Source organism: Crocodylus siamensis, chromosome 1, assembly GCF_052110815.1.
Source record: "Crocodylus siamensis isolate JL-2025a chromosome 1, ASM5211081v1, whole genome shotgun sequence".
Classification (NCBI taxonomy): Eukaryota; Metazoa; Chordata; order Crocodylia; family Crocodylidae; genus Crocodylus; species Crocodylus siamensis.
Window position 1 is genome coordinate 16,200,237 of NC_143395.1, and position 72,089 is coordinate 16,272,325.

The 72,089-nt window shown below is 46.8% G+C and overlaps 1 protein-coding gene across 6 annotated transcripts; it reads left to right on the top strand.

Moving 5' to 3' along the window:
• The first annotated feature begins 31,946 nt into the window (after positions 1-31,946).
• Positions 31,947-56,603, top strand: OSR1 (odd-skipped related transcription factor 1). Of its 6 annotated transcripts, none has more exons than XR_016440022.1 (4): positions 31,947-32,456; positions 35,933-36,520; positions 36,992-52,468; positions 55,272-56,603. XR_016440022.1 is itself a non-coding variant. In XM_090031765.1 (3 exons), the coding sequence occupies exons 2-3, from the start codon at positions 35,943-35,945 to the stop codon at positions 37,125-37,127; spliced, it is 714 nt and encodes a 237-aa protein (XP_089887891.1). In that variant the 5' UTR covers positions 31,947-32,456; positions 35,933-35,942; the 3' UTR covers positions 37,128-56,603. The 6 variants fall into 6 exon arrangements, 2 of the variants coding, with proteins under 2 accessions (XP_089887891.1, XP_089887905.1); XR_016440029.1 differs by having other exon boundaries at positions 36,992-52,081; positions 52,307-56,603; XR_016440030.1 differs by having other exon boundaries at positions 36,992-40,224; positions 52,307-56,603.
• Positions 56,604-72,089: the final 15,486 nt, after the last annotated feature.

Below are 72,089 nucleotides of genomic sequence, written 5' to 3' on the forward strand. Positions count from 1 at the left end.
GGTTTAATATTTTAAGGTTTTTAGACATTTGTAACTTAACCTGTGGGCATAATCTAGTAGTAATAGTGCTTGAGAGAAGTTATGAGCAGTGCACACTGAGATTATACTGGATCAAATAACACAGGGGTTCCAAAGGAAACTAAATCTTTTTAAAACCCTCAAACATCAGTTTAAACTGTTAACTTTAATTTTATTTTAAATTCATGTTAGAGTAATTGCATCAAGCTGGGATTATATGCATTCTCTGACTCTGTCGTACAGGACTTCTGCCTCTTTAACCCTTGCAGGGCTTTGTGGTGAACATTTGCTCTCTGTACAGGAATGCCTCTCCCTCACACAGTTTGCTCCGGTTAAGGAGTATTCACTATTGGAGGCTTTGATATAGGATAACTGACTGCAAAAATGATTTCTGCATCTTGGATTTGGAGGGAACACAAGGATCAGTTACTTTGTGGGAGAGTCTCTAATAAAATAGCAAAGTCTTGATGTTAGATCATATAATAAATAAGAAGCTCATTCCCTATCAATGTTTTAAACAATGCTTTTTTTTTTTAAAGCTGTTTTTCTAGGAAGAATGACAAGAGCACAGACTCAAGTGTTTTATGGTGATGGCTGCCTCCATTAATGGGTGCTCAGTGAGGGATCCCATAAAGGGGCCCACAATTCAGAAAGACTCTCAGAAACTCACAGGGAGTTGGAGTTAACTGATAGGTCAAGTAAGGGCCTCAAAACAACCTTTCAGGAAGATAGGTTTATTACCTTTGCTTTACAAATGAGGAAGCTCAGGCACAGAAGTGTCCTAATGCAGAGCAATGGGGACTTGGTGTGTGAGCAACCTGAGTGTCATTCAGGTGCCAAAGAGAGAAAAGAGACTGCAGCAGGCAAAGCAACTAACAGGCTGCATAAAAGAGAATTGATAGCACTAGGCTGTAACCTTGGACCTGCAGCCTTAGCCTGCTTAGCACAGCCAGTCTGCCACCACCTCAGCTGAGCCATTATAGTGTCGTAGTTTCATAGTCGTTGGGGTCAGAAGGGACTTCAATAGATCATCGAGTCTGACCCCCTGCCCTGGGCAGGAAAGACCACTGGGGTGATATGACCCCATCCAGGTGCTTGTCCAGTCTCCTCTTAAAGACCCCCAAGGTAGGGGAGAGCACCACCTCCCTTGGAAGCCCATTCCAGGTTCTGGCACCCCTTACCATAAAGAAGTTCTTCCTGATGTCCAGCCTAAATCTGCTCTCTGTTAGTTTATGGCTGTTGTTCCAGGGTGCCCTGGTAAACAGAGCACCTGCAATTTCTTGCTGCCCTCCCCCCATCCCCCCAATGAATTTGTAAATGGCCACAAGATCCCCTCTCAGCCTTCTCTTGCGGAGGCTGAAGAGATCCAGGACCCCCAGTCTCTCCTTGTTGGGCCTTTCCTGCAGGTCCCTAACCATGCGAGTGGCCCTCATCTGGACCCTCTCCAGGATATTCACATCCCTCTTGAAGTGCAGTGCCAAGAACTGGACGCAGTAGTCCAGCTGCGGCCTGACCAATACAGCATGGAGGGGTCGCATCACCACCCTGGACCTGGTCGTGATGCATCTGCTAATGCATGATAGAGTGCGGTTAGCTTTACTGATTACTTTGTCACATTGCCAAAGGGTGGACATAGGTAGCCAGAACCTGATACATGGCCCTAGCTACCTGCCCATTCCCTGCAACTAGAATGGCCAGATATCCAGGGTCAGGCAACCCTTTATCCTTTCCCAATAAAAGCCCTGACCTGGAAGATCAAGTGTCTGGGCAATAAGATTAACTTTGTATTCAAGTTGCTTTACCCTTGGCTGGTGTCTCTACTGGTTCTCTGATGGATTCTCTGGCTCCCTTGCCAGCTTGCCCATGGACCCCCAGCTTGGTCTGATCCTTTGGCTCCTTAATCCAACTCTGGTTTGATCTCCTGGGTGGCCTCCTGACCCTGTGCTCTGCCTGACCCTCTGGATCTCTGACTCAGTTCCCCAGACAGATCTTCTGGCCTCCTAGCTCCCCAACACTCAGACTTTGCATACCAGCCTTGGATCTTAGTTGCTTCTTCTGACCCTGGGGAACCCCTAGACCTGGCCACCCATGACATGGCATGACATACAGGGCTGCCCCGCCACACACACACACATACACACACCCAGTTGAATGAATGCTTCCTAAGCAGAACCCCATTTAATTAGGATCTGAATCCAGAGAGATGGAAAAACATCGACTTTACAAATGATGATAGGAATACTTTGATTTGTGTTCAGAGACAAAAAGAAAAAATGAAGATAGAGCTATACAGGGGAATTGAAGCTCCAGGAGAGAGCACAAATGAGCTAGAGCTAATACCCAATATATTCTTGCTGGTCCCCTGAAACTGCTGAGCACTATGATACTGAGAACACTTCTGACCTACTCCTATTCCTGCTAGATACCAAGCAGCACTTGCAATGTGCTGAATTCCTTCAACTCCAGCCAATGCCAAAGGGAGATGAGGATGCTGAGGCACCACGTAGTTCAGCATCCTCACTTCCCTTGGCCATTCTTCATTGTTAGGACCAGAATTTGGCCCAAATCTTTTACCAAAAGAGGAATTTGTGCATGAAATACACTTTTCAGAAGCATCATAAGGTACTATTAAAAGATCAGAAAAAGTCTTAGGTAAATAGCTGGTTTTCAAAATTAGAGAGAGACTGGTATAAATGCATATTTAACTGATCTGATAGCTGACTTCTGTACTTATTCTGGAAAGCCATTTACATTTTTTAACATCATAATGTGCCTATGAAAGGCTGAGAGTAAATCATATTTTCCTGCTATGTAGGAATTATATTCTCCACAAAGCAGCTGAAGCTATTGATACCGGAGAACGCTTGGCATGAAGACTGCAGCTTAAATGATATGCAAAATATATTTTGCATTTTAAAAACCCAGGAATAAATGATGCCTCGATTCTTCATGTGACTGGCAAGCTGAACGGTCTCCCATTTGGTCTTCATCACAGAGCATTCCTTTCACTTCCATATTCTTATTTTGCAGCTTCTCTTAATTATATATTGTTACATATATTGCCCTTGTATGTATTCATGTTTATTATCATGGAGTCTACAAGGCCTGGTGTGCTAGACAGTGGGAAAACACACATAAAGAGACAGTATCTGTCTCCAAGAGCTTCCAGTCTAAATAGGACAGACAGAAAAAGGATGGGAAGGAAAATGTCTTGCCCCAAACCACACAGCAGATTGATAGACAGAGATGGGCGGGGGAAGAAATGAAGTCATTGGACATTTGCCACTGGATGAGCCAGGTTTCACCCCAGATCATGGCTTGACTCCCTAGCCTGTGGATTATGCTGTTTCTACATTGTGTTTTCTGCAGGTTATCTATAGTAAGTTTGTTCTGAAATGTAATGACTTTCAGTGGGGCTTCACATATCCATAGAGATCTACCCGCATGGATCCACTTGGTCTTAGATTCCTCAAGAAGACATTTAGGTGCCCTCAGGGTCAGACAACAGGTGAGTGAAGTTTTGAGAATCTACGTTAGCCTATGGGACCTGAAGTGGCAGGGAAGCCCCAAAGTCCCTTTCCAGATCCAGCCCTCTCTCTTTTTGTCCCTTTTCCCTGACAGTTTTTAAGATACAAGAAAATAACACATTTCCTAATGGAAAAGTCAAAGCATGTCATTAAAAAAAGCCTGTCAGTAGCAGCTAAAGGTGTGTAAGCAATACTTACCCTGTGCTGTTTCAGATTTTAGTAATGCTTAATAATGCCATTAATCCAAGCAAAAAAACCCCCAGAGAACCCAAGCCTTGCCAAATAAAAACGATGTATTTTTTCCTACTAATTCACTGTGTTTGCCTACATTGTGGCTTTATAAACCTCAGTCATTTTACAGTGTGTGCAGAGGTGCTATACAGCAGCAGCTGCTCCCACAGTGCTCTGCCTATGGAGAAGACAGGCAGGCTGAATTTCTCTAAGAAACCCTCCTCCTGAGGGTACAGTGCTTTCCACCACCAGCCATTGCTGGAAGGAGCTATGTCTCTGCTCTCTCCCAATCAGCTCTAGGTGCCTTGCAACCTTGGCTGCCTAGCAATTCCTTTGGTGTGTAGACTTAGAAAGCAGATACCTAGCACTAGGATTCTTCCTATACCAGTTGCTTGGTGAAATTTTCCTCGCAATTTTGTCACTGTTTCCACCCCAAATTGCTTCCAATGGGAGCCAGAATTTGGCCTTCCAGTTGTACACTATAGAGAGACATAGACCTTGTGTACCTCTTGAGCTGATATAAAGTAGCTCCATGAAGCCCATGAATTCCCTTAGACCTCACTCAGCACAGAAACAAGTTCCCCACTTATGCCTCACTTTAGTACTTCAAGACACCCTAAAATGGAAAAACTATAGAAGAGGTGGAATGAGTTAGGGAACATCTAGGGCAGAAGTGTACCTCAGAAAGCCTTCATCCTTGCAAGGGCAATATCAGGAAATACACAAGAATAAAAAAAAAGCATCCCTTAGGGTCAAACCAGCCCTTTAAGTGGTGCAAAATTTGGCAGGGACAAGCTTCTGACCTTCCCTGAGTTGGACAAAATCTGCATTTGCCTGACAATGCTGTACATGGAGGATGTTATGCATCCCTGAATCCCTCTTAACTGAGCCAGTAGGGAACCACATGAACAGAGGTCAGGAAAACAGATCTTACGATGACAGGCTGAGAGCCATGGGACTCTTTAGCCTGGAAAAGCTCAGGGGTGATCTGATGGCCACCTATAAATTTATCAAGGGTGACCATCAGGATCTGGGGGAACGTTTGTTCACCAGAGCGCCCCAAGGGATGACGAGGTCGAACAGTCACAAACTCCTGCAAGACGTTTCAGGCTGGACATAAGGAAGAATTTCTTTACTGTCCGAGCCCCCAAGGTCTGGAACAGTCTGCCAGCGGAGGTGGTTCAAGCACCTACATTGAACACCTTCAAGAGTAAATTGGATGCTTATCTTGCTGGGATCCTATGACCCCAGCTGACTTCCTGCCCTTTGGGCAGGGAGCTGGACTTGATCTCCCGAGGTCCCTTCCAGCCCTAATGTCTATGAAATCTATGAAATCTATGAAACAGAGCACGCAAACAGATGCATTCTGTAAGAGTGCGCCGGTGTTTGCATTAGTGGGCGAGCAGGAAGGGCCAGGAGGGAGACTCCTGCTAGGGCCTGGTGAAGGCACCACACTAAGCCAGAAACAAGCAGCAACTTCTACGATGGTGTTGACACGGAGTGCTGCCAGGGCCCCTGCCCAGGGGGCGCAGCCTTCCCTGGGCATGTCTGAGGCCTCCACCTAGACAGAGCCCATGGTGGGGCTGGTGTCCCCCCACTCCCTGGCCTGTGGGAGTTGCCCAGCAAGGCCTGGGGGGGGCAGGGATTGGGGACCCCCACACCTGTCCTGCAGGCGCCCGCCTTAGGACCCTGGAGGCACATGTGAAGGAGCTCCAGAAGAAGGTTAGCAGGCTGAGAGGAATCAGGGAAGCAGAGGAAGAAACTGACAGCTATTTTCTTTCCCTGCAGGGTTACGCACCCAAGGAAGAAGCACCTCGGGAGGTGCCCTCCACTGCAGAGTGGCAGATGGTCACCTCCTGAACCAGGGCTGCTCGTAACACAGCAGTACCAGTTCCTCCAGTCCAGCTGGAGAACAGGTACGAAACCCTGGCAACTCTGGAGGAGAAGGAAGGAGAGGAGGAAACCAGAGAGGAGGCAACTCCACGCTCTCCACGTTCTGAGCAGCCTGAAAGAGATAAGCAGGCCAGGAGGAAAAAGCGTTGAGTGATCGTCATAGGTGACTCCATCCTGAGAGGTACAGAGGGCCCCATCTGTCGCCAAGACCCCTTGACATGTGAGGTCTACTCCCTACCTGGAGCAAAGATTCAGGATGTGAAGGGGATGATCCAAGCCGTGATCCAGCCCACCAATTACTACCCCATTGTCCTAACCCATGTGGGTACTAATGATGCGGCCAGGAGAAGCCCTGATCACCTGATGGTGGACTACCATGCTCTGGGGTGCATGCTAAAGGAGATAGGTGCACAGGTGGTTTTCTCTTCTATCCTACCAGTGAGCGGACGTAGAAGACGGCATGCAACGTGCATTGTGGAGACCAACTGGTGGCTTCAGGAATGGTGTCTTGAGGCGGGCTTTGGCTTCCTCGACAATTACTGGCACATCACAACGAGAGACATGCTCGGATGGGATGGGCTCCACCTTTCCCCTAAAGGTAAGCATGTGTTTTCTTCTAGGTTGGTGGATCTCCTCCAGCAGACTTTAAACTAGGCTTGTTGGGGGAAGGGCAAGATGAGGGTGGAGGAAACATCGGACTGCCAGACCGAGCAACACCAACAAGGACAGCCCAGCCTAGACCAATGAGCGGAATATATACACAGGTAAGCTACAGGGGCCAAGGTAATGCTGAAAGTAGGGGGCCAGTGCACAGATCCACAGGAGGCCTCAAAAGCCTCTACATAAATGCTCGTAGTTTGGGAAACAAGCAGGAGGAACTTACCCTCCTGCTAGCTGACACCAACCCGGACATAGTAGGACTCACTGAAACATGGTGGGACCCAATGCATGACTTGGTGGTGAAAGTCAAGGGCTATAGGCTGTACAGGAGGGACAGGATAGGAAGGAAAGGTGGGGGCATGGCACTCTATGTTAAGGAGGAATACACATCCTCGTCAATTAGCAAAGAATCAGAGGAGGGGCACTCTGAAGTTAGAATACAAGGCAGTTGAGGGGAAAGAGACTTAATGGTAGGGGTCTACTACAGACCTCCCAACCAAGGCGAAGAGCTAGACCAGGAATTCTTAAGTCAGCTCACGGAGGTGGTGAAGTCAAAGGATATGGTCGTCATGGGGGACCTGAACTTTCTGGACATCTGTTGGGAAGAGCAGTCAGCCAGGTCTGACCGCTCACGCAAGTTCTTAGCCAGAATGCAGGACCTCCATCTAGCCCAGGAGGTGCACAGCCCCACCAGGGGAGACGCCTTGTTGGATCTGGTGCTGGCCACGGGTGATGACCTGGTGGGGGGTCTGTGGGTGCTCGACCACCTGGGCAACAGCGATCATTGCCTGCTGGAATTCACCATCCAGTGCAAGGTGGCAAAGGCCTACAGCAAGGCAGCAGCCCTAGATCTCAGGAGGGTGGACTTCAATGAGCTAAGGAGGATAGTCGGGGAAGCGCTGAGGTCCCGGAGGGGAGCCAGGTGTCCAAGGAGAGTGGTCACTCCTTAAGGAGACGATCCTCCAAGCCCAAAGGGAGGTAATCCCAACATGGATCAAAGGGAGCAGGAGGGCACATAATCCCCCCTGGCTCAACAAAAGCATCTGGGAATCTCTCCTAGCTAAAAGGGAGGCATAAACCCAATGGAAGAGAGGGGCCATCACCAGGAAGGACTATACTGCACTTGCTCAGGGATGCAGGGGGGCAGTCAGGAAGGCGGAGATGGAATTGGGACTAGCTTCCCAGATCCAGGACAACAAGAAGCCCTTTTTTAAATACATAGGGGACAAAAAGAAGGTTCTGGGTAATGTGGGGCCCCTGCAGGACACGCTAGGAAATTTGCTTGTCACACCAGACGACAAAGCCAACATATTTAACAATTTCTTTGCCTCCATTTTCCTGAGCAGGGACCGGAACAGTCACCTCCCCTTAGATCCCAGGGGAGGTGCACCAAGGCCAAGGGTTAGTGAGAAACTAGTTAGGGAACTTCTGGAAGGACTGGATGTATTCATATCAGCTGGTCCGGACGATCTCCTCCCTAGAGTACTGAGGGAATTGGCTGAGGTCATTGTGGGACCCCTGGCACGGCTTTACGAGCACTCATGGTGCTCTGGTGTGGTGCCAGAGGACTGGAAGAGGGCCAACGTGGTTCCCATCTTCAAAAAGGGGAGGAAGGAGGACCCGGGAAACTATAGGCCAGTTAGTCTTACCTCGATCCTGGGCAAGCTTTTTGAGAAAATTATTCTGGCGCATATCCACGAGGGGCCAGCAGGGGAGATTATGCTTAGAGGCAATCAACATGCGTTCATTAGTGGCAGGTCCTGTCAAACCAACCTGGTGGCCTTCTATGACCAGATCACCAAATCCTTAGATGCAGGAGTAGCAGTGGACATAGTCTTCCTGGACTTTTGGAAGGCCTTCGACACTGTCTCTCACCCCACTCTCATTGAGAAACTGGGGGACTGGTGTTGACACCTACACAGTCAAATGGGTCGCCAACTGGCTGGAGGGCCGCACCCAGAGAGTAGTGGTGGATGGGTCATTTCTGACCCGGAGGGATGTGGGTAGTGGGGTCCCACAGGGTTTAGTCCTCGGGCCTGCACTGTTCAACATTTTCATCAGCGACTTGGACGAGGGGGTAAAAAGCACCCTGTTCAAATTTGCTGATGACACTAAGATGTGGGGGGATGTGGGCACACTAGAAGGAAGGAATAGGCTACAATTGGACCTAACAGGTTACAGGGTGGGCGGACGAGGATAGGATGGGATTCAACACTGACAAGTGCAAGGTGATGCACCTCGGGAGGAAGAACCAGCAGCATACCTACGGGTTGGGGAACTCCCTTCTCATCAGTGCAGAGGCAGAAAAGGATCTTGGAGTCATCATTGATGCCAAGACTAACATGGGCTGGCAGTGTGGGGATGCAAACAGGAAGGCCAACCGCACCTTGTCATGCATCCACAGATGCATCTCAAGCAGGTCCTGGGAGGTGATCTTCCCCCTCTATGCGGCACTGGTCAGGCTGCAGCTGGAGTACTGCATCCAGTTCTGGGCGCCGCACTTCAAGAGGGATGTGGACAACATGGAGAGGGTCCAGAGGAGGGCCACCCTCATGATCAAGGGGCAGTAGGGCAGGCCCTATGAGAAGAGCCTACAGGACCAGAACCTGTTCAGCCTCCACAAGAGAAGGCTGAGGGGGATCTGGTGGCTGTCTATAAACTTATGAGGGGGGACCAGCAGGCACTGGGGGAGTCCCTGTTCCCCCCAAAACCACCAGGAGTGACTAGAAATAATGATCACAAGCTGGCAGAGGGCAGATTCAGATTAGACATCAGAAGGCGCTACTTCACAGTCAGGGCAGCTAGGATCTGGAACCAACTTCCAAGCGAAGTAGTGCTGGCTCCTACCCTGGGGGTCTTTAAGACAAGGCTTGAACAATGCAATACTGTTAAGGACCACTAACCTCGAACAACTTTTTCCTGACAATGCAATACTAAAGCATTTTTCCAACCTGGACTTGAGATGACAGATAACTAAGTAATGGATGTTCTTATGGGACAGGGGAGCTTTGATGGCATGATGGGGCCTTAGAAGCTGACCAGGGGAGTCACATGACAGAAAGGACTAGAAGTAATAAAAAGACAAAATCTTCTCTTAGTAGCTCTTTCTCTTTGACCAGACAAAGAAGGCTGGACTGGGCAACAAGAAAAGAAGTGGGCCTTGGAACCTGCAAGCAGCTCCTTGAGTGCAGAGGACATTGGAAGGAAAGTGTTTTGTGTAAAAATAATGTTCAGTTATATTTATGTATATCTATATAATTCTATGCAAATATATGTCTCTTTTTCTATGAGTGAAGTGTGCATGTGCATGTTTGGAAACTCCCCTACAGAGTCTTTGCTTACTATTACATGATTCCTGATGAGGGAACTAGTGAAGCAGCAGGACAACCACTTGAATAGAGCCCTGAGAGTGTATGGCAGCTGCTTGAGAAGGGCTGGGAGAGCCAACGCTAGCTTCAGAGCAAAGGAAATCAGACTGAACTCCCAATGCCAAGTGGGTGTTGAGGCAAACTCAAGATGCGAGTCACCCATTTTGTGACCAACTCAAGATGCAAAACATCTGCTGTACAACCATCCCGTGGCACACAAGTGTCTGAAATCATGCAGGAGCTTCTTCACCAGCACCAAACCTCTCAATGGCACATCCAATGGGACATGACTACAGAAGTGGAACGAAAGGCTAAAGAAAAAAAACCCGACAGCAAAGAAATGGACTTTCCAGTGGTTGACTCCTTACCACCAGAGGCTGGAAAATCATGGCAAAAATGGTTATGTCTCAACTGCCTGTGTGCTGGAGTTGGACACTCCAAGGAACAACTGAAGAAGTAGGGCTGTACCATTGGTTCAACCACCTGTGACTGTGGCACAGCGCCTTAGATTACACAACACCTACTGCAATGCCCACTGCTTGAAGGCACATGTATAATGAAAGAACTTGCAAGGCACAATAAACAAGCATAAGCATGTAACAAAATGGTCAAATGTGATGTAGAGATGTGAGAAGAAGAAAAAGGACATAGGGTCTGTGCCAGGAGTGTTCATAGAGGCTCTGAGTCAGAGACACAGTACTTAAACTCTTCCAGCCCTAGCCAGCCAAGAGTGCATGAGACGTGGGTCCAGTATAGCTATCTGGTCCAGCAGGAGGGATTAATCAGGGTTGCAACAGGTGGCAAAGGGATGAAGTTATTTTTCTCTCATTGAGCACCATGAAAAAGTCCCATCATTTAATGTCCTTTCCTTTGCCATGGAAGATAGCAAAGCCACAGCCATGTGCATTTTCCCTTTTAAACAATGAATCCTGCACATGCTGCACTCACTGATTAGCTTTGTTTTCATGCTAAATTAATGGCGGTAGTAATTCCTGCCAAGAACAAAACCCCTTCAAGTGATTCATCTTTAATGAAACTTGAAAGGCCCCTTCAAGTTCGCATAGTGTTAGGAAAAAGCACAGTCAACAGAAATCACTGAGTCATAACATCAAACTTATATACTCAATAAATACATAGATTTGATGGTCTCAGGCCAGTTCTGACCACACACGGCTATGCTTTGCAAAGACTACACCCTTGGTTATTGATACTCATTGGCAAGTCGGTTGGCAGCCTGAACAGACAAGCCAAGGACTGAATGGACAAGGGAACACACTATTTTATTTGCATCCTTCAGTTCAGGATGGAAGACATAAGCAATATGGGGAAGCCATTCATTGGAAAAATAGCACAAGATGAGTGTTGTGGTCATGAGATGTGGGAACAAAGGATAGTTACTTTGATTCTTCGTTAGTAAGCCAAGCAAAGTCAGCCATGAGTTAGCAATGAGAATTTAAAGAACAAAAAGTAAAATAATAAAAATCTGTTTTGGCTCATTTCTGTGCTTTATTTGTTTTCTTTGGACCAGATTAACCCTTCCATGCATATCCCAGACTCTTAGAATACTCTTCAGCTATATGGAAGTCAAGTCCAACATGAATTAAGAAGGATTGTCTCATTGAACCACTGAGATTTGTGGAAAACTGTCTCAAAAGACTGGCTGGCTGCAAACCAACAGTGATATTTAAGTTGCTTTGATCTTACTTGTGACCTCTTGTTACTCACTTTCTAGAGCATTATGGGAGCAGATTTTTGTTTGCAAGAAAATCTGTGGAAGGGAAAAATGTATATATGCATAAATATATATTCCTGTTATTATTCGCATCAGAAAGGATAACATAATCATTCCGAACTCTCCAAATAGAGTTTATGCAGTTTGGGCATAGAGCAATACCATACTATTTAGAGGTCCAATAACAGTGTAAATAGCAAATTATGAGCAAATGCTCAAAGCAATCTTCACTGCTAATAGTTTTCAAGCATCCACTGGCTTAAATACATTTGCATAAACCATTCATCAAATAATTTAAAATAGAACCAAGCAGAAATGAGCTTAGTGCAAGGTTAATCCACTGAAATGGTTTGACCTGTGCTATGCAGGAGATCTAATGGTCATATCTGCCCTGTGAAGCTAAAATACTTGAGTCCAAATAATTAAAAAAAAAACAACCATGTAATTCTGTAGCTAATTCATCAGCCAGTAAAAAGCTATATTTGTCAGATAAATTGTTCTCTATAAATTCACCTAAGTCTGCTCACAACTGACCTGGACACTTTTTTCAAAGAGTACAAAGGAAGTGAGGAAGAAAGATTCAAAGTTGCATAATCAAATCTTTATTTATATAGCTTTCCTGTGGGAAAAATAGAATTAAAAAGACTATGCCAAAACTAGTGAAGGGGGGAAGGCATGCACTGTTCTATCAGACAATGGTCAAAAGAAGACAAAATGTTACTCCCTTCAAGAAGCTAATGAAAAACATACAAAACTAAGCCACAGCTAAATACACCCGTACCTCAGGCATCCTAGTTGTCTGGGAGGCTCCAGGAATGGCTGGCCTTGTGGTTAGAACAAGCCCTGTGCTGCTCAATGTGGACATTCAAGAAGATCCATGCATTACTGAAAGATGCTACAGGATCCCAAATGGAAATGCAACCAGTCTAGAAACATAAGTCTGGAGAGTACTGAGGTCTCTATCTTGATTTCAAAAAAAGAGACAGCCTCAATCTGCCAGCACCAAGAAGGATGCACCATTTTGATAGGTAACAGTTGTGATGATTCTCCTGCATAGTGTAAACTCAGTGCACATGGTCACACAAGCCAAAGAAGACGAGCAGAGGGAGCTGAAAGAGACTGAAGGCCTAATTCAAGAGGGAATAAATCCAGCTACTCTGTAAACAGCAAATGGCATGTGCTGTGGTGTGCAAGGACAGGATCAATCTATTTTGGGACTCTTTGGCCTCAACAAAATTGTTTAAGGAAATTAAACTGGAAAAACAGGCTGAGCACTTGGGTGCTTAACCACCCAGGCCTTCTCTGGGTGTCGCTGTCCTTCACTATGTCTATTTGGTAGTCAGGCCTGCTTATATAAATGAGGGAGGCAAGGAACTGTAACTGCAAACATTGTGGTCCTTCCTCCAACTTGCGAACAAAATTGTTTTGTACTTCTACAATTGTACAAGGTATGACCTCATCTGGAATATTATGTACTGTTCTGGTATCAGGGGAATGGCTGGGATGTAGGCAGTCAGGCTTGGCCTCAGGGGTCAGGAACAGGCAAGGTTGGGGAGCCAAGGGTCCAGACTGGATTAGGGGATCAGGAGTGGGCAGGTCACAAGGGACTGGTCTATACAAGATTGTGGCATCGGCAGTCACCCTGGGTTGAACCACAGTCCGGTCAACAGAAACAGGGAGCAGGGATCCAAACCAGCATTACTAGCCAGGAGGTCTGGAGCAGGCAGCTGTAGCTGTACAGGAGCTGGAAGGTTAGCAATCTAAGCTCCAAGTCAGGAGTTGGCTATCAGAAGTCAGGGGTCTGGAGTACAAGGGGTCCAAGAGCTGGCAAGGCAGTCTGGAACCAAGAATAGACACCAGGATGAAGGCAGGAAGCAGAGCTAAGGGTAAAGGAAACCATGAACAAACAAACAAACAGGGCCGAGGAAACCAGAAACAGAATAGGAAGCCCAGAGCTAGATAGGGAGGTCTGGTTTGTTGAGTAGCTTGCTGGCACTGAAAGTACTGCATCTTAAAAGCAGGCGGGCATGGCCAGTAAGCAGCTGTGGCCAGGTGGGAGTACCGACGACAGTGGCAACTGGGTAAACTCAGGTGACTAAGGCAGTTTGTGGCAATACAATTAACCTGATAACCTGGCCCTTGATATGTGGTCACTCACATTAAAAAAGATTATTTCAAACCAGAGAAGGAGCGAAGGAGGACTGGAGATTAAAAGAATTGGAGCTGGGTTAGCCTAGCAAAATGATGGCTGAGAAGGGGTGTAACTACTCCTTATAAATACATTGGTGGGAATGAGAAGAGCTATTTAAGCTACAGAATAATGTTAGCATAAAAACAAAAAGGATAAACTAGTTATTTAGGCTAATTTTTCTAAGCATCAGAATGATAAGGATTTGGAACAGCCTTCCTACAGTAGTACTGTAGGGGTGTCACCACTGCCCGCAAAGGGAGGCATAGTTCTAGTTCATCCTTGCTCCTCTTCACCCCACGGCATCTAAGACAGTAAATGCTGAGCAGCTGACTAGCAGTTAGGGGCAGCCACAGCACGTGGTATAAAGAAGTAAGAGTGCACCCCTTAACTTTGCCCTTAGGAGTTCTGACTTATGTCATCTCTCTTAGGTAGACTAGTACATTTCTGACACCACCAGAAACAAAGGCATGGAATAAGTGTTAAACTGTGCATACACTAGCAGCTAACCTATTTGAGGAGCTCAGATGGGATGGCAGTTTGACCTGGGGTTTTTCACAGTCCAGGTGATCAGAATCTCCATCCTCAGCCCTTATGTGATGAAAACTTTCTTGAAACTGGTATGTTTCTGATAAAAATTTCAGTTCTGACAGCCTGACATTTTCCAACAAAAATATTTCATCATAAAATTCTTGATCCCTGGTATAATTTAAAGCTAAAACAACCTGCTATCTAGACAAGCAGTAAATACTGTACTAGCTGGAAGAAGAATTGTTTGAAGTCACAGGAGAAATGGACTCCTGGAAGTTAATTTATCCTCCAGTATATGCAGTACTGAATGTCAATACAGCCCCCACTTGTTATGCGAATGGGTATAGCCACATTTTACAGATAGGAAAGTGAAAGCAGAGAAATGTTAGAGTGACTTACCCAAGAGTATTGCAGGGTTCAATAATGGAGCCGTAGCTTAGATCCAGAACTCCTAACTCACAGCCAAATGTCACCTCCCTCTCTCAGGGCAGAGCTGGCCTTTTAGTCATGTGTATTTGCCACCTGTTTCATAGAGTCATAGAAAAATAGGGCTGGAAGAGACTTCCAGGGGTCATCTAGTTCAACTGCTTGCTTGAGGCAGGATTATTCCTATCCAAACCATTCCATATAAATCCTTGTCTGACTTATTCCTAAAACTGCACCACCTTGTCATAAAGTTACAAGGCATAGCACCCTAACGTGCCAGACGTAAAGCAGGGGGATGATGGTGGTGAGTGGCTTGCAGGAGTTGTTTAAATATGCTTGAGACATCCCAAGAAGAGGTCCACACCTCTAACTACAGGAGACGACAAGCTCCCCAGCCCCCAGTACATATCAGTTTGAGACCCTTTATTAATCATTTTCCTCATAGGATTTTTGCTGTTTCCTGCACAGAGTTCCCCGAATACCCTTTTTTACAGGAAAACACAGCAGAAATATACATGTTGGAGATTTCTCACCTCTGTGCCCTTTTCTCTTTGTAATAGTCCTCTTTTCCCATCATTTTCTCATTTTTCAGGACCTTACCTTATTTCCTTTGGCTCCTCTACCTAGTATTTCCGTGTTAGCCTTCCTTTTCTTTAATGTTATGGGCTAAATTTCCCTTTTCTTTTTAGAGCTCTCTTCTTTCCTGTTTCCCACATCATTTTTGTGCTTTAGTTTTTTCACCAATACTCACTGAAGACAAACAGAGTCCATGTAAAAGCACCTGCTGCCAGTACAAATTGTCTGGACTGTGACTTAGAATGAGGCCCATAACTTTCCTCTAGATCTTGGCAAAAAACACATTAGCTCAATTCCATATTTTTTAGTTTCAAATTTTCTTTCGTAAGTAATTATAGCCTAATATGGCTAGCAATGCCCATCATCTTCCTTTATATCTCAATTTCGATTTATTTGTGGCCAGTATCCTCTGTGTTTACCTCCTGTTTTCTGATCTCTCCTCTCATGGTCAATACCAAATGAAGATTATATCAGCCTTTCATGTTTCCTTCATCTTGCAAGAAGAAAAGCACTTTGTGTGAAAGCTAAAACTTTATTCTGTGGTAGTTCTGAAGACTCGTTTTTCCCAAAGCCTTTTCAGTCTTAATCCAACCCAATAAAGTCTAAATTCCAGGTCAGTATAGAAGAATGGACACATCCTGTTTTGAGTGACTGCCTAAGGACCTACAGCAACTCCCACTGAAATCAATGAGCATCTTCCTAGGTCTGAGAATGGAAGGGACTTTAGTAACATATTTATATGACATTGCTGTTTGATTTACTAAATAAAAAAATAATAAAAACAATGAACAGAATTTTTTAAAAATCAGTAACGTTGATATTCTGGTATCATTCACAGTCTGTGTAATGGAAAACCAGTTGTACTCTGATTACATTAGGCATTCTTCTTTTCACTTCATTAATGAAGAATATCTCCAATAAAACTAGTTATCTTACTTAGTCTTGACTTTGTATTTGGTCTGTAGAAAAACCAACCTCATTACAGAAACCACAAGAACTCCTGATACATTTTCTTACAAAGCATTTACCCTGAGAGCTGGCTTTGAGGAAACTAAACATGGAATGAAAGTGAGAAGACCAAAATATGGAGCATAACTCAACTCATCCGTGCAAAATCATTAACCCCAGGAGGCAATTATTCATGCTAGAACAGTGAGTTTAAAGAAAAAATATGAGGGTAAAATAGTCATAGAGTGATATTAATAAAAAAATCTGGCTTTTAAACTAAGAATGCAGCCCAAGAAGTGCAGAATGCATGTTTGAAATGGAGCAGAGATTTGAAATACGAGTGATTTGAATGGTGATGACATTCGTTTATCAAATACTGTCTAGAGACACATGAAACTAATAGTTCTCTGACCAGCAGGTGGCGAGTTTTCTTCAGGATTGTGTCTGTAGACAAGATTTTATGATCCCATTCTACCCTGTAATGTTCAGGCTGTAATAGTCTTACAATTCTGCACGCACAACCTATCTTAAAATAACCTTGAGGGTCTGACCTTAAACCACAAATAGCAGGAAATTCTTGGTGAGGGTTGAAGCTCTGTTGTTACTTAACCTTCCCCTTGGGCCCACATATTAAAGCCTATTTGGTATTTAAGATCACCTGATGGCCAGAGGTACCCCCTCCTAGCTGACCTTTATCTGCAATTCTTCAGCATAACTGGGTATGTTAGAAAATCATCTTTCTTATGCAATTCACCGCTTCCTTTGAGATTGTGAGTTTTAGCTGATCTACTGGCTTTATTTCCACATAGTTTTCAATAGGAATTTGTTTCCTTTTATAAAGTTAAAGCTAAAAAAAGTTTGAAGCTGTCATTTGTGTCTACGGAGGAGAGATATATTTTGAATATGATAAAAACAGGAAAGACACTGTGGGTAATTATGTATTTAATTAAAATAGCTATTCCTCTCCCCTGCCCCTCAACAACCTTCCTTCATTTGGGGAAGTTTCAAATAATGGAATATTTGCCCTTGTCACCATAATGATGTCCTTGAGTGAGTCCAGTGAATTAAGTAAATTTGATCAATACTAATAGAGATTTATTAATAGCAGTAACACTTTGTTTTAGCACCTTTCCACTAAGTACAAGTATACAAACTGGATCTGCAGCAAAGGTATGCACCAGTGGTTGGAAACTATTGCTATTGAGATCAATAGCAAAACTCACATGGAAGAAGGATTGAATCCCAGAACTGATACAGAGTCATACAGTTGAGTCAACAGCCTCCCTAAATGCGCGAACAGCAGAGGACAGGATTGATCCTCAAAAACATGGCCGCTGTGTTATGGGAGGAAAGCGATCATGGCAGATGTCAGAGGATCAGAGGGAGATGACAGCATGGTAAAAACTGCCATATTCACTTTATAGATTAGACCCATCCTCCTACCAGTGGATCTGCACTGCTGATCAAGTATAGCTTCATAGCTGCTGCCACAGTATGCAAAGTGGCACTGTTCCCTGTCCTGGTCATGGAGGACTGATGATATATTTGTGCAAGCCAGGAAAATCTGGCCCCAGTGCCTAGTGCCTTTTGGTCCTGTGATGGAACAAGTGTGATGACTTCTAAGATTAGCAGTTATTACAAGCCAGTTGACATAGTGGTAAGTAACAAACATCCAATCTGTGTTCGTCTCATACAAGGGCTTCCCATTAAATACTGATTGAAGGTCTCACTCCTTATCTTTGGGGACCTGGACTGAGGCCTAGGACACACACAAAGCTGCCTATATTTCCAGGATGATTACAGCCATGACAATTTTACTTGTCCAGGCATAATTAAGCTTCCTCTCATCAGGGTAAAACTCACCTGTACAGGAGACAAAGCATGCTCAGGGAATGGTGTAACACTGGAACATATCCATGTTCCCCAAAGACACATCCACATACTGCAAAGGGACCACGGCAAACTTCACTGCCTTTGGTTCTAAGTACAAAGGACACTTCTTCAACCCACCCTCTCCTAGTATAAACATACAGCAGCATATACATTAAATAATACCCTACTCAGACAATCTTAGCAAAGCAGAACCTTAAACTATATATACCATCACCCTGCTGGGAAAAAGATGAAAGAGAGGACAAACCGTATGTGGCAGATGTTAGTCAAATCCTTCAATGCACTGTTGGAAGGTGCTTACTGCGGTGACAAAGGCAACATAAGAACTCAGATAAACAGAATGGACTAGATACACTCGGGGTCTTGTTACCACTTCTAACTCCAACAGGGACTAGGCACAGGTGGGAAGTTAAAACTATGGAGTTGCTTAGTATGGACAAAGCCTTATATAAATGTATCATACACACAGAAGTTGTTTCAAATAGATCTCCTTGGTGCAGGAGTGGTTTTATTTAGTCGGACCAGCATTCAGAGTACTCCTGTGGTATAGGTACATCTGATATTGCTCATTTGTAGGTAAAAAGATATATGGTAAAAATATAGTAAAATCTAAATCCAAATGTATATGAAGTCAAGAGGTGAGTTTCCGCACATTGCAGTGGGAACATTATTGGCTCCAGATCACCTTCCTGAGATCACAGTAAGTGAATGCTATAACCAGACAAGGATCATCACAGTCCTGATTCCTATTCCCTTTTTAGTGACTAGATTGCAGGCAAATCCTGCTTTAATCCCAAAGAATTCCAAAATCTACTATTAATTTTTCATCACGATATGAGTGCTTTGTAGTATGGATACTGTCCTGCATGTCTCTATTCTGTATTATATGCAAGTACAAACTAAGATATATTATCTTCCTTGAACAAATAGAACCAACCCATAAGTGTGTGTGTGTGCATGTACACATGTACACACCCATTTCTATAGTATCTAGCACTGTATTCTGTGTTTATCTCTGTATACATACAGAAGCGGTAACTATGTCATCAGCTGAAGAGCCATGTGATAAATTGCAAGTGTTATGCCCCTTTGATACACTCGCCCACATTCTTTTCCTTTTCTCAAGGCTCTCCTCTCCGCGTTCCAATCCCCTGAATGTCAGAAGTCTGCCAATTTTTTCAAAGTACACCCATTGAAGAAACACTTCTTTCTTGGCCTGCTGTGAATATTTTCAACCCTCTCATGTGCCAGCCACACGCCCCAAAGAAAGCATTACCATGACCCACCTCCCAGGATAGACGGTAGTGAAATGGCACTATGGTGTTTCAAGACTTGTAAAATAAATGTGTTAAACCACTACAGAAGATATAATAGTACTATACACAGAATCCATGTGAGTGGTGTGTGAAATCAAAGCATCACCGGCATTTAATTCACTCCATTCTTTGCCCCAGATGCCCATCCCAAACTCATGCCTCTAAAATCTTCATGTTATGCCAAGCTAGTTACACCACTGCATCAACATGGAAATGGCATAGGTGCACATGGGACATACATGAAGCACTCCAGCTGCCTTTGTATTAAGGATTTTTTTTAAAGCTGGTTTTTGACCTGATAGAATATAATGGTTCCAGAGGAACCATTGAGCGATTACAATCCATCATATAAATGAATATTTAGGGACACCTAAATCAAAAGATTATTTGACTGCTATACATACACTGTACACTAAGGGGACTATAGTATAGACCCCTAAAATCTGCATGCTAAACACCTGCATCCTTATGAAATTGTTGATAGATGTTAGTGCATGCACAATATTCCTCCACTGAGTAAAAGACCAGGTCATTTTTAACCCAAACACCCCAAGGCATAGCTCCATATTGTAGATCAGTTACCAACAAATTGTCAGTTTAGCAAAGTGTCCCGCACCGTGAGAGGGGCCTTGTGGCACCCTCCGGTTCGTGGCGGATCTGGATTTACGGGATGAGGAAGGCTCCAATACGTAATGGTTTCAAATAACAATGTTTATTTACTCACGCCCCTATAGCAGTAGTTGGCAGACAACGGAGGCGAGGACACCAGAATTCGCTTGTGTTACGCGTTGTGAATCGAAGACGAGACGGTCCGGAACAAGCGGGGGTGCGCCCGAGGGAACGGCGGTGGGAGACAGTCGGGGTGACCAGCCCTAAAGAACCACGAGGCCAGCTCAGGTTGCGGTGGGACGGCGGTCTCCCCGAGCGACTGCCGGGCGGGGCTTAAATACCTCGCCATTCCGCCAGGATTTCTCTTGAGCCAATTAGAGGCCGTCGTTCAAGGAACTTTCCAGGTGATCATGCATCGTTCGCATGACCAGCGCGCCATCAGCGCCTGTCTGATTACGTCACAGCGCACGATCGGGGGCATGGTGGTCTCAGGCTTGACCATGCTCCTAACAGCGCGTGTGGCAGAGATGCCAATTTGATCTTTACATGCCCCCTTGCTGCGTGCGCACTCAGATCTGTGCGTCTTCGTTATTGGATTCATCATCAGATAATTCAAGCGGTAAACGAGTATATACAAAAGCAGACAATGTCATCAACCTTTTCTTTAAAAACTGTAATAAACAACAAATTACACTAAACCCTATAATAATAGCTACTAAAACTAATATTAACATTTTAAACACGTTTTTCAGTCCCCCTAGTCTGAACCAGTCTAACCAACTCATGACCCATGAAAACCATTCTGGACTTTCTGGACCCCTTTTAGAATCATTGACTAAATTATGGGCTTTTTGTATTGCCTCATAGATGTCGGAGAGGTTAAAGGACCCTGGTTCAAACTCAAGACAGCAGCGCGTCGCGTTGTTGAACATATTACAAACTCCTCCTTCTTTGGCTAACAAATAGTCTAATGCTGGACGATTATAATACACCGCATACTGCAACGTAGTTATAGCGGCTTGTGTTTTCTCAAAGGCTAACTGGGTAGCATTCACGAGGGTTTCTACAGCTTTGGTTAAGAGAACAATCTTAATCATAGCATGAGACATCCCAATGCCGATAGGGAACCACAAAGCCTATTTGTCATACCATGTCATGAGTTTCCATGCTCGATCCCTCGGATCTTCGGTGGGATTTGCACTACGCTTCTGGCGACTTAAACGAGTCGCTGGAGCAGTGGTTCGTGAGTGGTTACACATTAACACTTGGTTGCTATTTAAAAAAGAGGTGACTAAAGTGTACGTAAAATTGGACTGGAGATTTAGACTGTGACTAGGAAGCGAGGTGTTAAGGTTAAGCCACGGCCAGCCTAGTGCTAAATACTACTTATCTGCCTGGACTTCATCTATAGCTGTATTACACACATATCCACCGGTGGTACCATTGAGAAACGGGGTTATGTGCGTGGAATTAAGCAGCTGTGAGATAGTAAGGTTTAAGGGCAACTTTGTTGTAGGGTTGGACGTTTTGGAATACAGTGCAGCAGTGGTCAAAGTTGAGGTTGAGGCATTTGAGCACACCACACACACGCCGGACAAGAATGAGACTAGAAAACAAATTTTTTTTGGCATGCGGCCCGTCATTAAAAGTCTCTCATTGTTTAAGATTCTAAGGACAACATTTAAGCCTTTTGTCCACCACATACCATTTATGGTGGAGATGTTTACAGCCACAGAGCATACCAAATCTTCCAATGAGGAAGTACAATTCAGGGTATGGGGTGGACATGCGCTCCCCATACAAACATAAGGTCAGTCTTGGGTAAAATTCATAACTATGGGTAGGGGTTTCATTTTAACCTTGAGGGCAGATGGCCGGGCAATCAGACAAGAGTTTGTGCTCATAACGCCCTGGAGCATTTCCGAGGGTACCCCAGGTCAAGTTGCGGTAAACCATAATTTTAGCTCGGAGGCGTCATCTAGTCAGGGAAAACAAATGCAATAGGTAGTGTCATTCACGTTCGTCTCGTTTCCTTCAGCTGTGAGACACTCACTAGTGACAAGCTGTAGGAGCTGGATAAAGGTGTTGTTGTCGCCTAGAAGTGATAAAGCGGGGAAACATACCACCAACAGGAGGAAAAGTTTGACACGAGAGTTCATGGTGGTAGTCGCTGGGTTACCTGTAACAAAACAACAACAGCAAGTAACTGAAATCAAGGTAATAATGTTACTACAACTGTTCGGAGCACCTAGCAAGCCAGTTATGATGTACTAAGCGGGGATTTGGCCATCCATCTAAATTACAAACGTAGGTGTTAGGATAAGTTCCAGGACGAACAATGAGCCCTGGTACAGGTGTTGGGCGAGATTCGGTGTGGGTTGGTATTGTCACCCAAATGAGTGTGTTGGGTTTATATGCTGGTTTCCATGGCAGCGGCCCACTTGTATCGCGAGGTTCCCACAGCGTTTTGTCGGCTTTTAATGAACTTAACACCTGTGGGAGGTGTGTGTCCCAGCCTTTGTAGGTTCCACCTCCACAGAGGCACAATTTTTCTTTTAGCACCCCAATTGCGCGCTCTATGACGCTGTTACTTTGTGGGTGGTACGGCAAGAATTGGTGCCAGTCTATGTTATTTTCTGCTGCGAAGTGGGCAACACATCGGCTACCAAATGGTGGTCCGCCATCTGATTGTATTTGTTGTGGGAGCTTCCACCACTGTCCCACTTGGCGAAGAGCGAAAATAACATGTTGAGCACGAGTTTTCGACAGCAGTACCACGGCTAGCTGGCGTGTGCCTAGGTCAACCACGGCGAGACCCTTAGGTTTGCGGCAGGCCTCCGGGAGTGGGCCGATGAGATCAGTTTGCCACACTTGTCCAGGAGCGAAGTGGGAAGGGTCATAAGTGTACTTTTCATACTTGGTGCCATGTTGTGGCTTGTCTCGGTTGCACGCAAGGCAACGGCGCATTGCCGCGTCCCGGGATTGAGGTCGGACTTCACTGCTTTGTCCTCCTGCCTGTTTCCAATGGGCAGGTGCTTTGCGTTTTCCGGGGTGGTTCCAAAATTCATGGAGCCACTGGACCAGGTGATCATTGTCAAGCGTTGTTAGGGCAGTGGCAGCCATACAGCGAGGACTTTGCAGATATTCATCGATATAGGCGTGAACAGGGTCGGTGTTAGTCTGGTGTGACTGAGTGTGTTTGATAAGTGGGAGCTGCTTGAATTCTTCTAATTGGGAAAAGATTACTTCCCATACCTCAGTGTTTTCGGTGGGGTTAGCGATGCCCGTTACGACCCCGTATATGTACCTGCTATCTATGACCATTACTGGGGTGGGCTGAACGTCATCATGGCAGGCATAACAGTATTTTATCATGGCTTGGAATCCTAGGAGCTCCAAAAGTTGTGCACTGTCTTCCGTGGATCCCAGCTTCTGTCCGGGCACATGGTCAACAGTAAAAGCCGTAACAATGATCGTACTTTGTGGACCCATCTGATGCCATCCACTTGCCTTCAGTGGTGCCGTATAAAATGGGTCACTTTTGCATCAAGGCTGGTGAGGGGGTGGTTTCTTGGTGGTCCCAACCATGCCAATTGTAGTGATACTGGAGGACCAAGCAAGTCCAGGTCTTATTGTCGCCTTGGAAAGCGGGGTCAGGGCGCTCGGGGCTCATTGGAGGCAACAGCAAGTCTCTGGGATAGCAGATTTTCCTGGTTCCTTCAGAATATGTGGAGGCGAGTTGCAGAGCTAACAAGTGTTTGAAGTTGACACCAAAAGATACACACGACCTATGCCTCTCGACTGCCCTGGTGACCACATCCCTCATGGCATGGAACCCATCATCCCAACTCGAAGTCTGCATCGGGTATATGGCTACCCACATTTTCGTGTCAATCCATAACAAGCAAAACCAGCTCATTTACTGTGCCCACAGGACCCTGCAGGTGACCCAACATTGGTATGGAGTCCACGGTGAGGACTTGAGTGACCTGCTGCGGATCTGGGACTGAATGCGTGCTACTGTGGACAGGTGTCCAGGGTCGACAAAATGGCGCCACCAGCCAAGTTCTCCAAGAAACTGCTGTAAGTCCTGTTTAGTGCTGGGTGGGTTCTGTAACCAGCATGTGAGTGGTGGATCATCACTAGTCATCATTTGAAACTGCACTTCGTTGAGCTCGAACCCTAAGAAGGTGATGTGGGTTTGCAGCACAAGCTGGGACTTTTTGGCATTTACTGTCCATCCTTTCTGGGTGAGGTGTTGAACGAGCAACCTTGTCGTGGCACCAGTTTGTTGTTCGTCTTGGCTCATGATGGTTAGGTTGTCAACATAGCTCCAAATTCGTACATCGGGATGGGGGTTCTGAAATCCTGCAGGGGTGTCGGTGATGGCGCCACACACGAGGGCGGGTGCGTTACAGTAGCCTTGGGAGCAGACATTCCATTTAAACATCTGCCCATTGATGGCCATGTTAAGGATACCAAGATGATCGTCAATGTTAATTGAGTAAAACATATCCTTTAAGTCCACGGTAGTTCCCCACCACTTGGCGGCTTGGTGCTTTCGCATCTGGTTCAGCATTGTGGGGAGAGGTAGAACATATGACCTGGCAAGCGGAGAACAGCGCTTATTTGCCTCTCGATAGTCGACGACTAGGCGCACAGCTTCGGTTTGGTGAGCATTCGCTAGGCCCCACCCGGGCAACAAGAAAGTCGAAGCAGTAACCGGGGTAGTCTTCCCTTTGTTCTGCAGGCATTTGAGCAAAGCCTTTAACGGGACACAGAGTGGCTCTTTCGTCAGGATAGGTCTATATCTCCAAGGTCTGGTCGAGTTCAGTGAGGGGACATGCGGTGGAGTCACTTGTGTGATGGGTAGTACAGCGACCACTTGATGTTTGAGTCGCAGCTGACGTAGATCAGGTATCCCGAGAAGACTGACATCCCCCAAGACTGCCATGAGGGGTTGGTCTTTCCCTTTTACCCAGAAGTGCACTACCTTGGTCTGTTTCATATCATTTAAGCCTCGGACGAACATGGTAGCTTTGGTGGGTATGTGCGGGACATCAGGGAGAATAGTGTTAACTTGGACTAACACTATTTTTTACTTCGCATGAAGGTTGCAACCGCTGGGGGCGACAAACAGTAAAGCAAATCATCAGACGCCGCAGATCCGACGGCAACAGTCAGTTTTTTGGAAGACTGCCATCTTGCCAATCGAATCCCATGCGATCTGCTAGCAGTTGTTGCTCTTCATCACTGAGCCTCCTGATAGTGCCCTTGGTAAGCCTGGAGTGGTTCAGCAAGAACCTGAACATGGCCCGTTCATGGGGTGAGCAATCCGGTGGTCGCGAAGATCCAACGTTGGGCCTTGGTGGAAGGCGAGACACGGGTTTAGGATTCGACTGCTGCGGGGCAACTGTGAGCGCTTGCACCAGTGCGATTGCATTCTTCGTATCTTTCAGGGCTTGTAGCTTGTGCGAATGAGCGAGGACAGATGTCACGGGTTGTCCCACGATCCCCGTAAGCATTAACGGAAATGGGATTTGGTGCGCCCCTCCGTATATGTCGATGGCAGCTTCGACGGCAGTGGGAGTGATCAGGACGTTTCTGGGGTCTGGATTGTAGCGATGTGCCCATGGGCCATTGGCTTGCACCTGTGTGAGGCCTCCCTGAGGGAACAGGGCGGCGTTCCAAATGCAATATGAAATCCCAGTGAAGGCATAAACAAGCAAGTTGGGGTCATATTTTCCAGGCTTCACACCGCTATGCCACAGGTGGCTTTTATTATCCAAGGCTTGGGTTATCGTGGCTGCAAGCGGAATAGGCCACGCCGTGTTAGCTGCTAAACGAGCTGGATCAATGATGGTGCCACAGCTCCAGGCGCCACTGCGAATAAGATTGCAGCATTCTTCATAATCGACCCTTTCAAATCCGCACTCGAGGACGAAGCGGCCCAACCAGCCAATTATCGACTCGCAGGGCCTAATAGCAGTTTCTTTCATCAGCTCCTGCATCTCCACGTAGTTATGGGTGTGCCACGATGTGGTGGTACGAGGGACTCCGGCTCCATCGACCACAGTCTTGGTGACCATCACTGGCATGGCTGCGGGCAGGTCGAGCGACGGATAGATCTTCCGGGGTTCCCCCTTGGCTTCTGGGTTGTACGGCGGTGGCGCGGATGGTGATGGATCAAGGGCCTCTGTGAGCGGGTCATTGTTTGATTCAGTGGGTGAGGGTGTTACGTCCCCCTCTCCTGGGAGCCCGTCGCAGCACTGGTGAGCCAACGTCTCTACTTGTGCTCCCAGGTCCGCGTTTTCACGTAGGAGGCCCATGAACTCGCGGAACAGGATGTTTAACATTTTCCCGTTGTCCCACTTCGGTCCGCCCCACTTGATGGCAGTGCGCCTGTCAGACTCGAGACGCTCACGGCACTGAGTGAGCAGCTCATGTCCACGCGACCCCTCCCTCAGGGCCGGGCAATTAAACTTATCGACCAGGGTGCTCTCCCCTCCTTCTCTTACATGGAGCATGCACCGGGTGAATTCTTGCGCTGGGGTTGTGTTGACTGTACCTGAGGGCTTAACTCTCGCGAGGCTTAGTGCGCCACACACCTCACGGGCCCAGAACATAACGTTCGAGGAGCTCATGACACACCCGAACGCAGCGGGGCTCAAGGTCATGTTCCACTCCTTTCCCCCGGTCGTGAATGACAGGTAACCGGAGATTTCTTCCCTTGCTGTGGGGCCGCTAGCTTGATGATACGCTATGTGGGCCCATAAATCATCATGGTTTACTAACAGCCGTGTGCCATTCAACCACGGGCGGCAGCGGATTAGGTCACGCTGTATCTTTCCATCATCCCCACCAGATCCTGTTCGCGTCGCCATGTCCCGCACTGTGAGAGGGGCCTTGTGGCACCCTCTGGTTCATGACAGATCTGGATTTACGGGATGAGGAAGGCTCGGATGCGTAATGGTTTCAGATAACAACGTTTATTTACTCACGCCCCTATAGCAGTAGTTGGCAGGCGACGGAGGCGAGGACACCAGAATTCGCTTGCGTTACGCGTTGTGAATCGAAGACGAGACGGTCCGGAACAAGCGGGGGTGCGCCCGAGGGAACGGCGGTGGGAGACAGTCGGGGTGACCAGCCCTAAAGAACCACGAGGCCAGCTCAGGTTGCGGTGGGACGGCGGTCTCCCCGAGCGACTGCCGGGCGGGGCTTAAATACCTCGCCATTCCGCCAGGATTTCTCTTGAGCCAATTAGAGGCCGTCATTCAAGGAACTTTCCAGGCGATCATGCATCGTTCGCATGACCAGCGCGCCATCAGCGCCTGTCTGATTACGTCACAGGGCACAATCGGGGGCGCGGTGGTCTCAGGCTTGACCATGCTCCTAACAGCGCGTGCGACACAGATGCCAATTTGATCTTTACACGAAGAAAGCAGTTCAGCAAGATAAAAGTTATTTTCATGTGACCAGTCCTGATTGTGGACTCTGGATTTGATATAACCTGATGACTTTTCATGTGTTATTAATTACTGTGCAGTACATTCGTTTAATGTCTGTGGCAGATACCATAAAACTGAACAAAAATCAGGGTTATAAAATGCAAAAAAAAAAAAAAAAAGTTCTCCAAATGCTGCATTTGCTTCCTTTTCTTTGCGCTCTCATAATGTAAAAACAGATAAATGGTTTCCTCTTTCAAATACAACAAAAAGGACTGACTCCCTGGAGGAGCCCCAGGATGCCAAGTTTGGAGCCTGGATTGAATTTTATGATCACTGTAAAAACTCTTGAAAATAGGAAATTATAATGGAAATGCTGACTCTCACCGGAGCAGCCTGAGCTGCATCCACAGGGCAGCAATGCTGGGCGAAAGGGGCTGGAGTTGAAAATGGAATCATTTATTTACACCGTGGAAGTCACCCTAGTTTGCAAACCAGCCAGCACTTAATTCATGCCTTTGTAAAGACTTTTGTGCTGTTTTGATGAAACGTGCTCCCGCAGCCTATGCATGTTCTGCATCTGTCGTGTGAGTGGGACTGAAATGTAAAGAGGAAGTTGGCAGGGATCTGTCTCTTCGGGGTGATTTGTGCAAGAAGAGGAAGGGTCTGCATATCAGACCATCGAGTTTTCAAGCAGACACCCGCTGACTTTCATAGGGAGATGCTTAGGAGCTGAAGCCACGTTGCTAACTCGGTAGTCAAAGGACAGCAATCTGTTTTCAGCCAGGAGTGAAACCTCAGTAGTGGACTGAAACAAATTGCCTAGGCTTTCAGACACGATGGTGACGCGGGCGGGGAGGGCTTTGCTGCTCTGTTTGGCAACCCTGGAGCAAGCTGGCAATTAGCAACCTTTTAACCAAAGAGGGCATCACATCTAAAAAAACGATTTCTAGCTAGGTTTTGCTGATTTGCTTATCTTGAGTGGTTTTCAGCCGGGTTTTCGCCCCTGCCTGTCTGCTTTCAGCTGGGGGGGGGGGGGGGGGGACGAATAAAACGATCAGCAAGTGACAACTGAGACTTGGGTGTGTTGAACGGGACTTAAAGAAAAAATAAAGCAGAATTTAAAAATCATCAGTCGCGATTTACGAGGAGGAGAGCGCGGAGGGTCTCAAGAGTCCCGGCCCGCTTTAGCTTTCACTTCCCCCCGGGGGTGAATCCGGAGTCACTCCACGTGCAGCTTAGAGAGAAGTGGCGTGCAGGGAAGCCCGCAGCGCGGGGACGGCGTCGTGTCGCCGGGGCTGGTGCCGCCCCCCTGCCCCTGCCCCTGCCCCTGCCCCGCTGACACGTCTAGCAAGGGCTTGGCTCCGAGGCACTTGTGCCTTTTTCTTGTCTCCCCTTCCTTGTCCCTTTCCTTGTCCCTTTCCAGCCCAGCCCTTGCAGGCTGCAAAGTCCAGGGCTGGGGAAAGTCTAAACGCTGCTGGGCAAAAAAAAAAACCCCAACCCACCGGAGAGATTCACTCATCTCCCCCCAGGTGCGGAGCTGGGATGCGCCTTGCTCTGCCGAGCCCTGAGCTAAGACCCGCAGCCAGCCCGCCTGGGGCGCAGCCTCCAGCAGCCCCGACGCCCCTCTCTTCCCTGCGGGCTCTGATGCTGCAAAGAAAAAAAAAATGTAAAAAGGGCTGAATGTTTCTCCCGATGAAAGCCCTGGAAATGGATCAGCAAGGTTTGATCCTGGCAGTCCTTTGTCACGGGAGGCTTTCAGTGAAGCCCAGAGGAGGTTTGCTTGCAAATGACTCCAGGATCGGGCCCGGAATCGTTATTTTGCCCCGATGCGGGGGGTGCAGGCTCATCCCTGGGTAAAGGAAGGAAACACGGGGAAAGGTTTCAAGCACTGCCCCGCCTGTGCCCTGGCTCCCTCGGAGGCACCACAGCCCCTGGTAGCAGCGGCCGGTGCGGGGCGCAGATCCGTGCTCTGCGCCTGAGCGAAGCAGAATTGCCCCCGAGGCTCGTGTCTGGCTCCCAGGTGTCATGGGGCGCTGCACAGCAGCGCGGGACTGCTGCTGATTCCGGGTGTGCTTTCAATATGTGTTTATGTACATAGAGATAAGCATCACGAAAACCTACTTCAGCTCCGGGCAATTACCCAGGATTAAATCCGAAGTAGCGCCACCCCAAATGACTTCGGATTCACACCGGTCTCCGTGGAATGACAAACTGGCACTTGATGTGCGGCTTCCCAGGTGTACATCCGCTGGGAGCTGACTCCTCTGGAGTCACGGGCTGGCGCGACACCGTTGTCCTGGAGTTTCCTAGGAGCAGGGAATCCGGAGCATCCCCAAGTCACTTCTAAAATGATTTTTGGTTTCACTGTAGCGTCTAATTCCTTTTAACAACTCCGGGGCTGGCTTTGGAAGCAGATGATTTTTCTTTTCTTGCTTTTACGAGTCTCCTGAAATTGTAACATTCCTAATGGACAGCAGATCCTTCCTCTGGAGGGGCGAGTGAGCGGATCCCCCGCGTGCCAGTGTTAGTGGTGGCTTTGCATCTCGTTCCTGCGATTATGATCCCTGCTGTTGCGAGCTGACATAACGCAAATTAAGGGATACTATACAAAAAAAAATGTCCGGACAATAAACGCTTTGGAGCAGCGCTCCCCTCTCTCATTTGAATACCAGATATTTAAACCAAATGCAGGTAACAAGACAGTTAACCTGGACCTTCAGTGGAAGCACCAGCTGCTTGATCATTGCCAGTGTTTTTAACAAATACGTAAATATCACCCAGCCCTAGAGGGACAGCACAGCTCCGTTAGACTGGGCGCTGCGAGGGAGTCCCTGCCACCTCGTCTAGTGTTAAACTTCCTTGTGGGGAACTGCTCCATTGCTTTCCCCTTCCAAAATGTTCTTTATTACGATAAAGGCGAGAGGCTGCCTAAGGGAGCAGTCTGCCCGGAGCGCTGCTTTCTTACTTCGCTCGATGTATTTATTTATTCAGGGCGGAGGGAAGGAGGGGATCAGGTCCTGGAAATTAGTTTATGCTTTTCATCTGCACATCTGTAAACAATATTATTATTGTCATCGCCATTATTGTTGTTATTCTTGTTAGTAGTAGTACTATTACTATCATCATCATCATCATCATCAGTAGTAGTGGTAGTCGCATTAGTAGTAGTATTATTGCTATCGTCACTGGTAGTAGTATTACTATTATGACTCTCATCCTCAGGAGTACTAGTGGGCATTATTACTATTATTACTGTTGTCATTCGTAGTAGTAATATTACTATTTTTACAATCGTCATTAGTAGTGGTGGTAGCAGTATTAGTAGCGTTATTATTACTATTCTTACTATCCTCATTAATAGTAGTAGCATTATCGCTGTTATCACCAGCACGATTACTACTATCTTCGTCATCCTGCTTGTTGTTGTTACCAATGTTGCTATTACCGTAATCACCATCGTTGGTATCAGTGTTGCGGTTACTGTATTATTATTGTTTCTGCTGCTATTACTACCATCGCTATTCTTATTACGGCTATTGCTTCTGTGATCATTCGCCCTTGGTGCAACTGGCGTCTAATTTGGTTCTGCTCTTAAGATCCCCACACAAGGGAAAGTGAGCATCTCCGTGGGAATGGTGAAGGCTCCAGGCAGGGGATGTGTTTGGGTGGTTTGATACTCTCTCCTTTATGGGCTGTCAGCCCGACATCCTTCTGCTGAAAAATGAAATCAGAGCTGAAAGCTCTTCTTATCAGAAACCGCTCCCGCCGCCGCTGGTGGTGGCATTATTATTATTATTTACAGAGTTTTCTGCGGCGGTCCGAGCCTCCCCGCAAGGCGCACGCGAGCGCTGCCGTGGGCTGCGGGGCGTCCCGGTGCGTGTCTGCAGCTGGCAGAGCCGGGCGAGGGGGCAGCAGCCCCGCCGGTCCCAGCGCCCCGTGGGAGCGCAGCGGGCGCCCACGTGTCCGCTGTCCGCGCCGCCCGGGAGGCGCCCACGCGGCGTCCAGTGGCCTCCGTGCCCCCACACGCGGGCGGAGAAGGCGCCGGGCAACCTTTCCACCGGGCGGTGACAAGGTAAGGCGCGGGGAAGCCGCCGCGTCTGGCCGCACCCGTCGAGGAGACAGAGCCCCTTCGGGATAACAGCCTCGCCCCGGGCGATTTCCCCCACCCGGACTGTGGAAGCGCGTGAAGGGATGGGTGAATAGAAAAGCGAATAAGCGGGGAGGTTGCGGACCGGGCGGATCTCGGCCCCCGGGGAGGGGAGCTCCCGTGGGGGCTGGCTCCGGGAGAGGAGGATCTCCGGCGGGCGCCTTCAAAGCAGCTCCGGGGAGCCCGTCCCTGGGGCTGTACCGGGATCTGGGGCAGGCAGAGAGGACCGACTTCGGGAGGCTGCATCCAGCTGGGGAGCGGGCCCGGGATTTGGAGCGGGGGGCCGGGGAGCGGATCCAGATCCCGGCCGGGATCCGGAGACTGGAGGCTGGATCCCGCTGGGAGGGGAGGGGAGGGGAGGGGAGGCGGGCTGGTCTCTGGGCAGTGCGGATCCATTGGCTCCTGCCGAAGAGGTGACTTCCCCCCCCCGCCCCCACTAGCCGGCGGGGCCTGACCCTGAGCCCACGTCCCCAGGGAGGCGAGGCTGTGCTCGGGGACGCGCAGAGCCGGGCCCCGGCGGGGCTGCCCCGGGGTCCCCGCGGGCCGGCCGGTGCCCTGCAGCGGCGGGCGCCCCCAGGGCCGTGCCCGCGCGGTGCGGAGGGGGCTCCCACGCTGCCCGGCTCCCGCGCGGCCCCTCGGCCGGCACAAGGAGAGAGTTGCAAAGTTGGAGCTTCCCAGCCAGAAAGTTTGGGCCTCAGTGCGCATGCCCGGCGGCCGGGGGGAGGTGGGGGGTTGAAATAAGGAGGAGGCTGGAGGCCGGGGAGCGGTGCAGTCCGAGCCCGGCTTCTCCGGGGCCGCCCGCCGCCTCCATCCCCGCCGCACCTGGCGCCCGCGGATCTGTGCGTGCCCGGCCAGGGCCGCTCACTTAGCCCCACTTTTCCCCAGTCTCCGATTAGCCCGGGATCTTTTACCAGCCGCCAGCGGTGGAGCACGGATCGGGACTAGGTAAATAACTGCACGGCTCCGGCTTGCTTCCCCGGGCTCCTGCGGTCGGATCCCTGCAGCCCCCCGCCCCGTGCCCCCGCGCCCCGGCCCGGGCAGGGGTAGCGTGAGTGAGAAAAGTTTCCCGGGAGGAGGGGCGGGCAAGGGGGCGCCTCCAGCCCCTGCATGGAGCTGAGTTTGGGTGACGGTCGCCTTTCCCCGGCCGCTGCGGGGGGACGCGGGGCAAGCGCGGCGGCACGAGCCGGGCGGGATCCCTGCCTGCCTGCCCCGCTGCCCCGGGCCCGGGCAAGGAGCGGCTCGGCCGAGCTGTGCGGAGGGAGTGTCCGTGCAAAGCTGAGGATTAGGGTGTCGCTGCTACTTCTGGCTTCCAGGGGCGGGGGGGGGGGGGGTAAGGGGAAGAGGAGGCGGCGGCGGGGTGGAGCTGTCAGGTGAAGTCACATCCAGGCCGGGCTGCAGGGGCAGGCCCCGGGCAGGTGCACGGTGGGGCCGGCTGGGAATGGACGGGCGCCTCGCCCCCCAGGCCGGCTGGGCCGGGGGCCGTGCCCAGCTGCCCTCCCGCAGGCCTGCACGGGCCCTGGGCCTGCCGGCCCGCGGCTGCGGGGCGGGGGGCTGCTCCCAGCCCGGCCAGCCGGGTCGGATCCGAGACTGCGGGGCCGGGCCGGGAGCGGGCTGGGCCCCGGCGCACTCGGGGCTGCGGCTTGCTCCGGTTTTCATCTCTGAAGACGAGCGCGGGCGCTGCAGCCTCGCCCCGGCTCTCCCCGGCGGAGCCGGCCCCGCGGTGGGGAAGCTGCTCCGCCCGCCTGAGCGCGGCCCGGCTCAGCCGCCGCCGCCGGTGGGCCGCGGGGCTCCGCGCCGCTCACTCGGCGGGCAGATGCCAGGGCTTTAGCGGAGATGTCCGCGGTGCGGGAGGCCCTGCCCCCCGGCAGCCCCCCCGGCTGCACGCTGCCCGCCGCCTTCATGCTCTGCGGACCCTGAGCCCCACGCGGGACCGGGCCTCGCTAGAGCATCCCCGGAGCAGCCTCCTCGCTTTTGCCCCCAGCCCAGCGCCATCCGAATCGGATCCGACTCGAATTCAAAACGGGAACGGACCCGATCCGGCTGGAGGAGCAAGCCAGTCCATGTGAACGAGGTCACTCGGAACCGCCTGGAGCTGTTGACAGATGAAGCTCCTGGCAGGATTTCTCCCCCAGCAACTGGAATTTTATAACTGCTCCTTTATCACGATTGGGCTTCCCCCTCGCCCCCCTTAAACCAAATAATCATGAAATGAGCCATGTTTGCGGGCTAATTGACCTCCAGCTTTCTCCCAGGTGGAACTAATTAGCAAAAGGCATTATTTATGAGCTCCCTCCAAGGGCGCTGCGCGGACAGACGCGCGAGGCGGAGGCGGCAGTAGGGGCTGACCACGAGGATGGCGCAGAGGGGCTGAGTTTCGATCCCCCGGGATCGGGCTCTCCCAGTATATATATTTTTTTGTTTTGTATTTTTAATTTTTTTGGTCAATTGGGATTACTTTCTAGATTTCGATCTGGGCAGATTATAATGGTCCTGAAGCAACGGACAAAAGTTTTAGCTGGGCAATAGTACTAGCACAGGGCAAAGAGCAAAGGAGATGGGTAGCTTTTCAAGTCTACGATCTTCTTTGCCAGGGCGAATTTGTCTCGGCGTGAGCGGGTTTCGTTTCAGCCCTGTGTCCGCACACAAGTGGCTTGTTCTCCTCGCAAGCCCTCTGCTTTTTAAAAAATTGTAGTTATTTATTTATTTTTGGAGCAGTTGGATGGGGAGGGGGTTGGGGAAGGGAGCTCGCAGGCTCCTTGTTTAAAAATTTAAATCATAAATAAAGCAAAAAGCAGCCCCGAGATCAGGATCTGTTTATGCGGAGCCCGGTGCGAGGTAGAGGTGGCAGGGACAGGCGAGGCGCTGGTGCCCGGCCGGGGCGGAGGGACGCGGCTTTGCGGAGCCCGCTCCGCAGTCCCGGACCCACGCTGCCCTCCCGCTAGATGTGGGACTCGCCCCCCCGCCCCTGCGAAGCAAAAGTGTCGTTTACATTTCTGGAAAAGCGCCAGCCGACTTGCAGCAACCTGAACAGCTCCCTCCTCCCCGCCCTCTCCCCTCTCAAACGCGCTCTAAAAACCCCCCAAAATTAAATTTCCAGCAAACGATCATCAGTACAATGATGCTATTATGAAGCGGTTTGCACCTCCTTCTGGAGCTCCAGACTGATTACCCCATATAGTCATTTAAGAAACTGAAACCGATTTTCAAAAAATAGATCTTTCTTAAAGCGAGAATTGACCTACCCCTTTATGGCAGGCTGGTGCTTTGTTCTCATTTTATTTTATTTTATTTTATTTTAATATTTCTGTCGATCTTAGGGAAACATTTGTTTTTCAGACATGAGAAAGGGGAAACTAGGCACCGCTAGAAATTCCCGGGGCTTGGGCGGGCTTGTGGCAGGCAGAGCTGCAGCGAGGTAGCCGGGAGGACGCGTGCCCGAGCCAGCACAGCCCGGCGGCGGCTCCACCTATGGGGCAGCGTGGGGCGGGGGGTGTCGCTTCCTTTGCTTCGTTCTGGAAATGCCCCATGGAGGCATTTCTAGGTCTTAATTTCTGAGGACAAAGCTGGAGAACAAATAGGGGCTGCAGGTTGGGGCGTCATCCCTTGAAACAGTTAAAAAGCCTTGGGGGGGGGGGGAGAAAGTGTGCGTGTGTTAATCAGCCACTATACAAAACGTATCCAATTAGCAGAGGTAAAGCTTGGCAAGATGTCACCCTCTCTTATTCTGGGTCACTGCGGTGGCATGCCAGTGGGGTCTCCTTTCCTGCAGCGGATGCCTAGCCAGGGGTGCAAGAGGTGGCCGTGTTTTGCCCCCTCCCGCCCAGTGGATCATGAAGCTCATCCCCATGCAAAGTCTTTATTTTTGTCAGTCAATCATTATAGCAGATCCGGCCTGGCCCCTAGAGACCCGGCTCCTCTGCTGCTCCTGACACGGCAGGCCGGGCCGGAGCGGTCCCCGGGGCTTGTCTCTGGCAAAGCGCCCTGGCGCAGGGCAGAGCCGGTCCCCCCGGCGGCGCTGGGGCTGCCCCGAGCCCCGGCTGCCCCCGCGCTGGCCTGGGCTGCTCCCCGCAGGCCGGGGCGGCCGGGCCGCCTTGCCCGGCCCAGCGCGCCCATGCCGGGGAAGGAGCCCTGAGCGCTGGGAGCCGACAGGCCCTGCTCCCGGCCCCGGGGTGGGTGTGGGTGTGCCGGAGGAGGCCACCCCGAGCTTGCTGGGGGCCCTTGGAGAGGACGATTTCGCCGGAGAAGACCAGGGAGGCGGGCAGGGGACAGGCGCTGGGGGCCCGGGTGCGTGGCAGGACCTCCCGAGGGGCAGCGAGCGTCCTGGCCTCTCCCCCCGCCCTGGAGGGGGAGGCCCCGGGCGGGGCGGGGGGCGCCCCACTCCGCCGCCGGCCTGGCCCCAGCGCCGTGTGTCGCTCTTGCAGGCCCGCCGCCATGGGAAGCAAGACGCTGCCCGCGCCGGTGCCCATCCACCCCTCGCTGCAGCTCACCAACTACTCCTTCCTGCAAGCCTTCCACGGGCTGCCCGCCGCGCCCGCCGAGCCGCTGGCCGGCCTGTACGGCTTCAGCGCGCTGCACGCCGTGCACCTGCACCACTGGGCGCTGGGCTACCCCGCCGCGCCGCTGCCGCGCTCGCTGCCGCTGCCCGCCTTCCCGCTCTTCCCGCCCGCGCCGCCGCCCAAGGCCGAGCCGCCCGGCGCCGCGCTCAAGGCCAAGCCGCGCTTCGACTTCGCGCACCTGGCCGTGGCCGCCACGCAGGAGGAGCCGGGCAAGGCGGCGCGGGGCCCGGCGCTCGAGGCCGCCCGCCTCGCCCTGTCCCCGGAGAAGAAGCCGGCGCGGGGCCGCCTGCCCTCCAAGACCAAGAAGGAGTTCGTGTGCAAGTTCTGCGGGCGCCACTTCACCAAGTCCTACAACCTGCTCATCCACGAGCGCACGCACACGGACGAGCGGCCCTACACCTGCGACATCTGCCACAAGGCCTTCCGGAGGCAGGACCACCTCAGGGACCACAGGTCCGGGCGGCAGAGGGGGCGGTCAGGACCCGGGGGGGGTGAGGGGCACCAGGGAGCAGGCGGGGGGTCGTAGGGGACACGGGCAGGGCCAGGGTCAGAGGCCGGGAGCACGGGAGAGGGGGTCGGGGTCCAGCGGAGAGGGGGCTTGGGGGCTCGCTGCTGGTACTTTGTCCCAGCCCTGGCACTTGCATTTCCCGGGATACTTTCCCAGTCCACAAGTCTTCTCTGCCCGGTTGCTCGGCAGGACGCACCCCGGGGGAGATGGAGGCGCTTTGCACGGGCAGGATGAGTCCCAGAGCCTAGGTAGTTTCCCGCATGATATGCTGCCCCTGGCCCTGGTCCCCCTCTTGGGCCCTTGCCTGGGCCTCGGCAGGTTGCGCAGGGCGCTTCCCCATCTCAGTAAGTGGCTTTGACAGGCAGGTCACCTTGCTGCCTCCCGCCTAGTTTCCCCATCTCTCTCTCTCTCCCCAGATACATCCACTCCAAAGAAAAGCCCTTTAAGTGTCAAGAATGTGGGAAAGGATTTTGCCAATCCCGGACGCTAGCGGTCCACAAGACCCTGCACACGCAAGTAAAGGAACTGAAACCGTCCAAGCTGAAAGGCTGAGCGGGCTCCGACTCCCACGGACTCAGTCCCTCTCCAGGCTTCCTCCCCGATTCAGAACAGACACGACCGCTCCAGGACGGGAGCGCAGGCACACACACACACACACACACACCCCTACACCTACACCCACACACACACCCACACACACTTCCTAAATCCTGGTTTGAAATTGAGTTTGGGGGCTGGAAAAGCAGCTGAACCGCGTGGGGCACAACCCAGCCGGCTGAGTCTTTGGTGGCTTTGAGAAACTTTATGCCAAAAGGTGGTGCTCACGTATCGGACAGGAATCTCTCTCTCTTTCTCTCCATTATTTTTAAAAAGAAAACAAACCCGTAGCTTCCAAAAGTATTCCTTTTAAAAATATATAGATATATATTTTATATTTCTTTTGACTGTATAAAGCTTATTACTTGTACACTTCAGAACAAAAAACCCGAATTCCGGAAGACGATTCAGGACTGAAACTTGTAGCTTCTCCTCGCAGCCAAACAGACTCGCGGGTCTTATTTCCCCCACTTGTTGCCTTAAAAGAAACTTTCCCAAAGAGACCTGAGTCTCCAGGAATCAGTCTTGCCACGCGGGATCTTGCCTTGGCCAGAACTCAACCCGACAGATCCCCTGGAGCTCCGGACAGATCCGCTCAGTATTGGCACTGCCTGGAGCCCTGGTTTGCCTTGTGTGGGCTGGTGCCTTGGGGCGGCGGGTTGTCAGTTGTGGACTTATTTAAAAATATATATAATTCTGGACTTATTTAAAAAAAAAAAACACCCAAAGGAATGATCCACCCTGGCTGGGATGATCTAGCTGGGGCTGGTCCTGCCTTGAGTAGGGGGTTGGAGTAGATGATCCCTCCAGCCCCCCACGGGCGATGATGCTATGCGAGGCCGGTGGCGACACGGGAGCGATGCCCGGCACGACGTGGTCTTGGTGGTACTTTAAAGCCTGCGCGTGTCCGGAGCAGAGAGGGGGTCAAGCTCGACCTGAGAGGTTTTCTTTTCTTTCCTTTTCTTTTTTTCTTGTCTTTTTTAAATTTGCGGCTGGCTTTTGTGAGCAGTGTATTCCACGGATGGAAACCAAAAGACATTCCAATAAGTTTTGCTTATTAAAAACCAAGAAAGAAAGAAACCCCCGTTGTATGGCTATGTGGCACTTTATGCTGAGTATTGGTATTGACATTTATCACTGGATTGTGTTTTGTTTTTTTTTGTTTTTTTTTTAAGTATTAAAATAAATGGTTATTTTACAGGCCATTTGGAGTGGGTGAACTGCCCCGCGTGTGCTCGGGAAACTTTGGGGATTTTTTTTTAACCCTTTGCTTGCCCAGGCCAACACCCGCTCATTGCCGCTCCTCTTTCAGGGGCGCAAACGGAGTGTCCGAAGAGATCCCCTGCCCCTCTCCTCTTCGCCTGCCCGAGGAGAGGGAGACAGCGCTGCCAGGTCGGGGCATTAGGAGATGAGATTAGGTGTCGGGGTGTTAAAAAACGAATCGGATGATTAACGGGCCCGCGGAAGGGGGTCCCCCGGGGCTCCCCCTGCCAGGCAGCGCCCTGCATTTATCAGTGGCGTCTTGGGCGTCTTTGGTGCGGACCGGGGCAGGAGGGCGCTGGCTTAGGTCAGCGCTGCGTACTCCTCCGCGGGAGCTCCGGGCGGTGCGGGAGCGGCAGCGGGCGCGGGTGTGCGTGTGCGTGGCCGTGGCCGTGGCCGTGTCGGGTCCTCCCGCCCCGCTCCCTGCCCCGGGCAATCGCCCCTGCAGCAGCCACATCGCCAGCCTCCCCGCCTGACTCGCCCTGCAGAGCGAGTTAAACAGAAACCGCTGCAAAAAAAGGCACAGCTCTCATTCCCCGCGTCCGATGGAAACCGCCAACCCCATCCACTTTTCGGTCCCCTTCTTTTAGCTTCCCTTCTCCCGGACGCAGCGATTGCTTTCGGGAGGGGGGGGGAAGAATTGCCCGAGGGATGGAGGGAGGCTATTGCGTTTGCTTCGGATTTAGGGAAGATAAAAATCTGTCCCCCCACTCCCCTCCCCTACACACACACACACACACACACACACACACACACACACTCCTTTATTAGATGCAGACACAAGTGCATCACAACTAATTCGATACACTTGTTTGATCAATTACATCTTCCACCTTCGTTTTATGAAGCCCGCTGGGAAGTTTAGTGTATCCGGATAGCTGGCTAAGAGCAGCTATAAATACTGCAGGGTGGAGACATTATGCAAACCATGCCCCCCCCCCAAGTTAAAAGTTGCATTTAAAAATGAATCGGAAAGTGTCTGTGGCGACGATGCACATATTTTGCTCTCGGTTTCGGCATGTCTAAGATGCTAGAAAGAGACGGGAATAAGCGGGGTAGGACACAGGCTCTGCAGGCTCCTGCTCCGTGTTGGGAGGGACTTGCAGGCGAGAGGCGAGCATCGCAGCGCTCCCCTGCTCCATCACCCGTGCCTGTGTCTCTTCCTTGCTTCTGCAGGGGTCGGTTGCAAGAAAGTAGCTTTGCAGGTGGTTGCCAGGCAGGAGCTCCATTGCACCGTGCCCACCTCCTTGTAAGGTGGATTGATAGAGCTGGGGGCTTGAGTTAAGTCCCCAGGGTATCAATCCAGCTTTCTTCCCACAGGGTTCACACACGAGTGGGTGGGACAAGCCTTCTCGCAGCAGTCACCAGTTGTGGAGCATCTATCCTTGCCGAGGCAAGGAGAACAGGGGCTTTGCCGAGCTGGTACCAGCAGATCTGTCTTGATCTGGGACACAAACTTTTTGCAGCTCAGTGGCCTTAGGGGTTGGCTGTTCTCAGGGGAGAGCCAGAGAGAGGGAGCAGGGGTCACAGTTGCCTCCCTCTCACGTGTGAGCTACTTGTGTAATTCATTATAAGGAACAAATGAGCAGAAATGCTCCCTGGAGCCTATTCGTGGGGGGGCTGAGGTGAACGACAGTATCTTCTGCCACCCGTCATCTTTTATCTAGGTAATAAATAGAAGGGAGTTTTCTGATTCATTTCCAAGGGGCGATTACTCAGATGAAAGGTTCCCACGCTGGCTGAGCCATCCTTTCTTATCATCGCTGGTTGGGACCCCTGAAAAAAAGGTGAGGTAAGAAATCTGATTTATTTTGTTTAGTAATCTTAAGTATTCTCATCACAGGATAACACAGGGGGAGAGCGAAGAAGCTGTTCCTTTTCGGATCCAACTGGGCATGAGGAGCATTTCATGTATAAGGTTATGTGACTGTGAGTGGGTTTGCTGCCAAAAATTTCCCTGTACATGTATTTTTATGTGCAATAATAATAAAAAAATCCCTAGAATTGACATAATCAGAATTACAGATGTACTAAGAATTTATGCAGGGTAAATATTTTCTATAAACAGAACGCGGGATTAGTCATTGTAAAAACAAATTTTATCTTTCTGGTCTCATTCCTAGTTTTGCTGGGATGCAGTTGTTCAGTTTGCAGTGCCGCTTTCAAATCCTTATGGTGCACTGTAAATGCTGCGAGTCCAACCGTGTGCATGAAATCACAGAGATGAAATTATGCCATTCAGCAGCGATAAGTCGGACTAACGTCCAACAATGGATAAAGAAAAATTAATTTGGGGACAAATATTTTTGCCTTATTACCATGCGTACTTTAAATGATGACTTACCTCTGTCTTTTTATTTTTACCCTTTCAAATCAAACCTCAGTATCAAATATTTTCACAGTTGCTTTAGTTTTCAGTTTGCACCAGAAATATATCCTTGAGTGGGAGTTTTGTCTGTGAGAGGACTACAGCATCTGGCTCCGGTTGTCTCCTGATATAAGATTTACAAGGGAAATGAAGTTTTACCATTTCCAGTTACAGACTGAAATGTAAAGATGTCTTGGCACACTTACTCTTTTGCATTCCATTAATTTTTTTCCTGCTCATAAAACATTGTTACACTGTTATTGGCCTGAGTGAGGGCTGCAGAATCATGCTTGAGTACTCTCCCATACACGAGGAAGGCCTGTGGGTTTATGCTCCTGCTTTCAAGCCAAGCAGAGTGAAAGTTTCCTTGAGAATCTTACATGGGCAATAGGTACATGTTCGGCTATATTGGGGTTAAGTTTGGCTCCACAGATAGTAGAAAAATGGACCAGGCTGGTGTGCGGAGTGTGGAAACAAGTATTTTATAGCTGTGCACGTCGAAGCAGCATGGTGTAAAGGCATTGATGTGTAGCAGTCTCCTCTGCCCTGCTGTGTGACATCAAGCGAACCACTTGCCTTACTAGCCTTGGTTTCCTCTGTAAAACAGGGATAGTAATAGTTACCTCCTTTCCAGGGATACTTTGAAGCTTAAGTCATTTATGCATGTAACACGCTGTACATTATCAAAGCTGCATGCAATGAAGTGTTCTAGTGTTCTAGGGAAGTGGGAGGAGGGACTGCAAATTCTTACCTGCACAGCTGAGAGTAACATCTGGCAGGGTAGATGTAACCGAGTAGAGAAGTTTATAGTCCTGTGTAATTTTTTTTTCAGCCTTGGCAGATTTGCTGAGAGACTGAGTTGTAATGCCCTGCATGCATTTCTGCATGACATTCTTATCCAGTGACTAAACAGAATAAACAATGCGGGCCATGTTCATCCCTGGTGTAATTTCAGTTGCATCAGTCATCTTTATAGGAATGTTTTTAAAAGATGTTGATTTTTGGGTTATCTGAAGGCTGAATTTGGCCACTTGTGTATTTGCAACATGTGCTTTTTCCTGCTGGTAAAACAGGGGTGGCTGTCCTTGCCCTTCATCTAACATACTTTTGAGGAGGGTTATAGAAGGATGAACCATTACTCTCTTTTCTATATTCAGGTCAACCTTCTTAACTTGCACAGCAGCTGGAGTGGGCTTGGTATTCTACTAAACTCAGACAAGACATTGAGTGACAATTTCAAAAGTTCTTACATCCTTTTGACTTTCACAGAGAAATGAGCTAAGCGACTTTAAGAAACTGCTAATAATTTTACCTACTGTCTTTGTTTAAAGGACTTACAGTCTAAGCTTAGACAAGCAGCACAAATGGCTGCAGGCAAAGAAAGGCTATAGGGGAGAGAGAAAAAGAACAGTAATTAAGGTAACAGTGTGATTGATCATATATAAAAAGCAAAAGGGGCCTCTATAATCTATGTATCTAACCTTTCCTGACATCCTACATAACATAGGCAGCCACAGAATTTTGTCCAGTACGGTAATTTGTGAGATAGAGGATGTACCTGACTAGGGAAGAGAACACTATTGAACCATATAACTTGTGCTTGAACTAGAGCAAGTCTTTTGGAAAGATATCTATTTGTGATTAAAAGATCTAAGCGTCATTTCCTTGGCAAGTGTTCCAGTGATGAATTACCTTTGCTGATAAGATCCTGTGCCTGTTTCCAATTCGATTTTTTCTAACTTCAAAAACTAGCCATTCCTATGCATGGTTCTCTCTCTGACTATATAGCTTCTCAGTTACTTTTCTTTGCACTTTCTAAATGCTTAATTGTGTAGTGGTTTCGGAACCAAATTTAAACATGGAAGTAAACATGGGAAAGGTCATGAAAGAATAACCAAGAAGGCAAGCACATGGAAAAGATCTAAAATTTGAAGTTAAATTATATTCCTAACTCTGACTTGAAAAATACCATGTAATGATTTGGAAACAAAACGGTTTTTTTTCATTTATTAATAATTTGAAGTATTGATAAAGATTAATGATGCATGTATTTTTAATGTTGCTCATTAAATCTGAAGTTTGAAAAAGTCTTTTATTATTTTGACTGCCCCAGTTTGACTGGAGCACAGTGTTACATCTGACTTGCAGTACTTTTAGTACTGCTTCTATGGCTCCTGTTATGCCTCCCTGGTTCTTGGTTCTAAAACAAAGAAGAAAAACCCTGACATTTTCTCAGTCATACTGACCATCCAAAATAGCTTTTGTTACTACCAAAATCACACAAATGTGTGTTTCTATTCTGTATGCATTCATTTATTTATTTTTAAAAAAATGAAAAGGTCAAATTCATCGGTGGTATTCACAATAGCACGTAAACCTGAGTAACTGCAAACAGTGGCCTGGACACGCCATCAGTTAGTAATTAGACTTGTCGTTCTAATGACTACCTTTCATGGGAAAGCTCATGTCCCTCCTTTTGGTTTTCAGCTTGCTCATGTCACATCCCTTCTTTTGGATTTCAGCTTGCTCCATCCCATGCCAGCTTTTGTTGGCCCATCTCTCACTGTAGATTTCTCATGTTTGTATGCTGTTCATGTGCAGTTACAAAAATTGGGCCCACCATTCACTGCAAACTGTGGACTGGTTTTCCTCACTAACCAGCACATGGAGTTATTGTTGGTTTATGGCAGGACAGATGAAAGCAGTTAGGCCTATTTCTGTGCAGGTTAGAGCAACATGTTTCCTGTGGTTAAAAGCTTTTTGTGCTAGAATAATTTTGTATCTTTTATACCTTCACTTTTCTGCCCTGCCCTGGGTCCCATCACTGCTACTGCCTGCATATCATAGACAATACAGTGAAGGCACAACTCAGTCCAGCACTTAAGTGGCCAGTCTGGACCAAAGATCAGGCCCCTCGTATTCCCTCCTTCCTTTGATCCTTCATATTTCACAGAAATATGAAATTCTTTCCTTTCATCAAATCTTGTCACTTTTTCCCATCTGAAACCTGACCTTTCTGCTCCTTACCTACTGCTCAAACCATTGTTCTTGCCTTAGCCACTTCACACCTTAATTAGTACAACTCCTACTTCTGTGGACCTCCTTCCTTTTCACCTGATTCTAATTCAATTAATCTTATCGTAGTTACTATTTTAACTTTTTCCATCACTGCACTACTCTTGTCAGCTCAGCTCCCAAGATGTTCTGTGGCTTCCTCTTGCTGCTGTAACAAGTTGAAACCTCTTGTTCTTAACTGTGAGACTACACAAGTCTGTTCCATCTTACAAGTCTGTGCTTTCGACCCCATCACTCCTTCTGTACTTCCTTCCTGACTTTTTCCCTTTTTATCTTTTTCTGCTTTTCATCTTGGTTCTTTAACCCAAGTTGTCTTTGATACTGGAAACAGAGGTGCGCAACTGATATGGTGTAGTAGTTTATGTCAGTAGAATTTTTATTTCCATTCTCAACTGTTCAAACAGACAATAACTTCTATTCTATAAATAATAAGTCAGTAATTTTCAGCCTCTAGGTTGTTCCTAAATTCTGTGATGTGCATTGAGATATGCAATAGTCTGGATTAGTGAGGTGTCAAATTTCCCTCTACCTATCAGCCTACCCCAGGACCTGTACACACTTTAGCTCTTAATTAAGACTTCTGGGCAAGAAAGAACAAAAAATTGTTCCTTCCCAGGATATGAATGTTTTAACCAGACTTTGGCCAGGGAATGCGTGCAGGGCCTGTTTACCACACACTGCATGCATCTACACATGCACTTTACTGTGCAGTTGACTAATTAACTCTGCAGTAAAGCATCACTGTCTATACATGTGCCTGTGTTAAGGTGCAGTAAAATAATTAATTCCGCCACTGGATAGTACTGTCAGGGACAAGTAGCACCCTATGGTGGAGGAGTTACATGCACCAAAAGCCCCATGGAGATGGTGACTGGGGCACAAGGGTGCTACAGTTTGGGGGCTGCCTGCTGGCTAGCCCTGCATAATAACACACTCATGCCCCAGCCGGTTTTTCTACAGGACACAGCAGCCCAGGGCTGAAAGACTGGCCTCCTGCACTAGTCAGGGCTGCTCTGCCCTGGCTCATCGTGCTGTGGTCCTGTGCACACACATAAACATAGAGCAATAAATTCTGGTATGAACTACACTGGAGTTTATTGCTATGTCCTAACTGGACATGTAGATGTAACTGTGTGTGTAACTTGGAAGGAATAGGCAGTGCTATTGTTCCTTCCTCACATACCAACCAGGGGAGCAGTTCAGGTGGGTGGTACAAGAAGAGTCTAGGCCACACACCATAAAGGCTGAAGTGGAACTTAGTGGTCCTGTTCCCCAGTCCAGTAACTGGACCAACACCTGGCCACAATCTCCTTTACACTTTTCCCTCAGGGCACAGCTTATTAATTTAAGCAAAAAATACTGTAAATACAGGATCGCACAACAAAGTTATTCTCAGAGCTGGTACAGATTGCAAAGGTCCATGGGCATTTCTCTCTGTGTTCTAGGGAAAGTCTCAAACCTTTTCCTCCTGCAGAAAATTTCTCTGAGCTCTTCACAAGTTTCCTGACCCATATCTATATACTCCCTTGCTTGGGTTTCATCATTAAAGGGTCAAACCCCTCTTTTACAAGGCCTCTGTGAGGGCTTTCTGCACAGGGGTTGGGTTTCCTCCTAATCAAGGTGGGTGACTTGATGCCTAAAGTACGTGTTATTGTTTCTGTTTTGTGACTGTATACGCTGAGCTTTATGAACAACTTCCTCTTACATTCAGTATGAATTTTGTTCCTTTGCAAAACACATTTTGTTATATGATTACATAAATCTTGGCTGTGAGCCCTAAAATTGTTTTCCACAAACATTCGCACACATAAAACTTGGCTCATGTGAATTATTGTGAAAAGCAAATGAGAGAGAGCGATTATGTGTGGTGGGATAGAAATAGGATCCAGACTTCACACATCTTCAAGAACATTCACCCCTTGCTTTCACTGGAGCTGTCTCTCACTTCTCCTGTATCTACTTTAGATTTCTCCTTAGCATATTTCTTTTGAGCAGCCTTCTTCTCACAGTCTCTTCAGCTCTTTGCCACCACTTTGAGCTTGCACCACCCATCAAGTGGTGCAAATACTGGCTGTTGGCCTTCTGCCAAATTCTGCCCTATCATGGTTAAGGGGAAAGGATTTTCATATATAGCCTTGAGGACCTTGTTGGCTGGGCTCAGGAACCAATAAATAATTAAGAAGCTGTACATTTGCTAAATCCTTAATTCAAGCGACTCAGCCAAACATCCATTACTGATATCTGCTTTAGCACAGGTGCATGTCCAGCCAAAGGAATAGTTTTCCCTTTTGCATTTGTATGGTGATGACTTAGATATGATTTAGGAAACAGGTAGTGCTTCCTCAGCACTTGGGAAATGTTTACTTTCACCTGTTTATTTCCCTCAGTGGATTAATAATACTATTTTGAATTGCTACAAGGAAAATTTAATTTTTCGAAATGGGGAAGGAAGTAGCTTCAGTAATGAATCGGGTGTAGGCTTTTTCATTGCGAAAATTGAGAGGAAGGCATTCCTGATGACCTGTTGGGTATTTCCTCTATTTTAAAACTTCAAATGAGTATGTGAAAACATTGGTATAATTGTACTGTATTATGTTTAAAACTGAGCAAAGGCAAGAATAGAGTCGTTAATATTCCTCACCATAATCAACATTGGCTGCCACTGCTGCTGGAGCCGGCCTTGCTGCCCGGGCGCCCCGGCCTGTGTGCCCTGCACCCACCACTGGGGGCAGGACTCACACAGGCAGGGTGTATTGGATGGGGCCACAGGCAGCTAGGGAGTGATGTTTGGGAACAAGATCACGGGGCAGTGACAGTGCAGGGCGAGGGGCCAGGGCAGAGCCTCGATCCACTGCCTGCATGTCCCTGCAATGGTCCTTGGTCCCACAGGCAGGGGCCGTGGGGAACAAATCTCAGCTCTGTCCAAGGCCCCACCTCTGTGCTGTCACTGCCCCATATCCTGATTACAGCCCTGGACCTGCCTGCCCATCCTGCTCCTGGATGCCACTCCCCACCTGCCTGTGGCCCCCATCCCATCTGCTCAGCTGTGTGCCCTACCTGTGCAGGTCCCAGCCAGTCTCCATGGAGACCCCGGGATTGCTGGGCACTGACAGCATGGGGCTGGCGCCTGGAGCAGAGCTGCAATCTGCTCCCTCAATGTTGCTGCCTATGGAACCAGTGCCCATCACAGGGGTGTGTGGGGATTCGATCACGGCTCTGCCCAAGGCCCTGGCCCTGTACTGTCATGGCCCTGTAATCCCAGCCCTGCCTGCTCACCTTGCTCCTGGATGCTGCTCCCTGCCCATGGCCCCATCCCAGCCACTGGGCTGAGTGCAAACCACTTATAAAGTTTTGGTGAGCTATTGCAGGGGGGTGGTGAGTGCTAACCTGGCATGGCAGGATGGGTGGTGGTGACCTGGCATGTGACAGCTCACCAAAGCTCCCTAAGTGGCTCTCCAGCCCAAATAATTTCACACCCCTGCTCTAAGATGTCAAAAGCCTTGCTATATTACTAGGATTTACTAGGCAGGTTGCCCATGCTGGAGGCCTTGCCAAAGGAAGAAGAGGAACCTGTTTAAAAGTAGATCAGAAGGACAGGACCCCCTTTTGTGTTGGTAGTTGTGACCAAATGTGATGGCATGTAGCATAATGTTCTTGCCTTTTGTCAACAGGATGCTTGGATAGGAAGCACTGGTGGGTAAGAGAACAAATATATCTGAATGAATTCCTGTCCACACAGAAGCCTAGAGCAAGGCAAACAAAGGTGCTGAATGTGTTTGTGAAGTATGTGCAGCTGTTAAAGACAGAGCTATGCCACAATCTTTAAGAAATAAGAACCAAAACAGGGATGGTGGAGCCTGAATATCTAAATATGGTTTAACATTCTGGGTATCCAAAGATGAGTTTCTAAATCCAGATTTAGGCACCAAAATACAAGTGTCATAATTTTCAGTGTCACTGACTATTTAGGAATCCTTGAGAGCTGCAAGCATTTAGTACCTTTGAAAACCAGGCCACAGTGACGGACACCTAAATTCAGGAACCTAAGATTGATAATTGACTTTACTGGAACTACCCAGTCTATAAATCAATGTTGCATTTAGCCCTGTGTCCGCAGATCTCCAGATGGAGAGGAAAGTGACCTGTAGGTGGATTCAACAGTTCTGATCTGCCTCAGGTCAAACATCTGTAGGAAACGTGTGTTTGATTTCCTAGTAACTTCATAGTTTCAGTGGATGGTATATTTAGTTCAGTGTTATATCTGCTACTGAAGTTACTGAATGCAAATACCAGCAGCCTCTGGGAAATTTTAGTTAATCTGAAAATAATCTAAAACAAATTCACCCAGATAGCCAGCCAGGAAAAAGGGAAAAGAAAAAGAGTAACAGATCCAACTAAGTAGGCACAAAAATTAAACCCCTCTAGGATTTTCTCTTTAGGTACTCCAGCTTCCACTATTTTAATGAGCAAATTAGGTCATAAGCAAAGTCTGGTTAAAGATAAATAAATGCCACAGTTTCTCATTAAATATTAAAATAGTGAGACATTCCATTTCATTTTCTGCTTAGCTGAGAGTTATGGCATAGTATTTCTAGGGCTTGAGTTCCAATTCAGCCACCCGACTTAGCAGCCAGTAAAACAACAAAGCCTAAACACAGAGAAGGGGGGACATGCTTTTGCAGCAGCTGAGTTAGCACTTCTTGGAAGCAAGGATAAGATTTTTCATCTAAGTCACATCTTTCATTTTCTACAGTAGAGTTTGCATTAGAGTAGCTTGATGGACACCAGTGTCAGAATTCAAATGGGGAAGAATGTAAAGACTATTTTATCTCCCCATTATCAAATACTAATGTAGTCTACAGCGATGGTCTAGGATACTGCAGTAACTCAGCTACGTATAAAATGGATCGTCATAATCCCAGGAATGCTTTACAAATATTTTGCAAATGGTTGCTGCTTTGCTGTTATTTTTGGATGTTATAATATTTTCCAACAGTGCATATCAGACAGTGCCAATTTATTAGTGAAAATCTTCACGAACTGTTAAAAGATTAGGGGCTTTAGTACACTTATTTTTTGGAAGATGCACATGCAAGTCCATTGCACTTAGGGGTCCCTTGCTTCCTACTTGCTTTTGTTCAGTAGGCTTCTATTGAAAATGTATTAGATACCCAGGCCCCAATTAATGAAATAATTTAAGCATGTACTTAATCCCCACAGGTTTAAAATGTAGTGTATGCTTATATGCTCCCTTCGCCCATTCCCCGCCCCGCAAACAGAGGTATATTCTTGAATCAGAGCCAAAAGTATGTACTGGGAAAAAAATCTTGTGATTCAGGTGACCAGCTAAAATAGATAGAAGCAGTTTGCAAACAATTCACAGACAGACATTTACTTGCATGAGCTATTTGCTAAATCTTTAGATACATGAAATAAGTCAGAAAGCAAAAAGACTACTTTTATACGACAACTTATTTTCTGTTAAAAATTCACTCTGGAGTGCATGTAAAATCCTGCAGAAAGTCTTAAGTAGAGGGACAACTTATGTTGAATTTATAAACTAGCTCAGTGTGGCAAAATTAATGTTTAATTTTTCTCTTTAAAATTTGTTCCTTACTCTTTGTCCCTGCCAGACGGTGATAATCGTAACATCATTGCATTATCTAGTTGGACTTTACAGGAGTACCATGCAGATTTGCTGTGGGCTTTTGCTTCTGAACAGACTTCTGCAGAATCAAATAGGAATGATCAAGTGTCCTTTAGATGCCCGTGAAACAAGGGGAAAAAGAGGAGGAAAAAGTCTGCATAACAGGGTTGAATTTGGACATGATGAAATATTACATAACTGTGGTTCTAATAAATTATGGAGTTAGTTGAACTTCATAATGTTTAGTTTCTTCTATGCAAGCACGTAAGCACTTGCATAACCGAGCTGCTTCTTGGACTTCTATAGGATTGCTCAGACGTAGGAAGTTACACATGTGCTTCACAGTTCAGGGACATGGCTTCACAAAAGTTCTTTCCAAGCTGGTATGTTATCACCATCAGGTTGTCCTATTGTATCATGAGCCACAACATATGTCTGATTTGCAGGGATTTGAGAAAGAGAATAGTTCCACCAACCGCTGGCAGAATTGGGTGGAGGAATTCATCCTCCTCCGATCTTGTTGATGCTTGCATGGGACAATGGGGGAGAGTCCGCTGTCCCAATGGTGTCCACTTAGGGTTTTTTGGAGCTAATCAACAGGACAGCTGGTAATGTCCCTCTGTTCCTTCCTTGGAAAAAGCTGTTCAAGAAGAGCTTGAACTAATGAGAGGCTTTTGTTTTGTTGATGGGCTAATAAACCCTGTTATCAGATCCCTACTGGCTCCTTTGCCTGATAGGTTTGCAGACAGTATGAAGAAGCAGGGTAAGAGAGATTGAAAAGCTCAGTATTATCAACAGATGCATGTACTGCATACCTCCCCTTTGCCTCATAGTATTAGCCAGGAGCTGGGGTCTGGCAATACTCCCACCCCATGAGCAGTGAGTGGGGAAAAGCCTGGGATCGTGCAGGCAGAGTGGGGGTTTAAACCTCTCCCTAATCAGAGTGTCCTGCTGGGGCCTGGCCATGCCATGAGCCAGTCCCTTAGCTTCCTGGCTGAAGGACTTTTCTTTTCTGGCTATATATTGTCTCATTAAATATCCAATAAAAGTAAATGGCAGCTGGGATGTAGGCTGCACGGGCACTTCTTCAGCTCAGTCTGGAATCAGAGCTTACCAAATAATTACACAGACAAAAATTCTTCAAAATATATGAAATAGTCAAATAAATGAAATATGGAAATATTATTTAAGAGTATTAAATACTTCATATTGTCAAAAGTATTTTAACTGAAGCAACTGTTTGCGTGGAGATTCTGAATATCCAGGATTTGCTTCGCAGGTCTGATGGCACTGGTCTGATAGGCTGCACATTTCAGTTTCCTGATTAGATATGTGAGTTGCATCGAGGCTTATCAACCAGGAGTACAGTCCTTTTTGGTGGAAATTGTAACTCTGGGTTCCATGACTGCTCACACATGTGACCTTGGAAAATAGTCTTTGTGAACAGTTGTGCCAATGAAATTCATGGAAAGTATGGCTCAAACACATTTGTTAAATAAGTCAAAAGGATATTTATGTATTTACTTCTTTTTTTTTTTTAATTTTGTGCTATTTTCCCAGCTCTAACAGACAGATGGATGCTCTGGTAATATACAGTGCAGAAACATCCAAAGATAAGATGACATAAATAAAACAATTACAATTTAATTCCTTCTTACAGACAGTGTGTGGGTGGTGGCGTATTCTCTTCTCCTATTTCAACTTGGCCAGATTCAAGCTGGATACAAGTATAGCTCTCATCTTCTCCTTACTCTTGTGAAACTGGGGACTGGAATGCCAACAGGCCTTTTGGCAGCGGAGATTGCAGTGTTTGGAATTAATCTGCCTATGACCAGACACAACGAAGAGAGAGTTAATCAGTGTACTCACCGGCTAGCTAGCCTAACATTGTGCTGGTGACAGATGGCTGCATGAGACCAGTTTTTTTTTTTTTGAACAAAGGCAAACCCTTCACACCAGATGTAAAACAGTCACTACTATGAGAGGATCAAACAAATGCTGGAAAAAGTATTGCCACCCTCCCTCCCCCTGCCCCTCAAAAAAAGTCTTCATCATGTTAAAGGATTTAAATTCAACTTTGAATACTGAAGTTTTTTTATTTTTGGCTCTCCAGCTTGCTGTCCACTCTAATGAGTGATTTAAAGATAAGAGACAAAATAGTGGAAGGAACTGTCAGGAGCAGTATTATATATTTGATTCCTAATTAGTTGGTTTATTTGTAAATGTTTTCTGCGTTCCATAGCCACAATGCATGAGTAACCCACTGGGCAGTGTGTATAATTTTTCCTGTCCTCTGCCCTCAACCTACAGAGAATGATAGTCCATGATGACCTCCTGTGGTGGAGTCTGTCACCTTGGCTCAAATTGTAGAGATGCACACTTCATTCTGGAGATCCCTGTTGTCATTTTTCAGGCCTGGGAAGAAAGTGGCAATTTGGGGCATCCGGGATTGACACTGAATACTGAAATAATGTGTGCTCAGTATGGAGAGAGGGGCCTGGACTGTTTGGCTGGAATTCTGTTACACCTTGTACACATAAATGCTCCTTATCCAGGCAAGTAAGTGTGGTTTTTTGTTTTGGTTATTTTTTTAGCATTTATGCATAGTTTGTGATTCTGTTGCTTGTGCAGTGCGGACACATACATATACAGCAAGCATGTTGGGTGTATTTATATTTATAGCAGTGCATAATTGCTGCATATATAATTATTTATGAGACTCATTGTAGTGGGTGAGAAAGATAAATGGAATGTATGGGCATTATATTACTAATATGCTTGTAGAAAGCCTATATTTCAGAGGAAGATCCTGGGTCAACTAGCTTCATTCCAGAAAAAATACTGGAAGAAGAGGACCGAGGAGGACCTGCAAGCGTTCTTTTAGGCTGTGAGGCTGTGAGGCTGTTTCCGTGTGGCACGAGTGGAAGACAGCTGCAGGGTAGCCGGGTAGGTACCCCTGCTAAGCATAGAGCTGATTGGGTACAAACCACAAATGTGACTCACGGATGCACTATTTTGCCAAAGGGTAATAGTTATAAACCCTCCAGTGGTTGTTATAGAACCAAAGAATACCTGGAAAGGTGAACACTTGCGGAGCTTCAGGAGCTCTTCTCATTGGCTCTGCTGCTCAGATTCACTCACATCCAGGGAGCTATCTCCACTGTCTAGGCAGGGCTGGCCCACGATTTTTTGGATATAGTGTTGGGGCCTCCTGTGGCTGCAGGTTCCTCAGGATAGCACGGGCCGGCCCTGAGTCTAGACTACAGCTTCATGTACGCTGGGGACTAGAAAAGCCAGAGTATGATTCCTCTCCTTTCCTTTCCTTGTGTACATTGCTATCTGGCTTTGATAGTAGCTTTACCTGGATTATTTTTTCATCCTCTCTACTGAAGAGATAGACTGCTGAGCTCCTGCCATAAAGATACCTATTAAGAAGGACAGAATATCAAGGGCCTTCTTGGTTGTTCATTTTGCAAGCTGGGTTGCTCCAGTCTTCTAGCACTGGGATAAAAATTCTTTGAATGACCCCGGTCCTTTGGCATTCTGCCAAAAGTGATGCACTGATTTGTTCTTCTCAACACTTGCTTTATTCTAAAGTGGGTGCGTCTACATAAGACACTGAAAAATACTGCACAGTAGCAAAAAAGTAGTAGAAAAGTACTGCACAGACAGTGCTAATGTGCTACTGTGCAGTGTTATAAGGCTACTGCACAGTCCTGGGGTCCTGTGCAGTAGAGTCAACTGAAAGGCGTTCACTGGCGCTACTGCACAGTAACTCGAGTTACTGCACATTTATTTAGTATTTGCTAATACAAGTGCTAAAACAAATGCTCGACAATAACTGCACAGTAGCATCTTGTGTAGATGTGCCCAGTGACTGCTTATCTTGAAACTAATCAGAAGCCCGATGTATTTCCCAACACCAGTGTCCTTGCAATTCTCCCCTAGTTTTAGATGGCTCCTGCTAAGAAGAAAGCTGATCTCTTCTTTTAATGCATTGTATCCTTAGTATACAATCAGTCATTAAATTATGATTGGACCCTGGCTTAACAGCATTTGCAATATCTGTCTATAAAAATCCTGGCCTCTTCCTTTATGAGTATGCTCACTTAGTAGGAGAGAAATCATTCACTACTGGAAGGAAATCATTGGCCCCTGGAACTGGGAACTTTTCCATATCATAGGCAATCTAAACTCAGATAGACAGTCAAGGAAACCCAATGACTATTTATTATCAAATTCATAATATCTGAGAAATGATTGGGTCCTAGGCCCATTTCATCTGTAATGTGAATGTAATGGGTGCATCCAGATGAGAGCAGACATGTGGCGTGTGGCGTCGCAAACCTGGTTGCAGTGCCGCACACTCCACAAGTCACAAATGCAGTCGTTTCCCATGCTGCTAATTTGGAGGGGCAGAGGTTGACACCAGGAAATCCCAGTGTAAAAAAACTTGTACCTTAGAGTGGAGTGGTACATGTGTCAGCAGTGTGCATTGCTGGAAGCCAGAGCCTGCCTGGCCAAAGACACACTAGCTGCTGGCCAGGCTCCGTGCTGCTGGATTGCCACAGCTGCATCTCCCAGTGGACCCCAGGACCCCAGGTAAGGCTGCTGGGGTCAGCCCAGGTGCTGGCTCCAGCCTCCTCCACCCCACCTAGGGCAACGTGCCATGTCCCAGAGCATGTGTGCATGGGCATTTCCCGGGGACAAGCAGCAGTGGCACATATTGTGTCATCTTGTGCTACTGCTGCTTGTCTCCAGGGAAATGCATACTCCTGCTCATGGCTACATGCCCAATGTGTGCACCTGCAGGAGAAACCAGTCTGAAGAGCTATACTGACTGTCAATTTGGCCCACAACTCCAAGAAACCCCAAGGGGCTGGGGGGGCAAGGAAAAAAGAAAGAAGACATTTGAGGCCGAAGCAAGGGGAAGAGAGAACGTTATGCACATGGAACCTGGTCAGGTCTACACAGAGGAGTGCTCAGTAGAGCTGCAGACCTCACTGGCTCAGTCAGCCAGGACTGTGGCCTGAAGGAGGTGGATTCAGACTTGGGGGCAGTTGCAGGCAGCTGTTTGAGCTCTCTAGGAACTAAAGACTTGTTTGGGGACAGGAGGCACTACTTCACTGTCAGGGTAGCTAGGAACTGGAACAAACTTCCAAGGGAATTGGTGCTTGCCCCTACCCTGGGGGTCTTCAAAAGGAGGCTAGACAGTCACCTAGCTGGGGTCATTTGACCCCAGCATCCTTTCCTGCCCATGGCAGGGGGTCAGACTAGATGATCTGCTCAGGTCCCTTCTGACCCTAACAACTATGAAACGCTGACACCTGGAGATGTGTGTGTGTGTGTGGGGGGGGGGAATGGAAATTAAGGTGCTAAGAACATGTTACCACAGTGTTGATTTTTCTTTTTCTTTTCTTTGGCTCATTGGCTTGTGACACTAACCCCTATGGTTTTCTATATAAAAGTGGGATCTCCTGCTTGCTTCTTGTGCCAGTTTCTGGGGAGGCAGGTTTGGCACATATCCTTGTCATCTCTCCTGAAACTTCTGGTAAAGATACCACGGAGCAAGAGCCATGGTAGTGAAATTATTATAGGTGGGGTGGACTTACTGATACAGCCTGGTTGTTGTGATTGGTGGAGCATGACTGCCAATCAGGTAATTGCTGGAAGGGGCTGGCCCCGCCCCTTCCTGGGGCAGGCAGGAGGGCAAAGAGCCCCAGACTTGATTGAAGCCTGCACTTTGCAGGTCTGACAGCATTGAGAATACAAGGAGCAGCGTGCCCAGCATGCGGCAGATGTGACTGAGGGACAGCAAAGAGAATGGAGCTTGGAAGGGCTGAGAGAACTGTCCAGCAGGGCAAATGCAGTTGCCTCTGAAGAGCTCCTGAAGACTTCTGACAGCAGCGGGGAGTGGTGGTCGGCTTCGGCTCCAGCACTTGGTGCGCCGCGCGACACCCTGGGAGCGGTACCAGGCAGCTCAGGTCTGCAAGCCCCGGTGTGAGGCTGGAACCCTGGTGCACAAATGGTGTGTGGAGCTGGCGCAACCCTGGAAGCTGTTTGCAATGGCTCAGGTCCCTAACCCCTAGACTGCGGCCAGGACGCAATGTAATCAGCGTTGCCCAGAAGGCCCGAGTGCAGACCGAGCCCTGACGCCACACAAGGTGGGCCAGGCCTCCAACCCCCAACAGAAGGCGGAGCCCTCAGTGCATGTGATGATGCACAGGGCCAGAAGGCCCCAGAATGCAGTGCAGGCAATGCTGCATGGAGGATCCAGGAGGAGGCTGAGCCCTGGCACCTGCACGAGGTGGGCCGGGCCTCAAACCATCAGCAGAAGGGGAAGCTCTCGGTGCACATGATGGTGCAGAGGGCCACCAGCAGCCGAAAGGGGAATCCAGGAGCCCTGTAGGTTCCCGCATGCGGGGAGCATCTCAACCTGAGAAGGACCATTCATCTGGGCCTACCCCAGAGTTGTGACTGCTACAGGGAAAGGGTTGCACAGGGAAGGGGCAGTCTCCCCTACCTAGCCAGGGAAACCCACTGAGTTTACATGTTCTCCTCTGGGGTGCTAAGAGATCACAAGGGGTATTCAGGATTTCCCCATTAGTTCCTTTGGGTTATCCTGGGCCTTGGGATCTTTTAATAAGTTCAGTTTATTGCTATTATTGTGCACCTCATATTTTGTTGTTACTGTGAGATTGATAATTGTTGGTTTGTGTCTATGTATATGACTCCCTGAAATCCCCACTGAGACCTCTTCCCTGCCACCTTCTGTTACCTACCTGTTCCTCTTTGATTCATGCTTACCTGTACTGATCGATTATTTACCTGTGTGTTATTTGTGCCTGCCTGTGTTAGTTCGTAACTTATATGTATACTACCCTCGGGGTTCCACTCAGGAACAGGTAAATTATGAATTAATACACACACACACAAATAAGACCCAGGTAAGTAATTAATCAATACAGGTAAGCATTAATATATTCCTCTGATTCAGCTCACTGTATAGATAAGTTGTATATTTGTAAATATGTGCATTAATTTTTTGACCTATATTTATAAATAAATTATATATAGTTAAGATATTCTGTGCTCTGGCCTGACTCGGGGGGGTGGGGGGCAGAGGGAACTGATTGACAGGTACAGATCCATCTCTCAGCTCTCCTGCCTAGCCACCTATTCCTTCTATTTGGAAGAGAGGAGCACATACCTGGGTGTACCCGGGTTACATAGGATACACCAAACTCTGTGATGTCTTGCTCCTTCTTCCGAAGTGTCTAGTGCCAGTCATTGCTGAGGCAGAATAACAGAGTGAAAAAACTGGTCTGACCTGACAAAAATGTCTTTGTTTCCATAAATTGCCTGTAAACTGATATAAAGGGCCATTAATAAAATCAGATTGAGAGACAAGTTGTGCCAAAAGTTATGTATGAAAAACCATATGCCAAGCAATTTCTCTCTAAAAGAAGTACAAGAAAAGGGGGTTTGATTCTATCAATGCTTTTAGTATAGTAATTACTATTCAAAGCAGTCCCGTTGGCCTCTATGACTAATTAAATGTGATTAGTATTACTCATGATAGTAGTCATTATGCTCAAGAAATGCTCTCTGGATCTTTATGGCATTTAATCTCAAGGAAGAACCCACAATATTTAAAGCGAAGTGCCTCTGTTTTAAAGGAAACAAGACTGGGCACTTACCAGTTCATCTGTCAGCAACAGACAGAAAACATTGTCTTGACTTACAAGATACTTTTATTTAAAATGTTTTTAGCTGTAAGAGTAATCCCCAGCTATTTAACAAAAGCAAATTAATTAGAAAGAACTGTTTATCACAGCCCAGCATTCCCAGAAGGCGAATCAACTTATATAAACATGCTAAAACTGACCTATTTATGAATTGTTATAGAGAGCTGAGAAAAGAACCACAACAGATCTTTATCTTATGTTCACTGCTTCTAAAGATCAAGAGTAGGGTAAAGGCTGAGGCCACTTATCACATATGTTTTAAACATGAATGTTAAGGTCATTTTAAATTCCATTGCCAAAGCTTCTCCGGCTGCCAGAAAAATGCAAAGTAGTCTTCTTTGGTCCTCATTATATGCTTAATATGCTATATTATGAGACTATGCTTCCCTTTCCATATAAATCATTATTACAGGGCGCCACTGATGGGTGATCCTGAGGTTTCTGTCTGTAGTTGGCTCTGCATCCTCCCTGTCTTACTAGCCTGCCATGCCTTGATGTTAAACAGTTTGCAGTAAATTGCTTCATCCCAGACAGGGCAGGGTGGATTTTAAGCCAGGCATCAGTCCAGTGTTTCATCTTTATTGTCACTATCAGTGATTGGGTCCTGGCCCCTGTCCAGGGTCTCAGCCTTGCTGCCTGCAAGGTCCCTCTCTGCCTTGGCCAACAGTCTTAATTGCCTCTATTCTTGGTCTTGAACCTAGAGCCCTCAGCTCCATTGGCTAATGAATCAACCTCTCGGCCTGGTCTTCAGGCTTTTGGCTTCAAAACAAGCACTCACAACCTGCTTAGGGTCAATTCCAACTGAGTTTTTTGTCTTGGTTCTCTGCTATGTGACCTCCACATCACCCTTTATAGCTGTGCCCATTCCACTGGTTGTTAACAACAGAGATTTTTAACATACTGTTCTGCTCTCTCAGCCACCAAACAAAATCTCAGACCTAAAACTGAGCCCTCTTGGGCCCCAAAAAGATACAATGGAAAAAAACCACACATGTAGCTTACTGTTGCTGTGTTTCATATGTCTTCAGGTCCATTCCCCATGTGCCCAAGGGCACTATCAACCAACTTCTGGGGTGTCTCCCCTCTCCCTCTCAAGGGCAGTCAGTCCTGGGTCCGCTGCCAAGTCTCTCCTCTCTCCCAATGGGTGCCAGGGACCAGCTTTTATGCCTTGGGGCCTCCCCTTTCTCATCACCTGACCCTGCCCGGTCAGGCCATTATAGATGGTCCTTATTACAGTGTGCAGTCTCCAGGAGGGGTGGGTCTGCAGCTTGTCTTCAGCTGCATCTCTTCACCTTTTCTGGCTTGAAATGTCCTCACCTTACAAGGACCTAGCCCTGCTGCTCTGTCCTGTTGTCTCTTCCTCGTAAGACGGGTGAAACCCCCTGTTATGATTGTCACAAACAGAGCAATCAGTCTTTTGTAGGCAAGTCACCAAGTATAAATGTTGATAACAAATGCTGAAGAAACCAAGCTGTGCCGGTTTTTTAGTTCCTAAGAAAGAAAATATAATTTAAAAAAATGTTTGGCGTTTTCCAATTATATGTGATGGGTGTGCAAATTGAGATATATATGTTATAATGCAAATATAATTCCTATATTCATATGACAGGATCATTTAGCTACTATAGGAAACCATACTTAGAAAAAAAGAATAAAAAAGATTTTTTTACAAGGTGTCTGGTCTATAAAATATAACTGCAAATTTTCAGAGAAAACAAAAGTATTTGGGAGAATTCTGCATCCCTCACTCAGGCAAAATTTCCACTGAAGCCAAAGGGTGAAATTCTGACCCTATTAAATCAATAGCAAAACTCCCATTGCTTTCAGTGGGACCAGGGTGTCACCCAACTTCTTTATATCCATGGAGTAAAGATTGCAGGCTTACTTTTAGATAGGGATGGAGTTATACCAAGCCATTGCACGTGTGTGCCTGGGATGAGTGGGGATGAGGGCAAAAAATCTCTTCGCCCCCCAGCCAGAGAACAACAGTTGGGTAAAATACATTTCTTAATTCCTTCATTTTCAGTACAGCCAGAGGCACTGGAGGGATTGTCCTCCCACTACCGGTGAGCAGAGCTAGTTGGATTGATACTGATGGTTTATTGTGGCTTCTCTAAGGATTACAGTAGCCAACATACTCCATGTGAGCACCTGGTTGGTCTGAAAGATTTGTGCCACCTTACAACACAATGCCTTATGGAGTTGTGAAAATCCAAGCTATGCCTTACTTGAAACAAAGCCTTACAGAAGTGTCATTATTAACCTAGGAACACTAAGGAAACATAGGCGTATGGTTTAAGAAAAAAGGAATTTTATAGTGCACCAGTGCAAAGAATCTCGATTTTTTAAAAATGTGTGTGCTTATGATGAATTAGCAATTTTATTTCATTTTATTTATAAAGTTCTACACTGGCATCACTGTAAGCTAAGCTCTATCACTGTTTAATTGCTGATTTTCTAGGAATGCTCATTTTCTTCGCTGTGAAAGTAGAAGAGGGAGAGAGAGAAAGAGAAAGGTGCGGCAAGATAGAAGGGAGGAGAAAAGGAAGAAAGAGAAAACAGGAAGGGTGCCAAAGCCTGGGGGATAATGTTTGTGTTTAAAAGGGGAACTTGAGACTGTGCCAAATCAGAATATTCTTTAGGAACTTGAGAGCGGAGAGCCTCCTTATGACTGCAAATCAAAGCGTAGGAATAAGAAGCCTTAATGCAATGCGCCAGAATGGTACTGTCATGAAGCCAGGCAGTGAAAGCTAGAAAAGGAAATAAATGTCCATTGGCTGTCACCATAATGGCCTGAGAGAGGTTCACTGAAAGGACTCTGAACCTTAGCAATTCTTTCAATGAACCTGTGCCTAATAACAGGTTTGTAACAAAATCCAGAACCAGGCAAGGGATTTCACAAAGTTTCTATGCTTAAAATTGACAAATTTAAATTGTTCCAGCTGAATTTTTGCTTTGAGTTTTTTAGCTTTCTTGGCTCCAGCAATTCTCTGAAACTTAGGGGGTTTGAACCCGTGGACTAAAAGAGGATTACACAGGCCTGGTACAAAGTAAAACATAAAGTCCACACAGCTTTTGTACAAGAGGACAAATGTACACCTCAGTGTGGTCAATAGATTTATGCTAGTCATGAATTTGACTCGGGATGATTAGATATCCAGGTTGTAGCCGTATTGGTCTGGAGGAAAAAGCAATCAGGACTCATAGTAGAGATGATACCTTTTATTAGACCAACAAGATTTTTGGCACTTATGCACAGGTTGTAATTCCATTAATTATGCAGGGTGGACATGTAAGTTTATGCTTGTAGACTGAGCATGTGCAGTAGATTGTGCACTGATCATGTGTGTACCTGGCTACATTGTGGATTGGTAAGTGTAAGTCATGAAAATATAGCTGCAAAAAGCTCCAGATCACCAGGAGAGTCTCCACATGTTTAGTTGAATGTTCAGAGCATTCACCTGGGAAGCAGAAGACCCGAGTTGTAGCACCCATTAATCCAGAGGGATTTTGAACCATTATCTTTCTGACTTCTCCCATACACTGTTTTAAAGCACCAGGGCTGGATAGGTTAGGCAGAATCTAGCCTATCGCCAGCGCTGCCTTTGAAGCTGGCTCCCTGTGCAGTCGAGATGAGAGATGTGAGGCCTGGAGGAAGCAAGCAAGCTAGAAGGTGTGTGACTCACTGATGGCTGCTGCCCATGGCAGGAACAGCTCTTGTGTTCTGGTCTGGATCCATGTCCCATTTGGGTACAGACTTCTGCACCACAGGCTCTGGATGCCTTTCATCCACTGTTATATCCAAGGTGCAGTGGTTCAGAACAAAAATGAGAGGGTTCTGGGGAGTGGTGTGGTGGTTTGAACTCTGCACACAGATGTCTGTAGATTTAAACCCCTTCTGGCTTAGGGAGCCCAGAACCAGGGTCTCCTGCTGCTTCTCAGGTTAATAATCTACTCCTATAACCTGCAGTGCCTAATATCTGTTAAGTATGGGGGTGCTGCCCAAAACCACATCGTCATGACTTTTGCGCACTTACGCATCCACAATTGGGGTGTGTATATGGACAGAGTATAAACTACTGTGCAGATTCAGTTTACATACACAAGTGTACATGTCCACGTTGCAGGGGTAATAGAATCAACCACAATGCTGGTAACAGGGCTGGAAACTTCCATCTAGGTGCCCAAGAGAAATACAAATTCCACCTTACATAGTGATTTAATAAGTGTCCACTGGAGTCCTTTGCATTGTGCTCCTATGGATGGCAGTACAAGATGGGAGCCTTCAGTGCTACCCAGATGCTGTGATGAGCAGTTTGAAGACAAATAGGTTGGAAGAGATGCTCTTTCTTCTCATGTATTACTCTGATAAAGTAGTATCAAAAGATGGTCTGGCAGTGCCTTATGAACTTATTTAAGACTGCAATATTTCTAATGTAACACAGTAACTTGTTTCTAATATAGCATGGCAAATTATACCTATGTTGCATCGAACCACTGACCAATTCACATGAATACACTATCATTTTTAGAAAGGACTCTTCAATATTTATTCAGATTGTTAAAATCCCTTAAATGTAAAACAGCACTCTGATGAACCACTATATCCATACCCAGACTCACATCTTTATATAAAATTTATACAAAAGTGATTGTTTCCTGATATTCTTAATAAAGTTTACTGCAAGGAGAAAAGACCTAATTCTTTTCCTTATAATCATGAACTTAAGCTGTGGAAGTGATTTCTCAGTCTTTGTGCTCTCAGAATAATCCATCCGACTACCGTCCTTTCTAAACTGTTGCACTAGATGTCTGTTTACTTCCAGGCATACTGGAGGTTTCAAACAGTATGACTCTGTCCCTTGTTCATGATTACTAATTCACCATAAGTGTCTTAAAAAAAAATATCAAAGAAATGAAAATAAGTGGCATGACACAGTAGGCCCCTTTCTCACAGGATTGCAGCTCATGCTGGAGCTGGAATCTCCGATTTCATTTGTTTTGATGTACTGTGTAAATATTTAAACAATGCACACTGCAATTTTATCCAGGCTTCAGTGTGTTTCAGAGCTTAGTGTCTTGGTGGGGGTTATAATGTTGATATTAATTACAGATAGAATCCCTGAATCAGCAAAGCATTGACAGATCTGCATGAGTCCATTGCTATTCAGAAAAGCACTTAAGCATGCATCCTGCTTAAGTCTCATTCAGGTGCCACAGAAGTCAACAAAACTTAGGCACGTGCTTCACTAAACAGGGATGATGTTAAGCCCAAAGATGAAAAGGTTTCTATACACATATACTGCACATGTAGCTCTGCTGCTTTTCAAGGTTTAAATAGTTAGCACTCTCTTAAACAAGTGACTAAATTTGAAATGATTGAATTACCTAAAGGCAAGTAGAAGTGACAGTGACTAATACTGTGATAAGATGTACAATTTTAGATTGTACAAACATGTCTAGAAATTATCTGAGGTGAAGTGGTCGGTCCTGGACCAGTGATGTTAGAAGTCCAATAGCTCATGACAAACAAGGACTAGAAATCACATCGTTATAAAAAAGGATATCCACAAGTGATGGTATAAGACTCCAGCTTCAGTGGACAATGAAGAAGTCCTGGGATCTGCCTTGGTCCCTGATCTCTGCCTTCAATCAGAAGAACTATCCCATTACTGTTAATTCAATGAATTTTCAACACAGGGTGCAGAGCAATCACTGGTGGGGCCAGGATCATGTGCTGGAACCCAAGGTCCTTCCCTCTCCCTGTTAGGGCAGCACCCAACAGACAAGGACACCCTCCCTCTACCTTGCTGTCCTTTTTCCAGGTCTACATTTTTTTTTAGCCTTTAGCTCTTTTGGTTAAATTAGAACTCTTAACCTATGTGCTATTGACATACAACCTTAAAAAAAGTCATTTTCATCCAGAAATGGCTGTATCACAGTGTCTTTTTCTTACATAGCCAAATTCAAGGCCTTCTAGTTACTTGGACCACACACATTGGCCATGATCTGCAGTAAATGAGTTTCCGTGAGATCCAGAGAGAAACACTTTTTCAAGGACAAACATGTAGCTACTCTGTAGTCATCAAACTCTATGCGCTCTCTTGGCATTGACTTTATACATCTGTCCCTGACTTTCTGGTTTTGATGACAATACTCGAAAATGAAACGGAAAGCTAGTGTTAGCTGATTGATTATTGAAAAGGCTCAGTAGGCCACAAGGCTCACAGAAGAAGATAAAAAATTAAATTGATAAAGTTGGTCCATTTGTGCTTCTCTTTCCAACTGCATTCTCAGACAGACTCTGCAAGTGACTGTCTTGGGCTCCTTGCCAACAAAAGTAATCCTTTTTGGCTCAGAAACCTGTGGCCAAGGGACCTTTTTCTTGGTCCTCCCTCCTCTCTTCATGTGTCAGCTGCAAGAGGTTTTCTTCTGCTTTGAAGTAGAAAACCCTTTAGAGGAATAGCTCTAGAAGAGACCAGACTCAGGATTCATGGAGAGCCTTTTTAGGTTGGTAAAAAGGAAAGGAATAATGGAAAATTTCCATGCTAAATCATTTTAAAATTGAAATCTGGGTCTTTACAGAAAGGTTCTGCTTTTGCACAAAGAATTATGACTTTTTGACAAAAGCAAGGAAACAAAAACAAGGAAACCATTAAAGGCACAAATGCATGTGTGTGTGTATTTTAACTTGAGCGCAAACTAAAGTTGCCTCATTTTGGACACACTGCAGTGAAGACCCCTGTGGAACCTACCCCTATGATATTATGATACGTACCCTCTGTTCCCCTTTATGCCCTGAGTGTGACTACCCTTAGCATTATGCGATACATTATATAGAGAGCCTATTTACGAAGCTCCTTGGAACTTGCACAATTTCTAGGGTTGTGGAAACAGCTCTTGGGATTTGTCCCAGGTGAAGCATTTAGCTACATAACATTTTGCCTGTTTTCTCTGGATTGTACCTATAGATCTGTTTAGGTCCCTTTCGACCCTAAGCACTATGAAACTAGCTCAAGGTGAATCTCTTGTCTGTAGAAACAAATCTCCATGTTGTTTACAGTTCAGTGCAGACTCATTAAGAAAGTATGCTCTGGTTTCTCCTAGGATCTTCAAATCCTTACTTTTTTGTTTTTTGGTACTTATTTTGTCATTGACAAAAATCTTGAGAAGGGTAGCCTGGTAAGACAACAAACAGCTCAGGGACAATGAAGACACAGCAAAAAATTCTGATTAACAAGAAAAAAGAGGAGAAAAGGACCAATATTATGGAAAAATTTCAGTCATTTGCCAATAAAAAAAGGAATGTAATTGGAAATATATGTACAAAGGCAAAAATGGTTCCATAATTACATTCACCCTGGGCCATAATTTATAAATGTGTAAGTATGAATTTGCTTTGTGATCCTTCTGGCTGAAAGGCATCACATAAATATAAAATTGTTTTAATGACAGTGTGATCATACATATGTACAATGTGTTCGAGGATTTATAAATTAAAATAATTAGTATAATGGATCAAAGTATGTGCTAAACAGAACATTCACTAACTATTAAAAAGTTATGAGATGGAATTCATTTAAAGAAAATAAGAAAAAGTTTTTGAAGATGAAATAAATGGACTAGTCTTAAGAAACATCAGGATAACGGTAAAACATCTGCATGCTAGCTCCTTTCTTGCCTCTTTCAAAGTCAGTTAATTTGTGCTTTTGTATAACATTCAAGGAGGATCCCAAGATTAATCTAAAGAGTGCTACATGAATGGGTAAAATTAATGCTATTTCTCTATCAGATGATTACATTTTTACACGCTGGGATAAATTAGTTTTGTGTCACTTTCAAATCTTAAACAGCCTTTGTCAAGAGAATAAAATATCCATTAAAAAGATATTTGTAATGCTTATCAGAGATGTTCCTGTGCCAAATATACAATATTCTGTGAAATACAGCAATGTGCTGGTACTCCTTTGATCTTTTCAATATTCTCCAGCTTGGTTAGCAGCCAAGGATCATTTCACTCTCTGGACAGATTAGTTGGAATAGGAAAATAAATGAATGAAACTGAAATCTTGAACTTTATTCATGTCTCACTGACATTGTTTCTATGGGCATACAACTCCAATGACTCTAGCTAATCTACTTCTGATTTATAAGTGACATCAAAATTGGACCCTTTTTCTGCAACAGTGGCACAGAGCAAAATATCTCTTACTTGCTTAAGAATGAAAGAGACAACAAAGCCTGTTTTAAAGTTGCAATTATTCATATGAAGATGAGTTTCCTGAATTAAATATCCTACAGTCTATCTGAGGTACTTAAATAGTCACCATTACTATAGTGCCTGAGAGTTTCTTACTTTGGGATATCTACACTGTGACCTCATGCGACTTGGGTGAACAGTCTTGAGCGTGTCTTGCCGACCCGCTAAAACTTGTGTGCACCAAACCCAGAACCATGGTGTTTGGACCACTGTAGAGATATCCCCTGCAGCTTGCAAATATTTACCGTGTCTTTAGGACTCTTTTACTGTACACTTTGCTGTGGCATGAGCCAAGTTTGTTTGTATATATGTTTAATCAAGCACTAACCTCTTTTTAATACTTCTTTTTGTACAGAGGCTGGCATAATGAGGCCCCAAGTCCCTACAGGGGGCCATTAGCTCATTAGCTGCTACCCCAAGATAAATAAAAGCAGCAACAACAACAAGCCTGTGGACCCCCCAGGGGCCTGAATTTTTATTTACACTTGAGGTGCAGAGAGAAGTGCAGCTCCCAGCTGTAACTGAACGGTTTTTGCAAAGTGCTCTGAGTTACACTGTTACTCCAGACCAAACAGAAGTTCGCTGTCGGTTCTGGGGGGAACGGAACCTAGCTGTGGGCTGGGAACCTGCTGCCATAGCAATGGCCAGGGCTTTCTGCCAGTGTGTGCTGTTTTGGGAGGGCAGGAAAGCAGCAGAGGGAGCTCGTTCTTGGGGGTCCTCAGCTGGGGGATCCAATACATCTGCCATACCCTTGAGGGGGGGCTGAAACCCCCCCCAGACTGAACTCCCCCCCATTACCTTTCCCACCTCCCATTCTGAAAGCAGCTCCAGGCTGGGAGCTCAGCAGACACAAGTCACGAAAAATGCTATATTTTGAAATGTCTTTACTTCATCCCTCATGCAAAGAGGGGTCAGATTTTCACCTGATCAGCCATTTTTGAAGCTGTCTGCAGCCATGCACTTGTGTTTGGTCACAGCTATAAACTGCTTTCTGTGGCCAGATTGAGTGAAAATTGTCACTTTTACCTGTACCTTTGGGCACTCTAAATGGACATAAAAGCAGTAAAATATTAGTTGGACCCTTTACATTGTTGGAATGGTGTAAAGGCTCTTAATGTAAAGAAGAATGAAGCATATTGACTTCAAAATCACTTTAAATTGCTGTATTAGATTGGTGTTGAATAATGGCACTATGCTGTCTTAATTCTTTTCAAGTGCTGGGTATTTGGAATACCTAAAGTATGAACTACAGTTGCAGGTGTGACACATTCGCAGTATCAGGTCTTCTAAGCATATAGGAACCTCTCCTATTAACATTTCAATGGATGTGTGGGTGTCTTTGGCATTAAAACAGAGTACTCGCTTAGTTAGCCTCTATGCAAATAGTACTCAATTTGCCCCTATGAGATTCTCTGCATTGCCTTCCCTTGCAGTAACAGAGGTTACATCTGGTTATACTAAGGTGATAGCTCTATGGTTGCAGTTATCACTGTCAATTGAGCAATCTACTCTATATGTTATCCTTTGCAGATGGTGAACCTGAACGATCCCGTTACCTGTGTCTGGTAATATCTTGGGGTTTTTTTTCTTTTGCAAGATTGGTTCCAAAATCTTGGAGCCTGTTTTGAATTTTTCCATGATCTTTTTCATCTCCACATATGATGAGTAAATTATGAATGCCTTTTCAAACACATATTACAATATTGGAATAGGAAAAACATCTCTTATGCAACTCTACATACTATAGTGACATAAGACAAATGTGTTCCGCTTGTAGAATATGGACTTCATTCTCCAGTGCCTGATGCACCTTGTGTAGCTGATTATGTACAAAGCAAGTGTAACTCTCCACCTCATCAGAATGGCGGGGGTCTGACTCTCAGCTATGTGAGATCCCCCTTACCCTTCCTGGTGCATTACAGGGGCCTTAAAGAGTCTACATGAAACATACACCCTCTTTTAGGCCTCATTACACTACCAGATTTCAGTGGAAATGAAAATCAAGCCTAAAAGCGTTTTGAATTTGTTAGTGGTGTGAATCAGTGGTGGTATATCAGAGGCACAGCAGTGGAGAATCACACCCAACATGAGCAACCAGGTATTTAGGCATGAAATCATACATACATGCATATATCTTCTGTAGGTGCAACTTGAAAGGGTCAGAAAACATTGCACTTTATGCACTTGTACCCTAGAGCTTTTCTACATAGGGACACACAGAAAAGATGATATGACTGAATGTTTAAGGTAGATTTATTAAACTGCATTAAATCAATTAAATTTAATTAAATTAATTATTTAGTGGCTTTGAGTTGAGTGAGCTTAATTCACTTTCAAAGTGAATTGTGATGAATTGAATTAAGCCAAGTTACATTCTGAAAAAGAACATCCACATGAGGTTTAACTAATCCATTTTAAATCCACCCATGAATTAACTTGCATGTCCCTGTATGAGCCCATGGATAGAAATGATTGAAGATGTGGACCTAACAGTCTAGGGTGTAGTAAATATTACTTCAAAATGAATGAAACAACAGGCTTGGTTCTTTTTTCACTTATACCGGTAAAAATTCATTGGAGCAAATGGAGTTTTGATGCTGCTTCTGATCCTGCCTTGAGCAGGTGGTTGGACTAGATGATCATTTGCGGTCCCTTAATGCCCTAGTTTTCTATGAATTTATGATTGTGCGGTGTAAAACTACTGTGAAGAGAATCACCACTGTGGGCTTTAGTGAAAGAAATAAGAGGGAAATCTGGATGGTGTCTTTGAACAAAAAATAATCAAACCCTCATGAAGGAATATTTTTAGTAACTGCATATTTCTTGGCAATATTTAATGTATGTAAATGTAAAATAATTTCCCTCTTGCTGTGGGGGGCAGTGAAGGAGATGGACGATGCATATCTAAAATCAGATCAAAGTTAGAAGGTAAAAGTCTGGCCCTTTTTATAATCATTGGTCACAGTTGTTGGTCCTTCTGTGCCAACTGGATACTATAGAAACTTCAGAGTTTCTTCACTGCTGTTTAGCATCACACCCAGTTTATGGGCTGTAAGAGCATTTGCATCAAATATTCGTGTTTATGACTTGGCTCACAGTGTGTAAGAGCAAATCTCAAGTAAACAGGGCTGTTTGGGAAATAAATGAACTCATTTTGCCTAATTTCAAATCTTCTGAACCATGTTTGAGTTAAATATAAGGCTTGAGTGCTTTTCGGTTGGTGTTCTGCCTAAATGAGGCTGTGACAAAAGAACAAAGGAGAGAACGCCAATGGAAAAGAAGGGGATAGTAACAAAATGGAAAATGAATAAAAAACTACCATACAGGGTAAAAAATGAGTAAGATCTCCTGGAATTGTCCCAATAAGATGTGATTCCTTTAGATGGACTTTCCAGTGGCAGCTCCAAGAACAATGTAATGGAATAATTTCCCTTTGAAGCACTTTAAGGGCATGGCTATCCCACCTCCACACAGTGCTAGTGTGCCACAAAGAAGCATGGCTCGCATCCAGAACACATGCAATGTAACTGCATTACTTACTGCCTTGGCACTGGGGAGTCACCAATAAGCCACTTAAGTCAGCAAGCTTACCGGTATATGCCCATGCCACTTCACACTGGTTACCTTTCTTTCAAGGTGCTGTGTGTCCAGAGCAGTTGTTTCACTCACTGGTGACCAACCCATTATGGTCAGTGTTTATAGAAATATGCTGCTTTGCACCTGCGTTTCTGAAATGGGTGTTTTAAAAATGAGACAGAATAGATTTTTGCAAAGCTAGTCTTGTTTTCCTGTATGAGAGTGAAGTGTATTGTCATGTACCACAGATGTGTGCCACATGTAGTAACACATTTTAATACTCAGCAATGTGCTTTATTATTATACATTTGTTGGAGGAATAAGCTTCATGTCATGAAATCAGGTGACATAAACCCTCCTGAGATGTGTTTAGTGATGAATGAATGGGATGGAGGAGCAGATGTATCTAAAAAATATACTTGGCATGCAACTAAGATAGGGAAACTTGTGCTAAATTTGGCTTTTTTGTGTGTGAGGCTTTGGCTCTGGATAAGGATTTTTGACATGCATTTCTGCCAAATATGTTTAGTGTCTAGCCCATACATATTGCCATATATGGTTATCTACTTACTCATTTTTGTGTCTACCATATGCTTATTTTTTTCTTTTCCATCTAGCAGAGTTCTTAATTGTTACATTAGTAGACATTATCATTGTTGGGGTTTTCATTCACCTCAGAACAAAGGTACCCTTTTTTTTAATTATTCAGATGGCGGTCACAAGGAAGCAAGGTAAGCAAATATATATTCTCAACAAGAGAGAACAGTAGGCTGAACTTTGCCCTCAAAAATGCACTCATTCCTATTGCCTTTAATGGGAATTCTGCATGGGGAACTGCACTAGTCCACAGTTTCATCCAATATGTACTCAGTTCCCTGTATGAGAACAGCTATTTGAATGGAAACGACTGTCAAAATAAAAATATAAGTAGAAGTCATCTGCTTTTGAAGAAGAATAGGCTAACTGTGTCTCCATGGGACCTTGCTTTGATGGGAACAGTATAACAGCAGCCATTGCAGTCCATAGATACTGGCCACTACCCAGTCCTAAGAAACTCTCACCCCATGTCAACTGACTGGAAGTAGGAAATACAAGTCAGTCTCTAACCAGTGCTTTTCTGTATTAAACTTTTTTTACATTCAGTGTCTTTGAAAAATCAGGCTAATTGTTTAGGTTTGTAATAGGGCCTCTACCCCATTGCTAGGGAGATGAAGACACTCAGAGCTTTCTCTCGCTGCTTGTCTCTCCTGCCTCCGCCCCCCCCAATTTCTCTTACCACCTGGCTTCCCTCTCCTTTCTCACTGCAGTCTGGACATGACCTCCCCTGTTTGTTCCTGGGTCAGCACCTCCCTGTCCCTTGCCCCACTCTGTGCTCACTTCCTATTGCTCCACACACACATAGAATCACAGAATCAAAGAAGTCGGGTCGGAAGGGACCTTGTAGATCTTCAAGTCCAACCCCCTGCCTGGACGGGAGAAAAGACTGGACTCAAATGAGTCCAGCCAGGTAGTCATCAAGCCTCTTCTTAAAGATCCCCAGGGTAGGAGCCAGCACTTCCCTTGGAAGTTGGTTCCAGCTCCTAGCCACCCGAAATGTGAAGTAGTTCTTGCAGATGTCTAATCTACTCGCCAATAATGTGTGTCCATTGTTCCTTGTCATGCCAGGGGGCGCTAGGGGAAACAGTGTCTCCCCCAAACCCTTCTGGTCCCCCCTAGTGAGTTTATAGACAGTCACCAGGTCCCCCCTCAGCCTTCTCTTGTGAAGCCTGAACAGGTTTAGGTCCCACAGTCTTTCAATGTAGGGTCTGCCCTGTTGTCCCCGGCTCATGCGGGTGGCCCTCCTCTGGACCCTCTCAGTGTTGTCCACATCCCTCCTGAAGTGGGGCGCACAGAACTGGATGCAGTACTCCAGCTGTGGCCTGACCAGCGTTGCGTAGGGGGGGAGGATCACCTCCCTGGCTCTACTTGAGATGCACCTGTGGATGCACAACAAGGTCCGGTTAGCCCTGCCAACCGTGACCTCGCATTGTCGGCCTATGTTCATCTTGGAGTCAATAATGACTTCAAGATCCCTTTCTGCCTCTGTGCTCTCAAGAAGGGAGTTTCCCATTCTATAAGTGTGCTGCTGGTTTCTACTGCCCAAGTGCAGCACCCTGCACTTGTCAGTATTGAAACGCATCCTGTTTATGTCAGCCCACTCCTGTAACCTATCCAGATCTTGTTGCAGTCTTTCCCTCCCTGCTAGCGTGCTCACCTCACCCCAAATTTTGGTATCATCAGTGAATGTAAACAGGTTGCAATTCACCCCGTCGTCCAAATGCGCACACCCACACCCAAACACACGCATGCTCACCTACCTACCTTCATCTCATGGTCAAGGTTAATGAACTTCCAGGTGTGGCTGAGGCTGAGGCAGCAGAAGCCATATAACTCTAGGGTGTGGGAATTACTCAGGGCGGAAGTGGAGGGCTCAGGTGACCCACTGCCACAACATGTGAGGCTCGAGCCATCCAGACCCGAGAGGAGAGAGGCAGAAGGAGCCCAACGGGAGGGAGCTCCTGGGACCCAGGCAGGCAGCTGGATTCAGCATCAGGGAGAGAGTTGAAATCACTGGCTGCCGTAGGATGATGGAAGATGTTGTATGGAGGAACCAGGTAAGTTCCCAGACCTGTGTTTGTTTTATTTTGCTTTCAGTTGTGATTCTGGTGTCAGTCTTGGGTGAAGTGAACCCTGCTGCTCATGACTGCAGCTCAGCCTTGACTCGGGGAAATGGGCTGGATTGTAGAGAAGAGGAACCGAGATTGCACAGAGACTGAGCGAGTCACTAAGAGCAGCCAGGAGATGCTGGCATAGCTCACGTCGGGTGCAAGGGACTGGCCCTGAGCTCAGCCAGGAAGTGCCTGCTGAGACGGATAAGCAGCAACACAGTCTAGCTTGGCAGCTACAAGCCTCTGACAGGCTGTGCTGTGCCTGAAGCCTGAAG

Coding starts and splice junctions, on each gene's coding strand:
- OSR1 (XM_090031765.1), top strand. CDS start 35,943: ATGGGAAGCAAGACGCTGCCCGCGCCGGTGCCCATCCACCCCTCGCTG. Junction 36,521..36,991: donor GACCACCTCAGGGACCACAG/GTCCGGGCGGCA, acceptor CTCTCTCCCCAG/ATACATCCACTCCAAAGAAA.